This window comes from Odontesthes bonariensis, chromosome 22 (assembly GCF_027942865.1).
Source record: "Odontesthes bonariensis isolate fOdoBon6 chromosome 22, fOdoBon6.hap1, whole genome shotgun sequence".
In the NCBI taxonomy this organism is placed as follows: domain Eukaryota; kingdom Metazoa; phylum Chordata; class Actinopteri; order Atheriniformes; family Atherinopsidae; genus Odontesthes; species Odontesthes bonariensis.
The window spans coordinates 13,011,875-13,064,106 of record NC_134527.1 but is presented as its reverse complement, the minus strand read 5'-3'; the positions used below and the strand labels follow the sequence as shown (position 1 = coordinate 13,064,106).

The 52,232-nt window shown below is 41.8% G+C and overlaps 4 protein-coding genes and 1 pseudogene across 6 annotated transcripts in view; 4 read left to right on the top strand and 1 right to left on the bottom strand.

Moving 5' to 3' along the window:
- The first annotated feature begins 2,175 nt into the window (after positions 1–2,175).
- On the top strand, positions 2,176–7,222 carry LOC142373336 (eosinophil peroxidase-like; annotated as a pseudogene).
- A 12,493-nt stretch (positions 7,223–19,715) lies between these two features.
- LOC142372688 (eosinophil peroxidase-like) lies at positions 19,716–26,428 on the top strand. 3 transcript variants are annotated; one of them, XM_075455638.1, is made up of 16 exons: positions 19,720–19,824; positions 19,932–19,997; positions 20,099–20,186; positions 20,320–20,495; positions 20,656–20,788; positions 21,189–21,318; positions 21,406–21,612; positions 21,697–22,057; positions 23,323–23,483; positions 23,568–23,826; positions 23,904–24,074; positions 24,171–24,408; positions 24,514–24,731; positions 24,891–24,922; positions 25,118–25,273; positions 25,564–26,428. In XM_075455638.1, the coding sequence occupies exons 2-16, from the start codon at positions 19,934–19,936 to the stop codon at positions 25,570–25,572; spliced, it is 2,403 nt and encodes an 800-aa protein (XP_075311753.1). In that variant the 5' UTR covers positions 19,720–19,824; positions 19,932–19,933; the 3' UTR covers positions 25,573–26,428. The 3 variants fall into 3 exon arrangements, with proteins under 3 accessions (XP_075311754.1, XP_075311753.1, XP_075311752.1); XM_075455639.1 differs by having other exon boundaries at positions 19,716–19,997; positions 25,121–25,273; XM_075455637.1 differs by having other exon boundaries at positions 19,720–19,997.
- A 7,080-nt stretch (positions 26,429–33,508) lies between these two features.
- loxa (lysyl oxidase a) lies at positions 33,509–40,668 on the top strand. Its single transcript, XM_075455325.1, has 7 exons — positions 33,509–34,296; positions 34,523–34,631; positions 35,106–35,243; positions 36,490–36,646; positions 39,526–39,621; positions 39,745–39,860; positions 39,955–40,668. Exons 1-7 carry the CDS (start codon positions 33,675–33,677, stop codon positions 39,959–39,961), a joined length of 1,245 nt encoding a protein of 414 aa, XP_075311440.1. The 5' UTR covers positions 33,509–33,674; the 3' UTR covers positions 39,962–40,668.
- A 1,461-nt stretch (positions 40,669–42,129) lies between these two features.
- On the top strand, positions 42,130–49,094 carry snx24 (sorting nexin 24). Its single transcript, XM_075455218.1, has 7 exons — positions 42,130–42,315; positions 43,249–43,332; positions 46,136–46,240; positions 46,461–46,555; positions 46,701–46,730; positions 46,956–47,020; positions 47,141–49,094. Exons 1-7 carry the CDS (start codon positions 42,247–42,249, stop codon positions 47,209–47,211), a joined length of 519 nt encoding a protein of 172 aa, XP_075311333.1. The 5' UTR covers positions 42,130–42,246; the 3' UTR covers positions 47,212–49,094.
- A 421-nt stretch (positions 49,095–49,515) lies between these two features.
- Positions 49,516–52,232, bottom strand: part of ggcx (gamma-glutamyl carboxylase) — a 9,059-nt gene continuing 6,342 nt past the window's right edge. The window contains exons 10-15 of the mRNA XM_075455217.1: positions 52,064–52,215; positions 51,784–51,953; positions 51,564–51,694; positions 51,045–51,192; positions 50,379–50,583; positions 49,516–50,288 (exon numbers count right to left, since the gene is read on the bottom strand). Of these exons, the coding sequence (XP_075311332.1) occupies positions 50,129–50,288; positions 50,379–50,583; positions 51,045–51,192; positions 51,564–51,694; positions 51,784–51,953; positions 52,064–52,215 (966 nt within the window). The 3' untranslated portion in view covers positions 49,516–50,128. The remainder of the gene's footprint in view (positions 50,289–50,378; positions 50,584–51,044; positions 51,193–51,563; positions 51,695–51,783; positions 51,954–52,063; positions 52,216–52,232) is intronic.

The following is a 52,232-nucleotide window of genomic DNA, read 5'->3' as shown; positions in this document are numbered from 1 at the left end:
TTCTTACATCATAATGTAGTTTGCAATAAATAAAAAAAGAGCAAACACTGTTTTCAGAGCTTCTTATTAATGACACGTTGTAATTGGTTTATTGTAAACTGAAGGGAAAAGTGAGAGGAGTGGAAAATCTAAATATGGCTAATTTAATACGTCACAGCCCGGCTCTAAGGCTGCAACAAAAAGGGGAGAAAGACGAAAGTTTCCAAAAATAACTTTTATTTACAAAATAATCTAAACTAAAGAAACATGGAAGTCAGTTGTCAGTCGTGTATGCATGCCTGAGTGTGTGAATGTGTAAGCAATCACAAAGCAACAAAACAGCAGCCGCCCTGCAAGTCAAAGGCAAGTCAGGAGGGATCGAGACTGGCAAGAGAGGAGCTTTTGGAGCACCAGCCCCAGGTGTGGCTCAATCAGGCTGACGAGCACTCCGCCTTACTCTCTGCAGAAGGGAAGAAGCACTAAAGAGAACAGGGACAACTAGTGGAGCGGAGGGGTCGTCACACAGTACAATTCTTTGTTGCAGAGGCATTTGATTGAAAACACTTTGCTGTGTTATCACCATGTTCTGTACAAGATGAACAGCTTTGTCCAGTATGTTTAGCAATTTGTGCAACATTATTTGTCCACTCAGCTCCAGAGCAGTCCCCAGTAGAGAGCCAGCTTTCTTTATCGGTTTGCTCAGTTTCTTTAATACTCTGGCTTTGATACTGTTACAACAACAGATGGCTGCAAAGCAAATTTCTCCCACAGAGTTATAGAAAATAAAAATCATCCAGTTGCAAACACTGAAGGACCTCAGCTCTCACAAGGAGCATAGTCTGCTCTTTCCCTTTTTGTAGACAGCCTTAGTGTTGCATGTCCAGATGGACGTTGTCCAGGTGAACACACATGTATCTGTAGTTCTCCATCACCTCCTCCTTTTCTCTTTCGGGTTGGAGAGAGTGTTTAGCTTATTCCTCCAAATATTCACAATCTTTTCCTTTGTCTTGTTCTCATTAAAGATCAGATTGTGCCCACACGGTGCCACAAAGTTGTCAGCCAGTTCTCTGTACTCAGCTTCTTGTCCATCTCTAATACATCCCACAGCTGCAGAGTCACGAGTGTTTCTGCAGATGACGGGACTCTGTTTTGTACTCCAAAATTAAGGTGCAGAGAGTGATCAGAAGCAATGATAGTACATTTCCCTCCAGTACTTCTATGCTACTAACCTTCCTCTCAGACCTAACACCCTTCAGTCGAACACTATTGTCGCTGTTATCCTTATTATTTATTCACCTTTACTCCTTTAAGAGTGGAACTCTGTATCTTTGCTATCTTGTTTTCTAGCCTCAAAACATGCTGAACAATTAGTTAACACTGAGGGCCCGGCCACCAGACAAACTGAGGCAACATTTGTTAACTCATCTACTAAGAAAAACAACACGAAATGTTCTAAACACTCAATACAAGTTAAATGAATACACCACACTGAAATGAAAAATAGAGTTTAACATAATTGGGATCATTCTAAAAGTTTTTTTCTGGATGTTTGACCTCTTCAGACCCTTCTCTCTGCACATTAGCAGTGGGTGAAGTAGTGCCTGAAAAACACAAACCCACAAAACCATAGACCGTAAAAAGGCTATCGGTGTCACAGTCAAAGAATGTGAAGAAAAGTGGGCACAATGCTGCTTAATCACACTTAAATGATAATGAAAACAAAAATATGGCTTCGTACTAAAGTGTCACAAACTGTCTTTAAAAATGTTTTAAATGTCAAAATTTTGTGCCCCTATGTACAACTTGTTACACTTTTTATTATAAAAGCTTTGTAATGGAGATCAGAACTAATAACTGACTAGACAAAAAGCTGCACATAGGAAGAGGGAAGTTCTCTTTACTGACAGTAGCTTACCTACATAACCCAGAGGGCGAGGCCTCCGGTGACTCTACTGAATATAAGGAGGCTTGTGATGTCCGACACAGCATCACAAACTCCAGATCTCAGCAACCATCTGAAACCTCTAAGGAAATCTTCACAGACACCGGCAGCAAGATTCATTTAGTCATTTAACAGGTTAACAGTGTTTTTTTTCAGGCAACATAAACGGAACAGAAAAAATTTGAAAAATATGCCTCCTAAAAACTCAGTTTAACTACTTTTTAAACACTCTGTTTTACATTTTGTTCTCAGAGATGCTTTTCTCTGTCCTTTTTGTCCTGGGCATCAGCCTGGTGCCCACTCACTCCAAACCCACAGGTAGGTTCATCCACACTCAGGACATGTTTTCACATGTTTGCCAGATTATTTTTCATCTCCATATTTTTACTTTTTTTTTCTTAACCTTTTTATTTTTTGCAGATGTATATCTGGGAAGTCCTTTCCTGCAACAATGCTTTGAAGAGGCAAAGAAAATAGTGGATGATGCATACAAGTACTCCTGAGCGGAGTGAGTTCATCAAATTATTCCTGCATACATCAGTTGATTAAAGTAACACCAAAGCTGGATGGTTGTGAAAAGAAGTTTCAAGCTCTCAAAAAAGATTTTGGTGTTCAACTATGGGACTTTTTTGTCTTCACTGAGTCTGAAGCGGGTCCGCAGGGATGTGGTGAAACCCCATGATGCTCTTCGGCTCATGAAGCAGCCCCGTGGTGACACTCGCTCAGCTGTGAGATCTGCAGACTACATGGCACAGACCCTCCGTCTGCTCCACGACAGGGTGCATCGTATGCACAAGCGCTCTCTCAATGCAACAGGTCAGACACGCAGCTTCAGAAACAAAGATGGTGCACACACGGTTCTCACATTGTTTTTCTCACTTATCCTAGTCTGATTACAGGTATACATAAAGGTTACTGTTTTATACTGTGGGCAAAGGGAAAAGATTCCACAATGGTTCGGATGGAATCTCTCTCTTCTTTTTCAGGGGGGAACCCTATTTAACGGGAAATGCTCAAGGTCCTTTCTTCTCCAAGCATCTGGCCAAGAGACAATGTCCATGGAATACATGCTTTTGGAATGTATTTTTCCTCCAAATCTCCTTATTTGACTATATGTTATCTCTACTTGAAACAAGTGCACTCAGTGGCCCCCACCAGCGGATACGTACTCAGTGAACTCAGAGAAAGGCCCTTCTGTCTTGAGTATCAGACACCTCACCATATACCACAGAAGATGTGTTCACTTCTGTGGGATTTCTTAAGCAGTATTACCAAATATGGACATCTCCTGTCTGCTTTATAGAAATAACCCTCGCCTCGGAGCTTCCAACACTCCCTTCACCTGCTGGCTGCCTTCTGAGTATGATGATGGTATCTCCCAACCAAAAGGATCAGACAGAAACCGAACAATCAACAACTTCATGCTCCCACTGGTAAGATATGTGATGCCCCAGATGCTGGTTGATATATGAAGATGGTTGTTAACATTCAATTTGACAGTATTCTTCTTCCATTCTCAGGTGAGACAGGCATCCAACAACATCTTAAGCACAACAGATGCAGGTGTGGTCAGCAACAGGGAGCTCAGTCACATGGTGACCCTGTTTGGCCAGTGGAATGACCACGACCTCACCTTAACACCCTTCTCACCCAGCATCCGCTCCTTCAGCAACAAGGTGAACTGTGACGAGAGTTGTGATTAAACTGAGCCATGCATCCCTATCACGGTTGGTGTCTAAGATCAATCCAAACTGAGATGTTGTTTTCACACTTCGGTTCTTTCGCTTACACTCAGCCTTTTCTACAAGCAGATCCCCCCTGGTGACTCCCGTCCCATACGCCCAGACAACTGCATCCCTGCATTCAGATCAGCCCCTGTTTGTGGAACAGGATTCTCAGCCTATAACTTTGGCGGGGAGCCCAACAAAAGAGAACAGATCAACGCGCTGACCGCCTTCTTGGATCTCAGACAGGTGTACGGCTCTGAGGAGAAGCTCACCCAGAATCTTCGCGACCTCAGCAGTGATGCAGGCCTGCTGCGTGTTAACACAGAGTTCACTGACAACGGCCGAGAATTTCTTCCCTTCACCCCCATGCAGGTGAACATGTGTGCTACTCGCAGAAGAATCACCAACGACACCAATGCCAGGGAGATACCTTGCTTCATTGCAGGTAAGTTATCCTGGAAGTAAGCTTTTAAGGAGCTGGAGCCTATCCCAGCTGCCACTGGGCGGGAGGCGGGATACACCCTGGACAGGTCAGCAGAATTCGAACGAGGAAGGATAATCTACCTTTTCAACTTCCATATCAGCTGGCTCAAAACATGAAAGTCTAAGTGGGATATAAACTCTTGCTCAATTGTTTCTGTGCAGGTGACGTCCGTGTGGATGAAAACATGGCCCTGACATCCATTCACACACTCTTTATGCGTGAGCACAACCGCCTGGCTCGTCAGTTGAAGAGACTGAACCCACAATGGGACAGTGAGACGCTCTACCAGGAGGCCCGCAAGATCATGGGTGCTTACACTCAGGTAGAAACACCAGAGAGTCAGAGATAATTCATATTTCTGAAAAGCACATATCAAATGCTCATATGACACCTCTTTTTCTCTCAGACATTTGTGTTCAGAGACTATCTGCCGCACATTGTGGGCAACGAAGCAATGCGCAGACAGCTGGGACGTTACCCTGGCTACAATCCCAACATTGACCCAAGCATCGCCAATGTCTTTGCAACAGCTGCTTACCGCTTCGCCCATTTGGCAATTCAGCCGTCTTTATCCCGACTTGGTGCAAATTACCAGGAGCACCCTCAATTCCCCAGTGTCCCCTTGTTCAAGGTCTTCTTCACCCCCTGGAGACTCGTCTTTGAAGGTAAGCTTCACAAAGACAACTGAACAAAAGTCTCATTCCTCTATCCAGCACCCAAATTGAATATTGTCTCTCTCCAGGTGGAATTGACCCTCTGCTTCATGGTCTCATGGGGCGTCCCGCTAAACTAGCCACCCAGGATCACATGATGGTTAACGCTCTGAGAGAAAAGCTGTTCCAGTTTGTGAAACGTCTGGCTCTGGATCTGGGCTCTCTCAACATGCAGAGGGGACGCGATCATGGCCTGCCTGGTACAAGCTCAATTATTTACATCTTTTTCATCTGACGTGTCTTTGCTTTCGTAACTGTCTTCAACTCTTTTGTCTTCATGTTCTGTGCTTATCCAGGCTACAATGCATGGCGCAAGTTCTGTGGTCTGTCTCAGCCTCGTAACCAAGCACAGCTGGGCCAGGTTCTGAACAACAACGATCTGGCTCGCAGGCTTCTGGCCCTCTATAGGACGCCCGACAACATTGACGTTTGGCTTGGAGGTGTTGCAGAGCCATTTGTGCAAGGTGGCCGTGTGGGGCCTCTGTTCGCCTGCCTCATTGCAACCCAATTCCAGAGGATCCGCCAGGGTGACAGGTCAGTATAAGTGTGGACACATACATTCATATATATATTAATTGAGAATGGGATTCTAAGATGTCCTCTTTTGTTTGAAATTCTCAGGTTGTGGTATCAGAACCCAGGCGTCTTCACTCGGAGACAGAGGGCTGCTCTGTCCTCTGTCAGTTTGTCCAGAATCATCTGTGACAACACTGGAATTACATCTGTGCCCCTTAATCCTTTCAGAGTCATCTCAAAGAGTAACCAACCCGTGCAGTGTTCTAGCATTCCTCACTTTGACCTCTCAGCTTGGCAAGAAAGACCATGTAAAAGCTGCTCAGGTGAGACAACAAACTTTTTCCTCAGGGGGAAAACTCCAAGTACCGACATCTGTCCCCCACTGCATTTGTCATTGAGGTCAGATTTTTAGGTGCACTCCTGGCAGACATCCCCAGTCCAACCACAGAAATAAATGTCACATGAAAATAAATGAAAACAAGATTAAAGGCTTAAGTAGCTTTTTTTTGTGATAGCAACTTAATTTGATTATCTAAAGGCATATTCAATCTAATAGAATGTAATTTTTAAGTAAAAAATTGTGCATTAGAAAAAGTCATTCTGTAAAATGCTAATATTATTTCAATATAAAAAGCCCAAACCCAATGCCAAAAATGCTGGGAAGAACATAAAAAAAAAATCGAATGTTGAAAGTGAGACATTTTGCCATCTCATGAAAAAAATTTCCCCATCTTGAATTTAATTGTAGCAACATGGAATGGGGCAACAAAGGTTAGAAAAGTAGGTGGTACTAATAAAAGAAAAAGAAACAAAATAGCTGCAGGAACATGGTGCAACTTATCAGGTTAATTTACATCAGGTCAGTAATATAACTGGGTTTTTAAAGCAGCATCTTGGAGAGGCCGAGTGTTTTAGAATGAAATATGGGCCGAATTTCAGCAATCTGCAAAAATGTTACATCACGAAAAACATTAGAATATCTACAGTACACAATATCATCCATTGATTCAGAGAATGACACATTTCTGGGCACAGGGGCAACTGCTGAAAATCAATATTGGAAGCCCATGATGCATTAAAAACAGGTAAGATAAGAACAGGTATGATTCTCTCATGAAAATCACGACAGTTAAAGTGCTACCATGCGAAAAAGAATTTGAACGTGATCCAGAAATGCTCCCATCCTCTTAAAGTCTAAGCTGAAAAAGACAAATTCATTTTGAAATGTTTTGTTTATTGAGCCACTAGAATCTTATATCAGTCAAGAATAGGACAATGTTCCTCTCCCAAAGGTCCAGAAACTGGTCTCCTCAGTTTCCAGATGTTTACAGACTGTTGTTAAAAGAAGAGGAGACGGTGAACATGGGCTATTCCTAACTTTTTCCAGCTGTTCAACTCCAGATGTGTTCATATTTTTCATTAAATAGTAATAGTGATCTCTCACTTTCAAAATTTGATGATTTCTACGTTCCATTGTGCATAAAAAAATTGGCTTTTGAAATTTGGAAATCATTGCAGTCTTTTTATATTTACATTCTACTCTGTGCTCCAACTTTTGGCATTGTGGCTGCATAATCCTGTCTCGTTCTGCTTCCTAAAGGTTCATTAATGCATTATTAGCATTGCATGAACATTTCTTTTGTGTATGTTTTCATAACAACAGAAATTAAAATACATAGTTTTAGTCAGTGAATCCTCTTTCTTAAAGTTTGTATAAGAAGTGTAATAGACGTATACTGAAGTTACACATCGTGTTTGAAAAGAGTGTTTTCAGTTTAGGCTTTAAAAGCAAACTCTTATTGTAACAAATTGAAATAATCTCTCACTCTCAGACTCTCGGAGCATCTTGAAAACTTTGTAAACCATTGATATTATGACTGAGCTTTGAGCCCACCCCACTCGCTAATGATCGTTTTAGATCATCATAAAAGATATTTCTTATCACCATTTGCATTTTCTAAATGGAAAATCAAATGGTGCTCCTGCTTTAACACATTCTTTTTAGCTTTCATAATCTCACAAGTCATATCTCACAATTAACTATCATTTGATCACAAAAGACATTTAAGCTTTGTTCACTGTACCTTCGAATATAGATTTTTATGTTTATTTTCAGTAAAAGTGTTGTGATCTGACTCTGTCTTCCTGCCTCTCTTTCCCAAGATAAGAATTGTCATTGGCAAAGTGTTTTCCTGTGGAAGTCAAAATGCCGGAAGAACATCTCCTGATGGCAGTATATTTTCCTGACCTCCTCTCAACCTGCTCTTTGGAGCAATGGTAAAACGTAAAGTTACTTATGTAACTACGGTTCTATGAATCCCGGATGACCGCCAGAGGGCGGTGCTGAAAGCACTGAATGTCCCTTCGCGCATGCGCCGTTCGAGTAGTAATACCAACAGAGTCACACCTGTGACATGTCGGATGATCAGTCAGAGGCTATATAGCCTGACGTCATCCGTCATTCTGCTCCTACAGAATCTTCTCGCGGAATTGCAAGGATTCTGAGTGACAGAGAAGCTCTGGCGGTCATCTGGGATTCATAGAACCGTAGTTACATTCGTAACTTTACGTTCTATTTCATCCCTACTGACCGCCAGAGGGCGGTGCTGAAAGCACTGAATGACTAATACCAGCGGCGTCACGAGGAATCCAGAGCGAATACCTCATTGAGAAGGCTCAGAGGACCCTCGCCGCAGAACCCAATCCAGAGGATGAGGGCCACATTAGCCCTGTAGAACTGGGTGAACGTGCTCGGGGAAGCCCAAGATGCACCAGCACATAGTGCTTCCATCGGAACCCCTCTTAAGGCAGCCCAGGAAGCAGAGACGCTCCTGGTAGAGTGCGCCTTCACACCAACGGGTGGGGAGCGGCGTCCCGTAGCGTAGGCGTGAGAGATGACATCCACGATCCAGTGGGAGAGGCGCTGTTTGGAAAGGGGACAACCCAACCTAGGGCCTCCATAACAAAGGAAGAGCTGCTCTGAGCGTCGAATAGCAGCAGTGGCTGCAATGTACGCCTCCAGTGCCCTCACTGGGCACAACGACCGAGACCCATCAGCAGTTCCTTCCGACACAGGTTGAAATCGTGCCAACCTCAACGGCCGGTTGCAATGTGAACGAGACAACACCTTGGGCAGGAATGTAGGGTTTGGCCACAGAGTAACTCCAGAGTCATCAGTACCCCATCTGAGACGGGCAGGGCTGACAGAAAGAGCATGTAGCTCGCTGACCCTCCTGGCTGAGACAATAGCCAACAAAAAGGCAGTCTTCCACGACAGCCATCTGAGGTCCGCCAGCTCCAAAGGCTCGAATGGAGAGTGGCATAGAGCTTCAAGCACCAATGGCAGGTCCCAAACTGGTGCCCGTGGGGCCATCGGTGGGTGCAGCCGACGAGCGCCCCGCATAAAGAGGGAGACCAGTTCATGGCTCCCCACAGTACAGCCCTCAAAGCCAGCATGGCTAGATGAAATGGTTGCAACATACACCTTAAGTGTTGAGGGAGAGCGGCCCTTGTCAAGGAGAGACTGGAGAAACTCCAGCACAGTGGACACTGCACAGGTGACTGGGTCATCATTGCGGGCAAGGCACCACTGGGAAAACAGCCGCCACCTGTTTTCATATTGCAGGCGAGCAGAGGGTGCCCTGGCACTCAAAAGGGTGCGTCTGACAGGATCTGAATGACCGGTCATCAGTTGCTCAAGCCGCCCAGTGGCCATACCCACTGTCGGAGGCGTTGGGGATTGGGGTGCCACACCAGTCCCCCCAACTGGGACAGCAAATCCCTCCTGGTCGGAAGACGCCCTGGGATGTTGCGACACAGCCTCCGTAGATGCGGGAACCACGGCCGTGCTGGCCAACACGGAGCCACCAGCAACAGTTTGTGGCCCTCCTCGGCAACCCGCTGAAGAGTAGGCCAAATCAGAGACAGGGGTGGAAACACATACAGGAGGACCCTTGGCCAGGGATGAGCCAATTATGGTCCTGTGCACCCGATGCCCCCGTAAGGGAAAACCATTGAGGGCATCGAGTCGACTCCTCTGTGGCGAAAAGATCTATCTCCGCCTGACCAAAGAGGTCCCAGATCCTGAGCACCACGTCGCCATGAAGGGACCACTCTCCCGGAGCAGTCGCCTGACGGGAAAGAGAGTCCGCGACGTGGTTGTGCCGCCCTGGCAAGTACACTGCTTGCAGGGTGGACAGGCGAGGCGAGGCCCATTCTAGGAGGTCTGTGGACACTTCCAGCAGCTGCGCTGACCTGGTGCCACCTTGATGGTTGATGTGGTAGACCGCGGATGTGCTGTCCGACCGGATCAGAACATGTTTCCCCTCCAGATGGGGCATAAAGTGTCTGAGAGCCAAATGCACCGCACACAGCTCCAGCACATTTATGTGCCTGGAGCGATCCCTTCGGCCCCAGCGGCCCTGAGCCGCTCTGTGTTGCCATTCCACACCCCATCCAGTAGAGCTGGCATCTGTCGTGACCACCTCTCTGCGACACACAATTATCCCCATGGGGACACCCGTGGACAAGTAGCTCCTGTCTCTCCATGGCCTCAGGGCACAAAGACAGGACCCCGTCACCATGAGTTGGCGATGCCTGTGCCGCCTGGAATCCAGGCGGAAGCTGTTGAGCCACCTTTGAAAGGGGCGCAGAGACAGCAGACCTAAGGGCACAACCCGGGTGACTGATGTCAGTTTGCCCAGCAGCCGCAGGAAGGCGACGTAAGACAACCGCTGGCTCAGCCTGAATCGGCTGACCAACCGGAGTATGTCGTCCACCCGTTGAGCAGACGGGTAAGCCCTCATGGAAGGTGAATCCAGAAACACCCCCAGAAACGTGGTCGTCTGAGATGGGGTCAGGCAGCTCTTCTCCAAGTTGACCTGGAGGCCCAACTGGGACACGTGACCAAGTACGCGACTCGTATCGCGAAAAGCCTGTGCTCGGGATGGAGCGCAAATAAGCCAATCGCTGAGGTATGGAAGAACCTTTATTCCGCGGGCCTACAGAGGAGAGAGGGCTGCTTTCATACACCGAGTGAACACCCTCGGGGAAAGAGAGAGGCCAAACGGGAGCACCCGGAACTGCCAGTGGTGACCCTGATAGGCAAACCGGAGAAAACGGCGATGATCTGCCGCAATAGGTACATGAAAGTACGCGTCCGTCAGGTCTATAGAGGTAAACCACTCGTTCCTCGCAACAGTCTGAAGGACCTCTGCCGTCATGAGCATCTGAAAGGGCAGTACCTTGAGATATTGATTCAGTCCCCTGAGGTCCAGAATGGGACGAAATCCGCCCGTCTTCTTGGGTACGAGAAAGTATGTTGAGTAGAAACCTCTGGGTTGCTGCAGAGGATCCACTGCCTCGATCGCACTTTTGGCCAGGAGGGCGGAAAGCTCCTGGTCCAGTGCATGGGCTTTCACCGGGTCGGTGATCACGGTCACCCTGACCCGGCGTGACGTGAGGCCGCCGTCGGAATTGTATCCGGTAACCATGGGTCAGGGTTGCAACCACCCATGGGTCCCCAGTATGAGCAGCCCAATGACTGAGCTGCTGATGTGAAAAACATCCGACGGTCGGCCTGGTGGCCTCACCGACCGTCCCCACGACCCCTTGGGGCCCTGGTGGGGCAGCGGCCAGAGTTTGCGGCATGGGCTGCTTGGCTGGTTGGCGGACTGACTGACGAAAGTCCCTGCTGGGTCCCCGTCGTGCGACCTGGGGACCAAACCCACTAGGCCAAGCATAATCCCAAGGTGGCGGCCAAGTACTGCGGCCAGCCGGCGGGTGCCATGGACGCTGAGGAGGGGGCATACCCCTGCTCAGGCTTGAAAGCTGCCGCCTAGTGTCCCAATCTGAGCAGTCCGTTCCAACGCTTCCAAGGCAGCCGGACCAAACAGTTCCCCTGGTACCACAGGAACCCCGCGGAGGGTCCGACGCCCTGTTTCAGCCAACGGAGACTGCGCCAGCCAGACCTGTCGACGAGCCTGCACAAGCAAAGACATCACACACCCAAGCTCTCTAGTCATCAGCGCAAAAGCCTGAAGCGCTGCATCCCTAAAACCACTTGCCGTAGAGGCCCCATCAGAGTCTTGTAGGCACAAAGAGAGGGCAAACATGAGGTGCGCCAAAGAATTGCCAAGCCGGCCAGCACGCGCCCCGGCGTTATAGGCTTTACAGAGGAAGCCATCTGTAATACGGCATTGAGCCCGTGGGCACCGAACATCACGATGCATAGCCTCATCCGGTGACACAATGAGTGAGGCTACGGCAGGCTCAACTGCAGGCATGCAATCCAAGCCTGCCTTGGTTGGCTCATGCATAGCTGCCAACACGCGACCATCTGGGGAGAGGCGTGAAAAGGCTCTAGGGTCCCGCCAGCAAGTATGCAACTCCTTCAGGTACTCCTCTGATGGAGGGACAGAGAATGGAGAAGGGGCCTGGCTATGCCTGAAAAAGGCGCTACAAGGAGCGGACTCCTGCGCCTGCGGGACGGTCAACTGCAGCTGCCTCAAGGCCATCTGCATGATCTCCCGCATAGAGCCGTCGCTTGACCCACTAGCGGCATCCTGAGATGAAGAAAGTGAGCCAGACTCTGCACGAGACGACTGCGCCCCCTCCTCACTCCTAAAGTGAGAGGCAGAGGCAGCCAAGGACAACGCGTCCTCCTCGGGTGCCAATTCAGGCATGGGTGGAGAAGAGAAACCAGCCAACACGGGATCCAGCTGGCGAGCCTGAAAAAGGGATTTCATTTCCGCCACCTCTGCAGACAAGTGTTCGACTCTTGTGGAAAGCCCCAGATCAGACTTGGCTCGACTCTTCTTAGGAGGAGCCACAGAGGCTGTGGTCTCATTCCGGCACTTCGAACGCCTAGGGAGGGTCACATGCCCAGAAAGCGGAAGGTCATTGCCAACCTCGGGGCGCAATTGGGCCAGCCGAGTCACCCTCACAGCATGGGGCATGTAGCTGCAGTTCATGCAGGGATTTTCTGACAGGGCCTCCACCAGGTGATCATGCCCAAGGCAGGCAGGGCAACGATCGTGGCCATCAACTGCCTGAAGCACGGTCCCACAATCCACACAACAGTGGGAGCCCTCCATGCTCGGAACTCACCCGAGTCCAATCGTGGACAGAAAACCAGATAGGCGGCTGGCCAAAATTGGGAGAGGGGGCGAAAACGCTGCCTTCACCAATTAAAGCTCAGCCCAAGATAGCGTGAGACGTCAGCTAAGATCGGGAGAGGGGGCGAAAACGCAGCCGTCACCAATCAAAGCAAAACGGAATAAGCGGCTAGCAAAAACTGGGAGAGGGGGCGAAAACGCTGCCGTCACCAATTAAAGCAATTCAAAGCAACCGAACTCAGATGCTACTGTAGATAGCTTAGTTCAAAACCAAACAGTCAGCTGTTTAATATAGGGAGAGGGGGCGAAACGCAACCGTCACCAATTAAAGACATCAAACTGAGAAGCTACAACAGGTAGCTCAGTTCAGAACCAAATAAGCAGCTGTTTAATATAGGGAGAGGGGGCGAAATGCAACCGTCACCAAAATAAGGAAATCAAACTGAGAAGCCACAGCAGGTAGCTCAGTTCAGAACCAAATAATTAGCTGTTCAGTATCGGGAGAGGGGGCGAAATGCAACTGTCACCAAAATAAGGAAATCAAACTGAGAAGCTACAGCAGGTAGCTCACTTCAGACAACAGTTAGCTCAGTCTGGAACTGAACTCAGGTAAAAATAACTGAAAAAGTGGTAGGTTAAGGCGCTACCGTCACAAATCAAAGTGCAACAACAGCCGGAGAGGCTAGGCTTAAGTAGCCAAGCTGAAGTATGCGTATCATACCACTAACCTGAAACTGTGAGTCGGGAGGGGGGACACAAACGCGACCAATACCAGCACACAGAAGATCGATCAGAGAATAACCCGTCGCAGCCCCCAGGAGGGCGAAATATCGCTGCTCCAGCCAGCAGGCAAATGGGGCGTCAAACGACGGTGAAATGAGCACGAAAGGTTGATGCTATGCAAGCGAACCGCACGCGAGAAGAAAAAGGAGCAGAGTGACGGATGACATCAGGCTATATAGCCTCTGACTGATCATCCGACATGTCACAGGTGTGACTCTGTTGGCAGTTTGCATTATTATAGCACAACAAATTTAGTAAATTACGACTCTGAAACTAAACTGTAATCCAGGCAACACAAAGTTAATAAGTTTGAACCCATTCCAGTATTGGGATACTGGACACAGTTAAAGAGTGCTTTTGGGATTCTTTACGATTCTTTATAATAACTAAGTTTGTTCAGAGCATCCTCATCCTTTTTGAAGCCATCAGCTTTTAGAGCAAATATTAGAGCTGCAGTGGAAAACATCATTAGTTATCTGAAAAATCTACTGCAATCTTACCGTATGTACTTCAGGAAATGGTTACATTCATCCCCTTAAAGCAAGCGAATAGAATTTGTTCTTTCTTATCAGACCAACAAAGACAAACAGTACAATTCTGAACAATGCTATCTTCTCTCATCGTGAGGCTTTTAGTCCAGCATCTTCTTTCTACAGATCTGTGGGGAGAACACTGGGTGCAGCTTATATTTCACCAGATACAGCTGTCACTTGTAGTCCACTCCAGATTTCTAGGAAAAAAATGTCATTTCATTGTTTTTTTTAATCACCGATTTGACTTCTTAGGCTCCATCTTGTGGTCCTTTAAATGTACTGTAATGGCCACATGAGGCCACGTGTTCCTACATGCGGCTCCATGTGGCCGTTGGAGGACACAATCTCTCAAATGACACCGCATTTATGGCTGCATGTGTTTTACTTCCAAACTGGATTTCGACAGCCACTAAATGCTCTAAACAGAAAAGTTTTCAGGATTAAACTTGTGCAAAAAGGATGGTGTCTGAGAACTGGGACATTGGTATGCTTTGTCTTTAAAAAGTGCATTAAATGAGCCTGCATTTGAGGCGGATGAGGGTTTGTAATCAAGCCATCATCCAATGTCCACACCATGAGGCATCAATTCTGAGTTGAAGAAACGTCACAGCTTGGTTAATAGCCTGGCTCTGTTCTCTGCTGTTACTTTCTCCTGATGACGCCAATTCAATATAAACACAAGAAACTTGTGCTAAAGAAAATAAAAAATAAAATAAAATAAAGGACCAGACTCAGTGAATAATTCCCTACACTCCGTATTATATAGATCAATGAGCAGTGCTGACCAACATATCATTGCCATTCTCTCTTTTTGCATAGATGATTGGCACGGGTACTTCAAAAGCATTTTATCCCCTTAACGCCTATTGTCGCATATATGCAACAAATCGTTTGACTCAATCAACCAGCTGAGATATCATCTTTATTCCCCCAATGCCGGTTAGTCCATATTCACTACGACCGCAAAGTGACGGACCTATTTCGTGTTGCAGATTTATATAAATAAATATGTTTAAAAAAAAGGGTGAATAAAAACCATTGTTTTTTCACTGTTATATTACTGTGTTGTTGTTATCTTATTATGGACCATTATGCCTGGTGTTGCAAATTTGCAACATACCAAAATTTCTATTTATTTTTTGTGCAAAAGTGAAATTAATAGTCTCAGCATTATTTACCATCTACTTAAAGGCTAAAACACACACAAAACATTTTTTTATATACAGCTATATAAATTCAGGCATTAAGTGGTTATCCACCTGCGGAAATCCAAGTCTATGACGACAAAACTCTGCCAAGATTGTGAATCTCACAAAAGTGATCGCACGCCACGTGAGCCTTGTGAGATTCAACCAAAAGTTCCCAGGAGAACTTGAAAAAGGGAAGCAATGTGGACATATTTTCTTTGACTTGTTCAGTGTTACAACAGCACTAACCATAACTGATTACAACAAAATGAAGGAGGCAAGCCTAGTTTGAGTTGAGAGTTGAGTACCGTTGAGAACAAGAGCCCCCCCGTCTATGGCTTGGCCTCAACTATATTTGCATATGTAAAAAGCAAGAATGTCAATCTGATTGTAAAAAATCACCTCTACCTCAAATTCACATGCATATGAGTCTTTTGTTGCCTGCTGTTAGTAATTTTTCAGTTCTATGTATCATTTATAGATGGGTCACTGTTGTTCACGTAAAAAGATAATCTTATCACACTCCGTTGGATTCCCTGTCACGGTGGTGGAGGAGCGGATCCAAATACAGGACTGAGAAGAGAGACTGGCAAAAACTGGCAGATGGTCTTGAAATTTTAATAAACACTCACTGCGAAAGCTAACAAGTAACACAGGAAATCATACAGGCGAGGTGAAACGCAGCAAAAATGAAAAAGATCCGACAAACGAACAACTGAAAATCAGGAGTATGTGTGCCCAGGGAGTGATGAGGGGATTGGAAGAGCTAATCAGCAACTGAAATCAGGTTCACAATTATTTTTTAAAATTCTCAACAAGGGGGAAGCTCTACTAAGTCGAACAGGAATTAACTTAAACACACCAAATTATGCAAATTATAGCTAAAAAATATAACGGGCTTTCAAAAATGGAAAAGTTTTAAGGACAAATTTGAAGGCTAAGTGTGTCTGAGTTCAGTGGGCAAATTGTTCGACAGGATGGCCTGAGTTGGTACTCAGACTCAGAGAAAAGAGGAGTAGAGTATAACATATACAATGTTAAAGGTTGCACAGTCTTAGTGTGCACAGCTTGAGCCTAAAAGGATATTTAAACGTGTATATCATGTAAATGAATTACATTTGGCTTGTTCCACTTTATGCTCAGTTTGAAAAAAAATTTAAAAAAATGGGGAAATAAATTGAGAAAATGAGGCCTGACCTTTTGCTCCTTAAAGTGTTTAGCAACTTTCTTGAAAACTTAAATAACAGCAGTTCCCAGGAAATTCAGATGTATTGTACTACCTTAAGTCATCTCTATTTTATACCTTGAAAAAGGTCAAAACATGTGTAAAGTTTCTGAAAACATATCAAATGTTATCCATGATGATAGATGAACAAATTAACATTAGTTCCAAGGGAAAAAAGTACCCATATCTTCATGGCGAAACTGGAACACAGCCTGTTTGTGCCATGCTCATGTTTGCTAACCTCAGATATTTCTGCCGTCGCTGTGGTGAGACACTCACGATGTGATAACCTTTTATGTCAAGGCTGTTTTATGTATGGAGATTTGGATTAGTATTCAAAACTTTGTTAGCTTTGTGCAAATTCAAATATATGTTAATATAGAGAATGGGGTTAATGTGGATTAAATATTTACAAAGTCTCATTTATAATGGTTCACGATAAGACGTCCGGCATTATGTCACTAACTCCTTTTAGTGGTCTGCGGGAAAATGCTGTGGACTTACTGTCTCCAATAAAAAGTTCACAACTTCCTTGTCATTTTTAAAGGAAAGGTGAGATCTGTATTAAATAACATTGTATTGTAGGCTATTGTCAGCTTGAATGACTCAAGCACTGACCAAAACAGTTCTGCTTCCTGGAGACAGGGAATTTCACAAAACACCAACCAAAAGTAAGAGGCATTGTTCACTAAATACAGTCGCCAAGACATTTGTTCAACTCCCCCATTGGGTTGAATAAGTTTGTTGGTGACTGGAGTTATCTACATGAAAAATGTTTTTTTTTTTTATGTATTAAGTTTCAGTTGATATGTTACGGTGCACTGCGGCAGTTTCTGACTGTGTGCAGCATTGTTGCCTGACTGTAAAAGCAGAATTTGTCCATCCAAACGTATAAGTACCTTCTCTTTAACAAGTCTGGTGATGAAATATGATTTCTTGCTACATCTCGCAGTTGACAAACAGCGTTTCAGTCTTTACTGTTTCTGCTTTCTTAAAACTTCCTTTAAAGAAGCAAGTGCAACTAGCAACTGTGGATGTTGCCAAATCAGTGATGTGCTCACAGAAGGTTGATCATTTTATGAGGGCAAGCAGATAAACTGAACCCTCATTAAACATTCACAATTCATGTACAATTGTGTAACCGAAAAATCCCACACATTGTCTAACTCCTATTGAATTTAACAGTGATAGTAGTGAAAGGAGTTTTTATTTCACCTGTCCATAGGTGATGAGAGAGTCAAACACAATAAAGGTAAGTGTTGGAGTTTTTAGCCTCGCCTTTATTCTTCTCCTCTGAAGAATGAGAATAAATTTCCTTAACAATAACTTAAAGTCAAATCATGATCACTGTCATCATGCTCCAACCCTATGCAATACACTTAATCCAGTATGGTGCACTTTATTCAGTATATTTAGAATATTCATTACTTCATTCATTTTTATTGTTTTGTAAGTAACCTTTATCCTATAGAGAGGACAATAGAGGATTTTTGATTCTGATCTGTCAATATGAGTGTGCAGTGTAGTAGCCCTGGTTTCAATATCTTGCTTAAACATCGGTTGCACCCTTTAGAACAAGTTCTCAACTGTATCATGATAGAAAGGTATAGGTGTATGATTTGCAGCTCATTCCTCAGCTCTTCAATTGAGGATGATCCCATTTCAGCACTTTGCTTGGTTTTGGAATGAATACGTTGGTGCACTTAAGTGTGCACGTCCAACGCCACTAGCAGCAAGAGATGCAATGTTTGCCTGATGGAGATCTTGTTTGTTAAAATGTTACATCAGAAGAGTCTTGGGAGATTGCAAATAAACATCTTATAATCATTTCTTATCATTATAGTTCTAATTTTCATGTTTAGTTTCACATCTCACTGTCTTGAAACTATGTCGAAGGGATCTTTAATTGACTGGTCCAGAAGCAATCAGTCTAAAAGACTCAAACTTTTTATCTACGGATTCAAACATGTGCAATCAGAGGAGCCCTCATCAACTGGACCACCATAGACACTCAAGGCTATTTAATAACAGACCCAAATTGTCTTAGTCTATAGCTATAATCTGCTATTACAACATAGAATATGTGTTGGGATTTTCAGTCTTTATTTAAAAGTTCAAGTGTGCTGTGGGCTGTAATAGCACAAGATCTATTGTATAATAGCTTCTTACGTGTGTTATACAGACCTTGATGACAGCTACATGTTGTTATCAGGGTAGAGGGACTTTTATAGAAACTTTGTTCTTTGTTGTGTTTTTAACTTAGTCACAATGTTCCATGACATCTACAGCCATAGAAAAAAAGCTATTGTGAATGCAGCAGTCAAAGGGATCCCCACCCACATATGCACATACTGCACATTCAGGGTGGCGTTACGTTTGACTGTATATTTATTTTCCCTGTTCCTCAGTGCACAACCATGTCTCATAAATACAACGTGATCAATTATTGACCTGTTTCTGTGGGAAAGACCTTCAAACAATACAGCACTGTTGTTTTTTTTTAACTGGAAACCAATTTCCTCCAAAAGCTGTTAGTTTGCTATTAACTGAAATGCTGAAAAAGCTCTCATTGCTTTCTCTTGCTTCCTCTGTTTGACAGAAACGGACAAACTTTCTCAATTCTGTCAGTGTCTGTGTTGTAACGCTGAAAACCACTTCAATGTGGTATTACATATCAGTAAGGAAAAAGGTCAAAATAAGATCTCCTCTTAGGCTGCGTCCATGCCACAATTCCATATGCCAAATATTGATGACAAGAAAACAAATCAGTACATTTATTTATCTAGAAAAAAAAAACTAAAGGATTTAGAATTTTAATTTATGGGGTTCCTGGTAGCCGAGGTTATAAATCAACAACCATGAACCAAATTGCCCCTTACTGGAATACAGTCAGGGAGGCTTTATTGCACGTTAATCCCTCCCTCATCACAATATCTTTTATCTAATTGTGAAAAAAAAACTTACAAAACAAACACCTTCATTGTCTTACTTGTGTCATCGTCGTATAACAACAACGCACTGCTGATCTTATAATAAGGTTTGTTCTAAAGGTTTTGATTGAGTTATGACGTCCTTTGACCTTTCTCCCGCACATTAACAGTGGTTGAAGTTGGGCTAGACACCAAAAACCCGCGGAAAGGCAATATGTATCACCCTCAAAGAATGCCAAGAAAAGTGGACAAAATGCTCCTGAATCCCACAGAAATGACAATGAAAATAAACAAAAAATGGCTTTGCACTAAAATACTTCAAAATGTCAAAGCATATGTTTATAATGTTACATTGTTTGTGACCAGTGCCATAAGCTGCACTTTTTATGACACTTATTATATTAGCTTTGTAATGGTAATAATTAGTCATATCTATTAGTCTATTTATATCAGCAGTAACTGATAAGACGAAAAAACAAAAGCATTTCTGGCAGCACATCTACAAGGAAGAGGAAGTTCTCTTTACTGACAGTAGCTTACCTACATAACAGAGAGGGCGAGGCCTCCGGTGACCCTACTGAATATAAGGAGGCTTGTGATGTCCGACACAGCATCACAAACTCCAGATCTCAGCAACCATCTGAAATCTTCACAGACACCGGCAGCAAGATTCATTTAGTCTTTTAACAGGTAGACGTTTTTTTTTTCAGGCAACATAAACAGAAAAGAAAATTTGAATGCCTCCTAAAAACTCAGTTTAACTACTTTTTAAACTCTGTTTTACATTTTGGTCTCAGAGATGCTTTTCTCTGTCCTTTTTGTCCTGGGCATCAGCCTGGTGCCCACTCACTCCAAACCCACAGGTAGGTTCATCCACACTCAGGACATGTTTTCACATGTTTGCCAGATTATTTTTCATCTCCATATTTTTACTTTTTTTTTCTTAACCTTTTTATTTTTGCAGATGTATATCTGGGAAGTCCTTTCCTTCAACAATGCTTTGAAGAGGCAAAGAAAATAGTGGATGATGCATACAAGTACTCCAGAGAGGAGTGAGTTCATCAAATTATTCCTGCATACATCAGTTGATTGAAGTAACTCCAAAGCTGGATGGTTGTGAAAAAAAGTTATAAGTTCTCAAAAAAGATTTTGGTGTTCAACTATGGGACTTTTTTTGTCTTCTAGGAGTCTGAAGCGGGTCCGCAGGGATGTGGTGAAACCCCATGATGCTCTTCGGCTCATGAAGCAGCCCCGTGGTGACACTCGCTCAGCTGTGAGATCTGCAGACTACATGGCACAGACCCTCCGTCTGCTCCACGACAGGGTGCATCGTATGCACAAACGCTCTCTCAATGCAACAGGTCAGACACGCAGCTTCAGAAACAAAGATGGTGCTCACATTGTTTTTCTCACTTATCCTAGTCTGATTACAGGTATACATAAAGGTTACTGTTTTATACTGTGGGCAAAGGGAAAAGATTCCAAGCAGTACTTAACTAAACATTTAAACGTGTCTTTCAGATTTGCTCACAGAAGAAGATCTGATGAAACTTTCCAAAATAACTGGATGTGCTGCTCGAGTCAGACCTCCGCCGTGCCGCTCTACAGCAAATATCAACAAGTATCGTACGGCCACCAGCGTCTGCAACAACTTGTAAGAGAAACATTGAAGTGCGATGAAATGCTGTTTTAAATGCACATTTTCAAAATTCAGACCATGAAAAACAGAAACTCGAGAAATGTCTCAAATTTCTCAAAGCAGACTTCATAAGGTAGATGTATAAGCAAACCATCTCCCTTTTTGATACCTTGCTCTCAAGAATAACAGTATCCCTCATTTTGTGTGCATAGCAAAAACAACTCTGTATTTCAATAAAGCAACTAATGGAGACTTGACTGGCTCCCTGTGAGACTGATTAGAGCTGAGCATCAAGAGGAGTACTTGTGAAATTCAGCTGAACATCTTAGGCCATATACCACAGAAGATGTGTTCACTTCTGTGGGATTTCTTAAGCAGCGTTACCAAATATGGACATCTCCTGTCTGCTTTTTAGAAATAACCCTCGCCTCGGAGCTTCCAACACTCCCTTCACCCGCTGGCTGCCTGCTGAGTATGATGATGGTATCTCCCAACCAAAAGGATCAGACAGAAACCGAACAATCAACAACTTCATGCTCCCACTGGTAAGATATGTGATGCCCCAGATGCTGGTTGATATATGAAGATGGTTGTTAACATTCAATTTGACAGTATTCTTCTTCCATTCTCAGGTGAGACAGGTATCCAACAACATCCTAAGCACAACAGATGCAGGTGTGGTCAGCGACAGGGAGTTCAGTCACATGGTGACCCTGTTTGGCCAGTGGAATGACCACGACCTCACCTTCACACCCTTCTCACCCAGCATCCGCTCCTTCAGCAACGGGGTGAACTGTGACGAGAGTTGTGAGCAAACTGAGCCATGCATCCCTATCATGGTTGGTGTCTAAGCACAATCCAAACTGAGATGTTGTTTTCACCCTTCGGTTCTTTCGCTTACACTCAGCCTTTTCTACAAACAGATCCCCCCTGGTGACTCCCGTCCCATACGCCCAGACAACTGCATCCCTGCATTCAGATCAGCCCCTGTTTGTGGAACAGGATTCTCAGCCTATAACTTTGGCGGGGAGCCCAACAAAAGAGAACAGATCAACGCGCTGACCGCCTTCTTGGATCTCGGACAGGTGTACGGCTCTGAGGAGAAGCTCGCCCAGAATCTTCGCAACCTCAGCAGTGATGCAGGCCTGCTGCGTGTTAACACAGAGTTCACTGACAACGGCCGAGAATTTCTGCCCTTCAACCCCATGCAGGTGAACATGTGTGCCACTCGCAGAAGAATCACCAACGACACCAATGCCAGGGAGATACCTTGCTTCATTGCAGGTAAGTTATCCTGGAAGTAAGCTTTTAAGTTTTAAAAAATAGTTTTGTGAATTTTAAATCAGTAAATGATTAATGCTTTATAGCTCTGAACAAGTAAATGGAACAGAAAAAGCAGTTTTAGGTTGTCAACCCAATTGGCATTCATAAGCTACATAAAAACTTCATAAATGCTCCACAACAACATTTCTTCCTCCTCTGAAGCAGGTATTAGTAGCTTCTCATAAACCTCTAACGAATGATGACATAAAACACAGAAATAATCATGTCCTAAGATATACTCAATGCTTATAAGTTCTGTTGATCACTGCAACTGACTTATAAAGGTTATGTAAAAGGAGTAGTGAGGCATTTGCAGCAAACCAATTTAGGTTCCCACAACTTTCTAGGACAATTGTTTTTTACCTGCAAGATTTTTCTCAATTCTGTTGTCATATAGGTCAGGAAAGTTTTTTCGGATTTCACTATTCACTATATAAAAATTTGAATTTTTTTTAAAAATAAGGAAAAATATATATATACATGTATGTATATATATATCATGCATTTATTTGGCATGAAAGTCTGTATTTTCAGTAAATTTCATTGAAACTTTAAAAACATTTGCCAACCCTTCCATCTCACAGGCTTAAGAAAAGATGAAAATATGGTTTTTATCTCAAACTGTATGTCTTCGGTCCTGAGTAATGAAACCGTTTTGAATAGAGGTGTGCTGCTGTTAACCTCTGTGTCTTATTCAGATATGTCAAATCAAACCAATTTGGATTGTTCTGTAAAAAACACAATATAACTTGATGAGTCTGTTTGTGTTTATAAGTCCCAGAAGGTTTTTGGGAACTTTCTGCTATGAAATAACCTTGTGAAAATATGTTATCTCTAAATGTTGGGAGAACCACAGGCTACTATGAATTGAAATTTCTGCACTTGCAATTCATTAATTTTCTAAGTCAATTTGTTAAGATTTGTATTGTGGAGTATGTGGTAAGAAAGATGGACCATGTTTTTCCTCCTCGTATGAAGCCATTAGGGCTGCAGTTTGAAATTCTAGAAAACAGGGATTGAAGTTTCAAAAGGTAAATCATAACATAGAGAAGGCAGTCACATTAGTGCACATCTAATAGTGAAAATGTGTTCATGATGTGGTTTATTCTGTTGAATATTGTAAAATGGTTCAAGAATGAAATCCTCATTTGCTCCTCATAGAAAACTTTCTCAAAACATAAAAGTCTAAGTGGGATATAAACTCTTGCTGAATTATTTCTGTGCAGGTGACGTCCGTGTGGATGAAAACATGGCCCTGACATCCATTCACACACTCTTTATGCGTGAGCACAACCGCCTGGCTCGTCAGTTGAAGAGACTGAACCCACAATGGGACAGTGAGACGCTCTACCAGGAGGCCCGCAAGATCATGGGTGCTTACACTCAGGTAGAAACACAAGAGAGTCAGAGATAATTCATATTTCTGCAAAGCACATATCAAATGCTCATATGACACCTCTTTTTCTCTCAGACATTTGTGTTCAGAGACTATCTGCCGCACATTGTGGGCAACGAAGCAATGCGCAGACAGCTGGGACCTTACCCTGGCTACAATCCCAACATTGACCCAAGCATCGCCAATGTCTTTGCAACAGCTGCTTACCGCTTCGCCCATTTGGCAATTCAGCCGGCTTTATCCCGACTGGGTGCAAATTACCAGGAGCACCCTCAATTCCCCAGTGTCCCCTTGTTCAAGGCCTTCTTCACCCCCTGGAGACTCGTCTTTGAAGGTAAGCTTCACAAAGACAACTGAACAAAAGTCTCATTCCTTGATCCAGCACCCAAATTGAATATTGTCTCTCTCCAGGTGGAATTGACCCTCTGATTCGTGGTCTCATGGGCCGTCCCGCTAAACTAGCCACCCAGGATCACATGTTGGTTAACGCTCTGAGAGAAAAGCTGTTCCAGTTTGTGCAACATCTGGCTCTGGATCTGGGCTCTCTGAACATGCAGAGAGGACGCGAACATGGCCTGCCTGGTACAAGCTCAATTATTTACATCCTTTTCATCTGACGTGTCTTTGCTTTCGTAATTGTCTTCAACTCTTTTGTCTTCATGTTCTTTGCTTATCCAGGCTACAATGCATGGCGCAAGTTCTGTGGTCTGTCTCAGCCTCGTAACCAAGCACAGCTGGGCCAGGTTCTGAACAACAACGATCTGGCTCGCAGGCTTCTGGCCCTCTATAGGACGCCCGACAACATTGACGTTTGGCTTGGAGGTGTTGCAGAGCCATTTGTGCAAGGTGGCCGTGTGGGGCCTCTGTTCGCCTGCCTCATTGCAACCCAATTCCAGAGGATCCGCCAGGGTGACAGGTCAGTATAAGTGTGGACACATACATTGATGTATATATTAATTGAGAATGGGATTCTAAGACCCGTTTAAAACCAAATCTTTCCCTTTTTGTTTATAATACACAGGTTGTGGTATCAGAACCCAGGCGTCTTCACTTCGGGACAGAGGGCTGCTCTGTCCTCTGTCAGGTTGTCCACAATCATCTGTGATAACACTGGAATTACATCCGTGCCCATCGATGCCTTCAGCGTCATCTCAAACGGGAACCGGCTTACGCAGTGCTCCAGAATACCTCGCCTGAATCTGTCAGCCTGGAGGGAAATACCCTCCAGCAGTTGTACAGGTGAGACAGCAAAACTTCTTTTGTCAGAGGAAAAGTTCTCAGCACCCAATTTAAAATCCTTCGACCATCTTTTGAATTTTGAGTTGAACCTTGTGTGTGGTTCTTCTGTATTCACTTGTTACATACTGCCTTCTTCAAATGTGGTATTTGATCTCACAGGTGCCGGCTGTTTTGCATTTGGGGAAGAAGAGGTCAGTTTTAAGCACTAACTACTGTTTTTCACCTTTTAAGAGCACATTTAAATACTGCAACTCTGGATTGTGTTCATTTGTTATATTGGTTAATTTTTTGTTGTGTGCCAGAAGATACCATCTATATTTCATTTTTACAGAAAACTATAGAAAATGAGATGCTTAATTTTGTGTTTGCATCCACTTTATGTATAGCAGGACGACCTGGAAATGCAGGACCCTGTCGACGAACAAGACCCCCTGGACCTCCAGGACCCTGTCGACGAACAAGACCCCCTGGACCTCCAGGAACCTGTCGACGAACAAGACTCCTTGACCCTGCAGGACCCTGTGAGTCTCCAGAACAACGAGGTAGTCTACATTGTACTTTGTTCATCCTTTTCTTCATTTTTTTTGTAGTTCTGAGATGCTTAAATGCTCACATTTATTCATTAATCTAATCTAATATCTAAACACTCATAGACATATTTATTTTCATGGTGTTTAAAATAAAAACATGATGATGGCTCAAATTTATGATAAAACTTCATTCTGAAGACCTAATTCAAGAGGTTATTTGAAATGATTTGAGAATAAATTAGGAAACATCTGTCTTTTGTACACATATTAACCTGCTTCGACTTATAATTATTTCTGATTAGATCCACTAGGAACTCCGAGCCCCATAAGGCCTCCTGGACCACAAGCATTCAACATTACCGCCGCACAGCAGCAGTCTACCATCTATGTCCACCTCATCAAGTACAATCCATCATCAAGGAGAACCAAGCCTTTTTATATGAGTCACCCCCGGTGTTTATCAGTTCAGCGTCCTTTGCGCCTCATTCATCAGTGAAGGAAGTGTGGACCTACATCTCAGCAGTGAGCCAATGCTCTGTTGTGTCAATGTCTTTGAAGCGCTTGTCTTCATGAGATATGGTGCTTTGGCTGGAGACCGGTGATGGGACCTCTTGGCTGAGCACCAGGCGCTTCATCTCAGGACACCTACCTCTACGGTGAGACACAAACTCACTCTCTCAAAACTGGACCCCTTGTAACACCTGTCTGCTTCAATATCTGTTTTTACAACTCAAGCCCTGCACTGAACTTTACATCACATTACTCCAGTCATATCGTTTATCTGTTATTAGTCTTTTAATTTGTTTTTAGGCTAGTGGACCATACAAAGGTACTCTATACAACCCTATAAACAATTGACCTTTTATTGTAAGACAAACACATTTTTGTTAGTTTTAGTTTAGTGAAAAGAAAATGTGATTAAATCAGTTTGGTTGAACCCTGTTACAGCATATTAAGCCAAAAATCTGTTGTTTTTTTGTTTGTCTTTTTTGACAATTTTGGGGATGGAATTCACCAGTATTATAAAGAGTATCCCATGCACTGATTAAATATAAATGATTATATGTCTTGAAAATTTAAGAGCTGTGCTTTGTCTGCAAGGCTTCTTTTACTGTAATGTTCTTACATCATAATGTAGATTGCAATAAATAAAAAAAGAAGAGCAAACACTGTTTTCAGAGCTTCTTATTAATGACACGTTGTAATTGGTTTATTGTAAACTGAAGGGAAAAGTGAGAGGAGTGGAAAATCTAAATATGGCTAATTTAATATCTTAATGGAATGCAATGTAAAAGTAGAAAAAACAAATAGCTTAGATTTAACACTTGGCCAAGTAACCAGATGAAGGCTAATTCAGCTTCTGATTCTCCTTGGTTGAAGCAGTCATAACAAACACTGATTTCATCCAGCGCATGCATGCATAGATCTGTATGTGCTTATTTTTTAAACCAAACTGATTACCCATGACTATTTAGTACCCTTGGAACTCTCTATAAGTATGTGTTGTTAGAAAGTACAGTAGCCAATGCGATTGATGTTTAATTTTCTCTGCTAGATATTTGACCTGTTTTGTCTTCTGCATACTGGCACCAATAATAAGTAAATAAGCAATACATTTTTTTTCAAGCAGTAATACTGAACCTCTGATCATCTTCATCACAGTGTTCAGGTAGTTCACTCTGAGTTCAGTGACAGAAAAACCCAGTAGAAACTGTTCAAATAATTGTACACAGTACCTCCAGTAGATGGTGCTATTATGCTACAGCTGAGATTCCATCAGTGTCCAATTATTACCATTTCCAATTTTGCAATCAATTATTTAATCATTATATTACAGATTGTATGTTAAAACACCAGATTACCTATAGGCCTTTATGAGAACATATTGATAGTGAGACATTTTAGCTTTATACAAGTATTGGTCTGTGCCTGTTACCAAGTGTAAAACTTAAAAAAGTATAATTATGAAGATGAACAGTCATGAACACTACTTTCTTGCAGATGCAAATGGAAAATGCTTCCCTACCTATTTTATAACCTGCACTACTTTACAAATCTCTGTAAATCTGCCAAAGAACCAAACTCTCCCTTTTTCATTCTTGTTTTTCAGACATTCTTTGGTGAAATATTCCCTGCTGACACTATATAATCTCGTCATTACAATCTTCAGAGAATCTTTCAGTAAATTGTTTTTGTTTTCCCGCCCACAAATTCACAGGTTTTTTCTGATTGTTTATCTTTTTGATCACAGCAGGCAGCTGAAAGCATAAAAGCTTTTTAAAAATACTCTCAAACACCACCTGCTCAGCACCAAACAGTAGACACGACATAGTTTTGGCTTTAATTATATTCCCTTGTCGATATGCACATAGACACATAACTGTTTGTATTATGTTACATACTTGTTTGCTTTGAAGAATTGTTCCCTTGTAATGGACTTACCACACAGTCGCAACAAATTTGAGGGTATAAATCAGCCCAAAGCCTTCTGATGATGAAATTTACAAACTCTTGAGGATTACCACAAACTTTTAGATGTGGAAAGTGAAACACTGGCCTAAGCTGGGGGTCAGTGGAGGATTTGGCTGCTAAAAGAGCAGAATTTTGTTTTCATTAGGGACTGATAGAGACCAAACACAGGGCTAAAAAGAAGACGGCACTGGATATCATCAGGTTGCCAGAATCACAACTTAAATTAAACATGATGTTGCTCTGTGTCTGCTGCATGTGAAGTATCCGTTGTTTGCTCGCTTGATGGTAAGGTGTTGACATTTGTTATATTTCTCATAAAGCTCCCATGAAACTTTTGAACATTAAATTGTCAAAAGTCAAAACAAAATCTTGTATTGTTGTCAAAATGTTTATTCTGTCATTGCATGACTACATTAGCCTGAACCACTCCTTGCATTACTGCAGCTCTGGGATAAGAAAAGATACTGGGGGCAAGAAAATGTAATGAGTCACCACACAATGTAAAGTTTGCTGGGCTGTGTCTTGATAAAGGGCTCCTCCTCTTGGTTGCAGAAACTACAGTGTATGTGCAGTTTGCCACGTAGTCCACCAGACTGTCTGTGTGTGTGTGTGTGTGTGTGTGTGTGTGTGTGTGTGTGTGTGTGTGTGTGGTGCAAGCCCGAGCTTGGGTACTCCAAGGGTAATGGAAAACTATTATTCATAAAAGAGGAGAAACTATTCTCATTGTCTGTTTCTGTCATAGAGGTTGGAGCTGAGCTGAACCGTATTTAAATAGGCTGAATTTTGTGCATTTGTGAGGGGAAAGTTGACAGAAGCAATTAAAAGTATGGGTACAAATCAGAGCAAATGTAAATGAGATCAAGAGAAGCAGAATCCAATTGGATTAAAGGTTAAAGTAGAGCTATACCCTGCAGATCAAGGGAAGTAGGCCTCGCCATGGCTGTTTTCAAAGTGGTCTGTTTTTTTTTTTATAACACACATGATAATGTAATTAGATATTAATGAGAGCAAACAAACTTTTTGTTTCAAGCAGGTTTGAAAGGCTCATTTGAATGAAAAAAAAACTTTCTAGAGTGTGAAATTAGCAGTGTATTCACAGTAACTGTTTGTTGAGACACATTTCATTTCTGCCTCAAATCTAGACATAAATATATGCTTCACATCTCCAGCAAAGTAGTAAAATTTTGCCAGATGCTGACTCAGAGATGGCACCAAAAATTGGTTGTTGGTTTTATGGTAAATTTAGCATCATGACAGGATAGACATCTCTTCTCCTCTTTACTTTGTGACGTGTCTTACACAGGATACCTAGTCACTGTTTTCCTTTCTTATTGTGCAACTCAGACGTGGATTTATTCAAATTCTTTTAGCTCAATCAAGTGCCCAAAAAGTCAGGAACAGGGATGAATTCCAGTGACGTGGACAAAGAACTAGGCTAATGCCTTGCAGATGTGTCTCTGCACCACTTGAAGAAATACTGTGTTGCCATCGCTGAATAGAGTGAAAAGGCTCGACATGGAGAAAGTTCAATGAATTGCTAACAAAACACATCGTAGACGCAGAACAGCTGGTTCTGACTGCCTGTCTGGTGTTCCAGGGAAGAGAAAAGAGGCAAATCGGGAGCACATGCACATAGTTTTCAGTCTCTGGAGGAACTGTTGGTATGCAAAATCACAGGAACAAATGTTAGTCATCCTTAAAGCAAAAGCACAACCACGTTTCAGTCAAAACAGTTTTATACTGGAAAAAAATAAAAAACTGCCAGACGGTGTGTCTGAGACAAAACAGGAAACATTTGCACAAGAGGAGTGACGTTTATTGCTGAAGCTGCTGTGACTCTGGAAGGATTTTTCTTTTATGAGTTTAAAAATCTTTATTTTCATCTTCTGTGATCCTCAGGGTTGCATCTTGGTTTCACAAATGTATGTTCTAGCTAGCCTAACCTTTTTTTCCAGTGTCTGTATCCAACTTCTTTTTTTTTTTTTTTTACATCCTGAACTACTCATATGGGTCTCAAGAGATGATGTATTGTATTTTCTGGAGGTCATATAACTCCATTTGGCTCTGATTTACCTTCATGGTTTACACAAGCTGAAAAAGAACCTCACATGACTGTGAGATAAGGTGTGCCTGCAGAAAACAATACAACTGGTTTAACTGTAATTTACATAATGATTTATTAATTTTGCTTAATGAAGCCCACTATAACTATACAGCATATTAGTATGTTTTATAAATTGTTTTTCTCTCTAGAAAACAGATTAGCTGTTCTCAGAGCAACAAGTTCAGAAATGTTAGCAACAGTCCAAGTTAAAGGTAGTCTAAGAAGGTGCTATAAGGAAATCATGTCAACAGTGGATCCCTGGTTTATTGCTGAAACACATTTAAATAGGTAACAGGTTGCCAAGTCCAGCTGATAGTTTTCCACTGATGGACAGATGGCTATAAAGTGTTCACAGGCAGAGAATAAGAAGACTGCTGGCTAGTAGGCATGGTGCATCATCTTTTTGTGGGACACTTGAGAATCAATTCATGTTGACTGATATCAACTCTAACCTTTGGCAGAAAAGAGCAAAGACAAAAAGTGATTGTGGAATTGTCATGGAAGTAGAAAAGGGCTGTTGAAAAGATTGTGACTGACAGGACAGGATGTGAACCAGCAACCTTTCACAACAGCACTGGAAACATCATCAGTGTCACGATGGGATAACTTAGAAATTTTACAGTTTTGGTATCGCCATTGTAAAATTGCTGCACGTTTTACAATCTTTCACGAGATCACATTTCCACGTGACATCACAACTTCTATCAACCTTCAGTTTTATTGGCTTTAACTCTGTTAAGAGAGAGAAAAGCACATGGTTAAGGTTGGATGTTCAAACATATATGGTCGGAGTTAAAAAAAAAAAAAGCTACACATTACACAGACCACACATTTTGATTCTCATTGGTTGTGATACCTGTGATGTGATGCAATGCCACCCTATGCAAATCGACTGCCCACCAAAACGTCAACTCGCAATTTTGAAGCCTGGGTTGGAAAATTACTAAATATATATTCTTTTTTCACATTTCCTTGTGAAACTGGAGCTCGGGGGCTGGAGCTTATCCCAGCTACCATGGGGTGAGAGAGAGACCACACCACCACACAGCGCTAAACACTAACTCAGTAAAGGAAATGTTGAAACTCGTAGTGGCTATTGTGTTTATTAGGGGGAAATATATGCTGATTGTGAGTTTGACACAAACTACACACATCTTTCATTAACAACACTTGTTTTGAAACATTGGAGACAGATTGCTTTAGTTTTCAAGGGTAATTGTTTTTCTATTCTTGTTTAAAATAGAATGATTCAGGATCTCCTCTGCTGTATTCTTCTTTCATAATACAGCAAATGTTTTTCGTGGGTGTCAGCTCTAGACTGCAGGCCGGCTAAATTGACATCCTAACTATTCTAATATGGTGCATTTATACTTCAGACCACAAGATGGTTTCCCACTTCACCTCAGTCCATTTTAAATAAGCTCAAAGTAAGTTAGAAGTACTGGAACTTGTTTTCTAAGCTTTATGCTTTTCTTTTTTTTGCACAATGGAGTTTAAAGTGGCATTTGTTGAAGTTGCAGTTGCACGAAGAAACTGTTTTGACTAGTTTTTGTAAGTATTCCCAACTTCACACAGGGACATCTATGTTGCTTTTTGAGCCTTGAGTCCAGCGTAAAACAGATTTTCTGAGCTTATTCACCATAGATGATGAAATCTCCAAATTCATCACAGTTTTACACTGTTAGCCATTATCTTTAAACTGTTGATCTATTTGGCCACAAAGTCTTTAACAGAGTTCTAAACCCTTTCCATCTTTACTTCTGAAAAAACATTTAAGGAAACAGAGTTATAACTAAAACAGTTCAAGATTTTGGAGAAAAAGATTGCATGTTCATGTTTCAACTCATCACCAACTGGAAAAACCCAATAAGAATGTATGCTTACTTTTGGGGGCTTTAAAGGGAGCAGAGGGAAAGAATTTAGCTTGCCACCCTAAATGTTGGTTAAAGAAAGTATATTTTGTTTTGTTAAAGACATTGTCTGTTATGCATTTGTTTACACATTCCACATAAATGAGTGTAGGATAGAACACTTTGGAGAGAGAGAGAGATCCAGCTGTTGCATGATGAGCTGTCTCGCATATGTAAACCACTACGATGTAGGTTGGAGGGTTCAGATCATGTTCAATCATCGGAAAAGGCAAAGTATAAAGCATGCTGAATCCTACACTGTTGGACAAGTTTGGAGTAGCAAAAGTGAAGGAGAAGAGATCGACCTTGCCTCTTTAACAGTGAGGCACCTTCGAGCAAAGCATTTAACATCTGGCTGCTCCTGTACTACTGCAAAGGAGCAAATAAATCTCACTGCTGGACAGTTTCCAGGTTTAAATGTGATGTAGTGTTACTAAGAGCAAAGCATTCCTGCAGTGAAATGTTTTGTTTTTTTAATGAATAAATAATGCATGAAAAAGAGCTAGTACCATTTGTTCATATTTATAGAAAATGAGAGCCACTTAACTCCAAATGGTTGGAGGTGCAATTCAACCAGCTGGCTGCTATTTTAGCACAAACATTTCATTCACAGACCAAAAACAAGATATAAATACATCACTCAATGGATACGGTCTGTTTATAGATTATTACAAATAAATTATAAGGCTACAACAATATTTGCAGTCATCTGCCTCCTTGATTCAGAGTATAGAGCAGAGTAATTGATGTGGTCACTGTATTATTTACTCCAGCATTCACCTGCCACATGCTGTTAAAGTCTGTTTCTATTAATTAAACCTTTGTTTTCCTGTACCATCAAAATGAATGAAGTATTTTTCATAACCAGTAAAGCATACTATTTATTCATCATTTAATGCAAACTCTGCTGATAGGTGACCTTGTAAGAAAAGGTGAATCCCTTGTGAGCGTTTGCTGTGGTTTAGCAGCAGCCATCGTGTGGTGTGTTGTGTAGATGCCTGCAAAGAATTTCCTGGTTTGCTGAACAGAACAAAATGAAAACCTAGGATTAAGTTTCCCAACCTATGTATTATCCATCTGGTGTTAGGGTGGTGATTTGACAGGTCTACTGCAAATGACTTAGCTTCATCAGCAGAGAAACACTGGGTCAGCAGTCAGCAGATGAGTGCTTCACGGTTTTAGGAAAGCTCAGACAAGGCTCAGCAAAGCAGAGGGAGTGAGGGGTTGTGGAAAATGGCTTCCCGGAAAAACTTAAAGTGTTGCAGGGCCATCAAAGAGTCATGTTTAGGTTTTTGAGTGGACCAGTGCAGAGGCTAGCAGAGGGTGATACGGTTTGGTTGGGAGTTCATCCAAAAGTCAGGAGATAAGTTATTTATCATTGCAGTTTTTTTTTTGTTTTTTTTTGCTCTGGCAGTTAAAAAGGGAGATGGTCTGACGTAATTTCCAAGGAATAAGTCATATTACTCATATCAGATGGATTTCACAAGAAGTTTGTAAATGTTATTGATGTTAGTTAAAAGTTGCATCTGTTGTTTGTGATGAAGAAAATGAGTTGTTACTAATGATTTAGCAGCCTGTAAAGGGTCAGACCGTGCAGTTATCAAACACACTTGGCTGGGCATCATCACACACCACAGTGGTTATATGAGCAGCAGCAGCAGACTTGTATAACAGAATTATAAACGCCAAATGCTGAACTCCTCCTACTACTCATAATCATCATCATCTCGTAGGGCGCATCTGCAGGCTGCAGGAGCAGAATGAAATGAGTTCACAAGGATACACTGAAACTTAGTTTTTGACTTTCACTTCTCATCAACTTCCTTCAAACAGACATGAAGGATATTTCAGTTTAAGATAAGTGATACCCAGAGCTAATTTCTACAATATTTTTGTTACATTTCAGTGTCTTCTGACTAAGTTCATTATGGATTTACGCGTATTTGGCGCTTCGCGTTACGCATATGCGTATGTCTGCTTATTTGTTTTTCTGCTGCAGTTTGCTCAGTCTCAGAGGAGTCCGGAGACACAACCAAGAAATGAACAAAGACCGGCTCTGCGACAGACGCTACAGTGGTCCCACAACGGAAAAGTTTTCAGCATTTTAAGTCAGGGCTCGGAGTACCAACCACCAAGACGCAGGGGCGCACCTCAGGAGCAAGTGCAAGCGCGACCTGTCACCATCATCCGCGATGCCGACGTAAAACAGGAGGACACCCAGAGCCAGACGGTGGTCCAGCAGCAACAGCAGCCTCCCCGGAGCCTCCCGCAGCCGCTGCAAAGGCTCGTGAGAGGCCATGAGCACCGCGATTATCTTCACCGTGAACGTCCCGGCGAGAGCGCGGGGAGCCGCACAGTCAACGAGACCGAGGAGAAGGTCACTGTCAGTCCATCTTTGCCCAGGAGAGAAGACATGATGGTTGGTGATGATCCATACGACCCCTACAAGTCCATCGATAGTGATAATCCATATTACAATTATCATGACGTTTACGAGAGACCGAGGTCGAGATCGAGACCCGGATATGGCACAAGGTATCATCAGTACGGTAAGAGTGAGGAAAGTGCAAAGATAACGTTTGATTCAGTAGTTTGGTAGATATCTGACAGTAAGAGACGTTTTCGATGGAATAATCAACCAAGCATTGGTTTATTTTTAATCTTTATTTCTTTTTTGTCCATTTTTTTTATATACTTGCCCTCTAAACTTGGCTTGTTTGGTGTTCTGTATTATCTTATTGAATTGTATCACTGTGATTATGTTGTGTGCTGCAGGGCTTCCCGATCTTGTGCCTGAGCCATATTACATTCAAGCCTCTGCCTATGTCCAAAGAGTCCCAATGTACAACTTGAGATGTGCAGCTGAGGAGAACTGTTTGTCAAGGTAGACTACTGTCAGGACTGGGCCACAGGGAGGGGGAACAAATGCTTTTTCAGCCATGTCTGAGTGTGATTCACAGAGCTCTGAGCCATAACAACCACCTAAGTGTTTGTGGATTAGGGATGAACAGTGGAAGCAATGAGAGGAGGTAAAATTAAGCAAATCCTGTCGTTGATGGAGGAGAAAAGGGGGTGGGGTGGTGGATTTCTATAAAAGTTTAATCATAGCTTGCCCGGGCAGGGAAAGCCTGAATGGTAAACACATTATCGAAGCTGAACCCAAACAACCACGTGTCTCCAAGAGATTTTTCCACCCATAATTTACACACAGACTAGCTTCACATAGACCCTGACAGTCTGCCATGCTCAGATGAGGGGATGAAGCAGTAAAAACATCTTTGATGATGTCACCATATATGACGGCGTGTATGTTTTCCCCCATGTAATCACATCTGCTTTCTCTGCTACACGCCTGTAGCTCAGCCTATAGATCAGATGTGAGAGACTATGACACCCGCATGCTGCTGAGGTTTCCTCAAAGAGTCAAGAACCAGGGGACAGCCGACTTCCTCCCCAGCAGGCCACGCTACTCCTGGGAGTGGCACAGCTGCCACCAGTGAGTATAATGCCATGTCAGTGTCAGCGTTGTCCACCTCACCATCACAAGGGGAATCTGTGACTTGTCTTGGCCTCAGTCCTCAGGAGTCTAAGTTGATTTTAGTTTTGCAAGCTTTCTTTTCTGTCTTTATTTGTCACCTTTTCCATTCAGCTCACACAATTAGCTATGAGTCTGACATGGCTTTCTGTCAATTTAGCTCAATTTTAAACTACCAGGAGTATATACATAGGTTAGAATAGCTAGTGATAATCACTAAACTAATGTCATCAAGCAGTTATACAAAAACAATCAAGGCATAGTATGTCAAACTAACTTTTGTAATTATTTACACTCATTTACATGATTTGTAGTTAAAATATATTTCTGATAAGATGTTAAATCAAACACATACAACATGCATCTGAAAATTTCCACTTGGCAATCACTGAAATATAAGGAGTATAAAGTGGAGAACTGTTTAGTTAAGGTTGAGTACACAATGTGTAGACATGATGTTGAGGACCGTATTTATGGCACCCCCAGTTCAACCACAGTTGCGTTACTGTTGGATGGTTTCCACACTTTTTAGAGATTTGGTATCAGGACATAAAACATTTTATATATTTAGGCTTTCAGAATAGGATTTTTTTGTTTTGTTCCAGCATGAAGACAATAAGACCCTGTTCATATTTCATCAGAAGAAATTATTCAACTGCATCCAACTATAGAATGTGATTCCTTTACAACTACAAAGCCAGATTGTAGTGGAATGCAATTTTGTGATGAGGATAGTGAGTCTGGTATTCTGTCCCTTCATCTAGCTAACTTATGGAAAAATGCCTCTTCTATTTTTTCCTTGGAACTACCTCAGTCCATAGTTATGTTGTGAAGGGAGCAATCTGCAGAGCTGCTCCCCAAGAAGGATCTTTCTTGGCAAAGATCCAGTAAACTGTTGATGTAGCCTGTATAGATTTTCAGTCAGTGTTTTGAAAGTCAACTACTGTTAAAATCCAGACTGTTATTCTTTTAGATAGCAGAGGTACCCCAGATTCTAATTCTTTTTCAGCCCACAATAGGTGCATGAGTTACGTGATAGTAAAAAATAAACACCTGTAATAATTTAGTCATTGTGCCTAAAGCCATTTCAATTAAATATACTCACACGTTAATCAATAATCAGGTAAATGATAGTTAGTTGGTGGTTGTAAAAGAAAAAAGGTCACTGTGTTAATCGCATTTTGTCTCCTCTGCGGTTGTTCTGCAGGCACTACCACAGCATGGATGAGTTCAGCCACTATGACCTTCTGGATGCCAGCACTCAACACTCAGTGGCAGAGGGCCACAAGGCCAGCTTCTGCTTGGAGGACACCTCCTGTGATCATGGATACTACAGGAGATATGCCTGCACCTCACATACCCAGGTCTCAAATCTGAAGACTTAACCCCAAATGCTGTCTGGAGTAAATCCTATTTTAAAGCTGCTCTTTTTCATGTCCTCGTTTCAACATTTTTGTCGCATAACATGACATGAAAGCTTTACTTTCAAGAAAGATGGTTGAAAATGGTGGAATGTGAGATAGCTGCTCATTTTTGGTTTGAAGAGCAGTAAACTTAGCCTGGGCGAAAGCCGACTGTTGACTCCGTCAAACAGTCTGGAAAAACCCAAGAGGAATCCGTTTCCATGGAGGGTGGGACCTTACTCAGCAACTTAAATTCATTGGAGTTCCCTTAACCAATCAGTAATGTTTAGAAAGGACGTAGGTTATGCGCCGAGGTTCATGCTTACTCTCGCGAGGCTCTAGCTCGCGAATCACGCTTCCCACATCCGCTTTCATTATACCGGTACCATTTGATAAATCAAACTTTTCCCAAAGCCAGTTGGAAGGAGAGCTACGACATCCTTGCCACTAACAAAATTGACGAGGCATTCCTCTTGCTCTTGTTTTAATTGTGTAATGCTCCCCAGAGTTGAGACAACTTCATGGATAGCTTCTAGCGTTCTTCCGTCGCCATGTTTATTTCCGCTGCGGTTGAACTACAATTATATGGACTACAATGGACTCCGCGCGTGAGTTCTGCGTCACCACTCGCAACTGTTTGCTGATTGGCAAAACACTGAGCGAACCGAGGTAGGGGGATTTGGCCAGACTATGTGCGGAGCCAAAATCTTTGGGCGGAAGTACGTAGGATGGCGTCGCCAGGCTACAGTAAACTAGCCAAGGAGAGAGAACTTTTCAAATGTATTTAATGCTGATGTCATGAAGTACATAAAGCATAGTGTGGTCTACATCAAGGCATTTCAGGAGCAGAGCTCCTTTCTGGGAGACAATGACTCCCTTTAATGAGGATTCAGGGCTTAAACTGTACAAACCTTTTACATGCACTAAAGGCTATAAAAAAACACCAAAGTAAAGGAAAAAGCAAACATTCTAATGCTGTATGTCCTTTTTAGCCTCATTCGGGGTGCTGTTTAGGCTTTATAACCCACACAGCTGCACTCGCTTTCACTGAATAGGCAATGATTTTGAGAAAAAAAGCACAGAGAACTATAACAAAGTTAGCAAATAGCTTGCAAAAGTGGAGCAAAAACAAACAAACAAAAGAAAAACTAAAATGTGAACTGGTATTTTGCACTTATTTGTGAGTAGGCCAGATTTTTTTTCATATGAATGAATACATATTTTGGATAGTCGATTTTGCTAAGAAAATTGTTGTCTGTACAGCTTCTTTTGATCATTACATTTGGCCTTCAAGTGGCCCAATGCAATATCATCTAACCCGTTAGCTTCTATTTTCTGGAATAGCAACATTATGTATCTACAAGCATGCTCATATTGTAAGTTATTACACTGCACACCAGGTAAACTACGTCTAACTAGTCCATTTAAAAGAGACAAATAGTAAAATACAAATAGCTCTTCTTAACTATGCGTGTAACACATAGACAGTTTTTTGTAATATATTGTTTTTTTTGTTTTTGTTTTTTCTACTTTAGAATGTACTTACTTGTTTCAGTGGATAACATTAAATGTTAACTCTTTTTAAGTGAGGTCGTGTGATGTACTTCTGAGCTGTCAATGCCTTCAGTAGACAGCAGTGACTGCACTCTTGGAGACTCTTTAGAGAATCAGACGGGAGAATCTGTTCAGAACCAAGAAAAGAAAATTCTTTGTCATCATTTGCAACAACTCAGAAATCTTATAGTGGTACAAACAAACTGTATGTTGTGTATTTTTACACTGTGTCACTTCTGCATCAGATCAAGTTATTTTTTTATTATCAATGGGACAATAGTTTCTTTACTAAAGAGAGCCCATATTGCAACATGATCCTTCTTATGCAGACTAAAGTCTGAAGCTAAAGATACTTGGTGTAAAAGTCAAAACTCAATTACATTTTCGCAGTTTCAGTTGTCTCAGATTGCAAAAGATTTGCTGTTCTGAGAAGCTGTTGGCTTAGTTTTCTTGTCAGAATTCCTCCCTGATTCTTCAAACTGAGAGCGCTCTGTCTGCTGTCTCCTGTGCTAGTAAGATACTGACTACTTGTTAAACCAATCCCACTCAAAAGAATAGGAATATCCATTTCACATTGTTTTTTATTCCATTCAAATGCCCCTGTTTTAGAGAGCAGCCACTATACTGGAACTCTGAATTGATTTAATTATTTACATCTGAGCTTTTTGTTAAAATAGCTTTTTAAACATTGTGATGGATATATATATGGCTGTAATGTATGACTGTACAGTTATATTGTTAAGTCTAAAGTGAAGATAACAGCAAACATAATGTCTTTACTTACGTGCAGCTTACTGAAAGAGCTGTTTGGTAGGTTTTACTTCATAAATGTCTACATGGTGATGGTGGAGCCCACAAAAACAAGCACTCTTTTATTGAGGAAGCGGCTTTTGAGCCAAAATCTTTAGAATTTCCTTTTGCACAAGGCAGTGGTGATTGTGATTTAACGAGCTCTTGTCTGTCCTCTGAGATGATTCCACCTGTCTGAACGTCTGTGGTCAGCTGCTCAGCACATGAATGAATTTTCCATCAAGGGCCCCACTGTTTTGTGTTTTTTTTCCAACAGATTTTCTTCTCCCTTTCTGTTGACATTACATCCAAAATCACCCAAACTAGACTTAAGCATGGTTCTAATTATTGTTCTGTTGTTGTAATATCTGACTGTAATGACACAAAGAAATGTTGATGAAATTAAATCTGCCACTAAGTATGTAAAAAAAAGCCAGCATAGTTTAATAAGACGTTTCCTTATATAATTCTTTATATGGATGCTGTCCAATGTGCAGGGCCTGAGCCCAGGGTGTTATGATACCTACAACGCAGACATCGACTGCCAGTGGATTGACATCACAGATGTGAAACCTGGCAACTATGTCCTCAAGGTTTGTTATAAATATCAGATAACTTCCCTCAGAGACCCCTCTCGAGTAGTTCCATGTCTGCCTTTTATCAAGCCTTTCTACCATACCAATTTTTATTTTTCTACACATGCTTGTTCTCCACAGATCAGTGTAAATCCTTCCTATCAGGTCCCAGAGTCAGACTACAGCAACAATATTGTGCGCTGTGAGGTCCAGTACACTGGCAACTATGCTTACGTGTCAGGTTGTCACATGTCAGCGTAAGTATGAGCATGAGGTGACACATGTGTAAATTTCTTTTTCTTACACGTATTCTCATGTTGGTTTGATTATTTTTTTCATTTCTTTTTTCAGATATTAAGAAACAGCAGTGATCAGCAGGGATTCAGCAGACTTTTCATGTGAATGACTTTGTGGAGGAACACCTACAGACACATGTGAAACAACACAAGTTGAGATTCATTAAAACGCGTTCAGTTAGCTTGAAATTGAGAAAAGAAAAAAAAAGCAGGAACCCTCTGGCATTATAGCACCAGATGATGTTTAATTATTCTATGCTTATGAGGAAAAAAAAACATGTTTTATTATTCTCCTCACTGAGAAGCTTTTTCACAATATTTTCTAATTTCTTACATCTATTGAATCGTACTGTTTGCTTGCATCTCATACCACTTGAAATATACTTAAAGAGCTTTGAGAAGTAAGATATAAGCATAAAGCAGCATTTTCTCATTCTTTAGTCAATATACCACGTTTTAAAACGAACCCGTTTGTTTAAAGGAAAGTATATTTGTTATATTTATATGCAACAAATTAAACTCTTTACTCAAAAGCTTTTCATGAAGCTTACTTGAATACAACTTTAAGATTTTGTCTCACAGTTTGAAGCTTCTTGTTTGGAAGTGACTTTTCTCTCCTCTTCTTGTCTTTGTTTCTTTTATATTTCTATGTTGTTGTCTTTGCTCGCCACAAACACACTTGCTTTCTGCTTTTCTGACATAATGGAACTAAGTGTTAACTCTATCTCCAGCAGAGACGTACTATGTTGTTTTGACCATCCCTGATTAATACAGAAAACTTAAAAACCTTGATCTCCTTTTTTTCATCACATTCTTCATAAAAAGCTTCACAGTCGGTTTGTACCACAGGCTTTGTATCAAAATGAATTTTTAATGTCTGAAAACCCTCCAACATCGTCAGACTTATTTCCTGGGTTGGTAATATTTTCAAAAACTGATAATTCAATTCAATTCAGTCCAGTTTCATTTATATAGCACCAAATTACAACAAATATCATCTCAAGGCACTTCAATAATATAGTCCAATTCAAGCTAATTGGAGTTCAATTTATTTGTAATCATAATCCAATGAAATCCATCCATCCATTTTCTATACCTGCTGAAATCCGTCGGTCGGGTCGCGGGGGGGGGGGGGGGGGGCTGGAGCCTATCCCAGCGGTCAATGTTGGACAGCCAATAATAAAGAATTACAGTCGTCCAGTCTTGAAGTAACAAATGCATGCACTAGTTTTTCTGCATCACTCTGAAACAGGATGCTCCTGATTTTGGCAATATTACTAAGGTGAAAGAAGGCAGTCATAGAAACTTCTTTTACATGTGAGTCAAAGTACAGATCCTGGTCAAAAATAACTCCAAGGTTCCTCACTGTAGTACTAGAAGCCAAGGAAATACCATCTAGAGTAATTATATAGCTAGACAATTTCTCTCCGAAGTGCTCAGGTTCAAAGATAATGACTTCAGTTTTGTCTGAATATAGAAGCAGACAGTTCTGAGTCATCAAAGTCTTTATGTCTTTCAGATATAGTCCGACCAACCTATTGGGTTGATCTGGTTTTATAGATAAGTACAGCTGAGTATCATCAGCATAGTAATGGAAATTTATGCCATGCTGTCAAATAATGTTACCTTATGGAAGCATGTATAAAGTGAAAAGAATTGGTCCAAGATAGACAGACAGGACTTTAACAAGTAATAAGTTTATTATCTTGGCAACACTCATTTAAACATATCAAGTGAATCTAAATGTTATTCATATTTTACACATTATAACATCTTAAGTGTGTATTTTTAAGTAAGTGTGATCAATTTTCCCATTACGTAAGGTTTTTGGATAAACAAGTTACACATGTAATACGTTAAACAGAAGTTGCTATCAAATAAAATGAGTTGTCGCAGTGTTTATATTGTCGACAAATACTACATCATAATGAGCACTCTTAAACATCTTTATGGCTGCTTTATCTACATAGTTGTTCACTTTAAACAATCTATGACTTGCTTTTATGCTATGGCTTGAATGCTAAACTTTTAACTCTGCTTTGTTGATAGTATGAATCAGTCTACATTTGCAATCAAACTGATGTGATAAGCCATCCTAGAATAAGCTACATGAAGTCAAATATGTTCAATCAAATAATATTAACGTTGCGTTTAAGTCAGACAGCCGTCATTATCCTCCGCTCCACCAGGGGGCACCACCGACACCCAGCTCCGCTTGTTTGAATTCAGTTATTTTTATCAAGCTTTCTGTCAGACAAACTGGAGCAAACCATCAGCAGCGTGAGTGTGTGTGTTTGTATGCGCCAGAAGATCATCGACAAAACCGTACACTTTTTATCAGGTGAAAATGCATCCGGTCCGAGTGTCAATTCCTTCGTTTCGTTCAGAAAACAACTCGATCGAGAGAGGATACACGGTAAGCTCCTCACAACAATCTCTGTGTGTCTGCCTGTCTGTCGCTGATGTGTGTTTTTTTCACCCATATAAACCCATATAATTACCATCACAATTATTATACCCTATAATATTGTAAACAGTCCGTTTGGTTTGTTTGAGACTGATCAGATGAGTCCTGAATTCACCTTGTGTTCGTTCTCTTTAAAAATGTCAGCCTTCACATATCCAAAGAGCAAAAACTTGCTGACTTTTGACTTTGTATCGACCTAAAGAGCCCGTGAGTCTGTGCTGGCATCTATTAAAGGCGTATTTTTCTGAAAGGCGAGAAAGTGTGCAAAATTTCACATGAAAACTGCAGCAAAATCAAGAAAAACGTGTAAGAATTGGACTTTTAGTTAGGCCTACATTATGACCCCAGTGTTATATCTTGGTGTCTGAAATTTGACCCAGAGACTACAATTTTAAATGGAAGACATTTGTGTGGCACCCTTCTTGTCCAATTGACCACCACCTCAGTAATCACTGCAAAGTCCACGTGTCCACATATTATCAAGCATTTTAACTGTTTTATAATTCAGCAAATGCTCAGATTTCACTCGTAACAGCTGTTTGTTTGTTTTTTCTTGCATGCACCAGCATCATTAGTAGTTACTATTTGTTGCCTTTTCTATCATCTGCTTAGTTAAGTTGCATTACTGCCACTGCTGTCATTCAAAGTCAATTTCCTCTTTTACACAATGCTGGGAGTCTTTCACAGAAGTAATCAGCTGAGTGACGGAAGTGGATGACGGTCAGCTCGGGGAAGTGTTGCAGCAACTCTTGACAGATCACGCCACAGCGGCCAGATGTTTCCCCTTTCCAACTTGCTGACCTCTGCATTAGCACCCGCCCGCTGACTCGTGGAGATGTTCCCTTAACAAGCAGCGCTGACTTGTTTTTGCCTTTCTTTCAGGTCTTCAGAATTGACGTGCTTATGAATGGCAGACTGCATACTATTGAGAAACGCTACAGTGAATTTCACACCTTGCACAAAATGGTGAGATTTGGAGCATCCCCGGATTTTTATCCGTACTTCGCTGGTCTGTTATGATTTCTTTGTGGCCAAGTGTGTGACCTTTGCCTTTGATATGCGAAAGTGGTCCCATTTTCCATTTGAAGGGTCATATTAGCCGCATTCACACTGTAGGAACCTTTGGCAGTTCCTATAACCTTTTAAGGAACGGGGCCGTTTTCTCCCGCATTCGCACATACAGGAACTCGGGACCACGGCCCTCAGTTCCTATAACCATTTTAGCTCCTTCTCCGAGGCTGGGTCTTTTTGGGGTTCTATAGAACGCATCTGACGGAGGTGTTTGGTGGTTTGTAGCTACGCCCCTTGTCATGCTGTCACGGCTGAAATGTTTACTCAAACCACACAGCCACAACCTGCGCGTGTTTAATAAGTTAAACTTACACGTTGTCTCCTTTGTCTGCGGCGCTCTGCTCTCCTTTCTTCTTTCATGAAACCAAGAAGTATCGCCTGCGCTCGATCCTTTGTCACCGGACTCTCTCTGTGAGCTCTTCCAGCCTTGATGTTAGACGCCTGATGTGATCGTCCATGATTAATATCACCATCATGCGGACCATGAACACGGTGGCCTCCCCGCTCTCCATATTAGCTTCTTTGTGGTGTTTTTTTCTTCTCTCCTTACTTTCGCGGGTTTTGTTTTCTTTTGTTGTTGAATGTGGCGCTAAAGTAACACGTCACTGACGCAGACGGCTGCGCCGCATCAGTCCCGACCTGGTCCCGACTCATGTGCGAATGCAGACTGAAAGAGTTATCAGAACGAAATTCGAGGAGGACCGTTCTTAGAACGGCTCTGTCCGAATGCGGCTATTCATTGCTGACATTTGAGGAACAACAGCATTGTGATATATCTGTGCTGTGTTGTTTCATGTGCTAAAACATGTCAGTCTCCACATCATTTTATGAGTTGAATGACATTTTTATATGTTGATTGTGGTTTTAATGTATTTCCTTCATCACTTTTGTAATTAAAAGCTTTTCCTGCATGATCTTTAACAGAATTTTCTCTTCGGTAAAAACAAAAACAACAACGGTTTTATGATGGCAACAGGCTTTAATTGCTTGAACAATTAATGAGATACATTTCTCTTTAAAATAAAAAACTCTTTTGGTGATGTATGTAGCCTCTACTAGCAGATCCAGTGCTGTGGCTCTTCATTTACTGTATTTTCGTGGTGTTTAAGAGCAAAACTGAGAAGTGCATAGACAGTCACAGGAAATCAGTGCAGGGAATACTCAGCGAGCTTCATGGTGGTAAACCCCGTTCACCACACTGGCTTGTTTGAGGTTGTACATGAGCTCCTGTCTCTATCCTGTTCATTAATTTGCACTTTGTTTGATTTGCAGCTCCCTGTCAGTAAAGATCTATGCAGGAGGAAATGATTAAATGAGATAGGCCGCCTGTTTTACTGCTCCGCTATTCCACGTGTTGACTCACTGAGACATCTGAATACAACAGAGGCATCGCAAATATTCTTCACACCGACTGTGTTTCTTTAGCCTTTAACTATACGAACGTGTCCAAAGTGCCCTCTTTCCTTTTGGCCCTCGCTGTTCATGCTTTTTTTTTTTTTTTTTCTCCGAATCCTCGTCGCTTCTCAGAAACTCTTGATAGCAATTCAGGAAAAGATGCTTAATCTTTATTGCTTTTTTAAATTTTTAGTTTAAAATGCAGTATTTATTTATTTTTTATTTTTTAAATTGTCCACCTTTTCCAGCTAGTTTGTCCAGAGGACTCTCCACATGGTTCTGTGTAACAAATCTAGCGAATCAGGTCAGCATTAGCGGACAAAATGTGAAAGCAAGTGGCTTTTATGACCACATATCATGCTACATTGCCTTGTCAAACATTTTTAATTCAATGAATCCCAATTTATACCAGATACAAACCATTGTACCACGTTCGTACTCTCATACAGACGGACAAACCAAGCAAAGTCGCTGAGAACAAAGGGGAAGTTTGTTAGCTTTTAGATTCCTTGACATCAGCAAAGATCTGATTATGAATATTTTATTTTATAGTATTTTTTATCTTCATTTTATTTCTGACAAGGTTGAATTTCTTTTTATTCCACAGCTGTTAAAGAATCCAGATCTAAACTATTCAGTCAACAGGTGACTGCTCTGGTTTGAATCATTAACCTGCAGACACCAGGACAAATTTTGGCTGCTTTTTATTAGTTTGCACACAGATTTCCCCTTTTTATACGTCAGAATTCCTGAAATGAATACATTTCGTGACACCACTGTGAAGAAAACGCAGACGGGCTCAGACATTTCCACCTCCGTGCTTTAATCTCAGTGCAGTCTGTCTGGATTTTTTTTACTTTGTTTGTTTTGTCCTTTCACATTTTCTACCAACAGGTCCGTGTGCACTGAAAATACCACACATCTCTGCAAACTGCTGACTTTCTGTGCATTAATCTCAACAACTTTAACTTAGAATCCTTTACTGCTGCGTCATTCTCCCCCTTATTCGATGTAACTTGCGGTCTAGCCTGCTTCTTTCAAATATAATCTTTTTGGCTCACAAATCCTCCAACCTACTGGCAGCGAGGCTGTTCAAATCAAATCTTCTTTGCTCAAACAGCTTTTTTGCCTTTAAAAAGTTAAAGTTAAGTTTAAAAACTTTCTCTGAGTTCACGTCACCTGTCACTGGTATTTTCAGCGGTTTAAGTGGCAAATATATGTTTATAATTGTGCTAAATTTATTAATTAATCTTCAGTCTGTACTGCTGTGTATATATTTGATATTTTTTCTAAATTTCTCCAGCTAAAGAAGAGCATAAAGCCACCTGAAATCCCCTCAAAACATGTCAGAAACTGGGTTCCTAAAGTCCTGGAGCAGAGGAGGCAAGGCTTGGAGCTCTACCTGCAGGTACTCTCGTACACTTCCACTCCTCCTTATACCCCCAAATGAAGAACTTAAACCTCTTTTGCATCATGCGTAGTCTCTGCTTTCACCAAATGGAACTTTTGTGGAACCCAAAGTGAAGCTCCTGCAGGGTGGTTAAACAGAATCCTACTGGTCACTCGGAGCACTTTGGTTTTGTCCCGCTGCTCTGTGTACTCGCTGAAATTTGCTTTTGTTTTGTCAGACTATAATTATGGAAAATGAGGCTCTTCCAAAGATATTCCTGGATTTCCTAAACATCCGCCATTTTCCTTCAGTGCCAAAAACCGAAAGCTGTGGGTGAGTTGAAACTGTAGGTTTGCCTCAAAATAAATAAAAAAAAAAAAAAAAAAGAAAAACAATGAACAGTTTTTGTTGGTGGGAGAGTTTTGTTCCAAGGACAGAGGAGAACTACGTGGCCTAACTTTCACTTTGGTCTTAACAGGTCCTTCGATACAGACTCAGTAGAGTCAAGGTGAGTCATTTTGAGCTTCCTCATTCGTATGAGCCAGCAGGTCAGGTTTTTAAGTACAGGTTTTGTACTTTAACCGGTTAAAAATCAGCCATTGTTTACTCTGCTCTTGAACTTCACTCGTCATACCAATGACCCGACCTGTTTTTCCATTTATATGCAGCTCCGTTACCCCCTCACTTCTCCAGCTTTAATTCTTTTTTCTTTTTTTTTTTTTTTTTTTTCCAGTAAACTTTCCCATCAGCCTGTCATGCTGTTTCTGAGAGACCCCTATCTGCTGCCATCTGCACACGGTGCGTTCAGTCTGCTGATGCACAGCATCGTGAGATCCTCATTTGTTCTCCGCTGAAAATATTGCATATTAGTGAGCTGTGCACCTTAACTGACCAAAACCTTATCCTCTTCACTTTCAGACACATTGTCTAATGTTGTGATTGAAGGTGTGATACGTGGAGTTTTCTGCCAAGATCTTCAGCTGAGGTAGAGCTGCGGGGATGGATATGAAGGACACGTCAGCACAAATATATGCTTCATATTCTCACACCATTCCAGGTGTGCACAAGATACACTGAGCCGCATTTATATTATCCAAAGCATATAACAAAAATCCATTATTTTTTTAAACAAAAAGATGCCTGTAGGATCTTTACCCAATTCCTCACATTTTAAAGTATGAACACTAACTCATTCATTGTCCGTAAGCCCACTGACACTCAGACGAGTTCCAGTTCAAAACGTCTCTGAACTTCAAAGTTGAACAGTATGTGAAACTGAGATTATTTTCGGAGTGATAGAGCTAAAAACGTTGTTACAGATTAATTGAGAACTCCTATCTTTTATAGGAGAGCAATGAGAGAAATGGATGCACAGGATCAACTGAAAATATCGACAAGAGGCTCATTCACGTAGGGAGGAATTGAGAGGGCTTTTTGAGATTGCAGTAGAGAGGAGATGGTGATGACTGCTGGAGTAAAAGTCCCGTCAGTTTTCCAGAGGCAGACGATGGAGCGTTTTCAGCTCTCGAGGACAAAGGGAAAGATCGGAGTGTGGAGCTGGCCGGCAAACAGAGAGGTGCCACTCCCTCTGTAGCACTTTTGATGTGGGTTCTTTTTTTATTTGTTTTAAGCTGCCAATTGGAGGCAGCTGAGGGAGTGTGGTGGGACAAAGTGGGGGAATCTTTTTCTATTTTTCTAATTTTTTTTTGAGGGATTGAAGAGGCCAGTAGTGCATCCTGCTGGAGTTGAAAGCTATGTGGCTCTGATTTGGACCTAGACATAGAGGACATGGAGCACGAGAGAACAGAGCCTGTTAGAAAGTACTGTAGCGTTGACAGCGGTGCTAGTGAGCTTTGCTCGGCTACCGGAGGAGCTGCTTAGTTCTGTAAGGCGGTGAGCTTGAGCTTTTGGGCAAACAGCCAGTTTGAAACAAAAATATAAGAGATTTGATATGCGGCACAAACTTAGCGAAGTTCTACAGGTGGACATCATCCCAACTGTACGAAACAGATTCAGACAGCGATTTTAGTTCCCTACCCAAGTCTTGTCACATGTGACACTACAGGCAGAGTTTTACCTCTTTTCCATCAGTTTCGCTCTGCCTTTTGATTCTGCTCCATTCAGGACTCGTGGAGCCTTGACGCTATGTACCAACCCTTCCTCTTGTTTTCACACAGCCCAATCATAAGAAGGATGTGTCGTTAGCAGAAGCCGTCGCAAATCCTCTCTTTCCAGCCTGTAAAATATGACACTTGAGAACTATCCCGTTTTACTAAAAAACAAAAACAAAACAGCTCTTAGGGCTCTGAACCAATTTATGTTTTGGTGACAGTGCTCAAAACAGTTGAAAGTTGTATCAGTGAAATCTGAGTCACAGGGTTTCATCTGTGATCGTCGGCACCCTAGACATAAACGTACACGCTCGCCTATTTAGATTATAGAAAAAGTATCTAGTTGAATCTAGCTTTAATCTATGCAAAAGTATGTAAGCTCAAAGAAAAAACAAAAAGGGAACTATGTTAATCATTTGGTCAACGAGCTGTTCCTGTCACATATTTCAGGATCTGCCTTCAGACTCTGTATATACACACACACACACACAGGCTTTGTAGCTGTAAGTGCAAGTAAATTTCCACACCAAGGTTTTAGTTTTTTGCGTGATTGTGAAGTTCATGTTGATCAGCGTCACTTAAGACCAGCGTCTAACACTAACACCAGCCATATTACAGTTAAAGTTGAATTTACACATAATGGAGAAGCTGTGGCGATTAGAGGCCCAGTTGTCTGTTACATAAAGGGATGCAAATGTTGCTTTGTGTTTCTAAAGAAGTATTAAAAATGTGGCAGTTGACTTGTTGCCAGTAAAATATTGTGCAATATGAGATGAGATATTTGAAGTTGTGAACACTTAATTGACAAGTATTTTTTTTGGAACTGCGACTTTTTTTTGGAGCAGTAAACAATGATTTAAGCTATCCGACCTGCCTCGTTGAGCCTTTTATACAACAGGACCTTGACTACACAACACTGATAACTACACGTTTCTATTTAGTGAAATGAAGTCTGAACAATGAACCTCAGCTAAAAAAAAGAAAAAGAAAATCATGATTGTGTCCAAAGCGAAGGTAGAAGCTCATTGTGAAGATTAATAATTATTTATTTTGTGTAACATTGTGTGCTGACTTTATGGAATGTTGTTTCTGTGCCAAACTACAGTGAATTCTGCTGTAACACTTCGACATTAACACTTTGTGAAATACTAACACCAATAAAATTCAGTGTTCACGCAAACCTTCTTTGTCCGACTCAAAGTTGATTTTTAATTAAATAAACATCAAATTTATTGACATCATTAGAAAAGTTACTAGAAAAAGTTGCAGTTAGACAGTTGTTTTTACATCATTAGCCGTCAGTTTCTCTCACATTGTAGAAAAAAAAAAAATTCACAACAGTAAAACTCCTTGAAAAACGGTTAATTCGCTTGAATCTCTCCCCTTTAAAACATAATAACGCATTCCTGTCGCATGCTGCACATCATCTCTAAACAAAGCAGCATTTGTAGTGTAGCATGTTTATATGGATCATATAATTCCTTGTAGCCTTTCTGAGCACATATGTCTTTATGCTGCTATTTGATCACATCACCCAGCCACACAATCTCAACATACAGGGTTCAGCAACTGAAACGCATCTTCTGCAGTATGTTCAGATTCGTAAATGATAGCAAAGTTTTGACTTGACGTCTGGAAATAATCTCAAATGCTAAATATTTCAGAGAAATTAAGACTGCTTTGATGCCTGGGCAGCGAGTAACAGTCCAGTAGTAACGCACACATTGATTGGAATGCGTGTTTCAGCACCTGCAGTTAATTCACCAGTTTTCTTGATACTTTTGTCTCAATGGCTCTAAAGTTCTCCATGACCAACTTCGTCTTTGAGCCTCTCATCTTGGTTGGCTTCTGCTTGAGGTTCTTTAAAGTTGGCAAAGGCAACTTCTCTTCTCAGCTGCTCCAGAGGAGGGAGACCTACCGCCAGGTTTCGCACTGCGATGGCCGTCATCAAGAACCTTCGAGACAAAGGATCCGAGTCGAGAGATTTGTTGCACATTTTCTGTGTTAACACAGCAAACCCTGTTTGTTACTGTGAGAATACTCACCCCCGCCGTATCGTGTAGTACTTCTTCACAGCAAAGCGGTCCAGTCGCTCTAGCACACCAGCCTCCCTGCGTTTCTTCACCTCCTTTATCCGACGCTGTCTCTTCAGGAACAGACGTACAATGGGGTCGGTGGCGTTGACTTCTGCCCCTTCGTTGTCGTCTGCAGTCATAAGAGGCTGCAGCTCAGGAGGAAGAGGCTCAGTTTCTGTGGGGCAAGACAACATGTGATGGGCTTGTTTTGATCTCTAAAGCAAAGTTCACACACGGGAAACAAAAGAACAAAATATACAGAAAAATGCGGGACTTTCAGGCATTTTAGATGTGTCGGATTCCTAAAAGTGCATAAAGTGGAACCATCGGGAAGATCCCAAATTCAGTCTGCAACATCACAGCAAACCAAAACATAGATTCAGAGTCATAAACAACTATGTGCAGTGATAGGACCAACAAGAACTGAAAGAGAAGGAATAAACACCACAGAGGGCTGATCTCAACTTCTTTTATCAGTCTGAAATTACACAAAGACACAAAATATTGGCAGTTCTTTCAAAACGTTTTCAACAACCAACCTGCCAAGTACCATGCTAAATTGTACACTTGATGCCATCAGGAACTAAGCCCACTGCAACAATTTTAAAGCAGTTGAGAAGATGCTCGTGTTTTCACCTGTTCCATTGCGGACACGTTCCTGGAGCTCAAACAGCTTGGTGAAGTTTTCCTGCAGTGCTGCCTCTGTTGTGTTGACATAGATGTACATGTAGCAAGATGGGTCTTCAGAGACCGTGTACACCTTATGGTAGGCCCCAGCAGGAACCTGCACACATCCACATTATGGCAAATTAATACTACATATATTTATATACATTTCAATATTTTAGTCAGTTTTGTATATCAACATGTATTTTAACCCATTTTGTCATTCATTTCTGTATCACTTCAGCTATTTCCCAAGTGATTATGCTTTTCTCATCTCCCAATAACTTCCTGACAGACATTCCAGATGGTTTTGGGATCATGATCTTGCAAGAATCCATTTGCTGTGATTTGGAAATTACTGGGCTCTCTGACTACTCCGAGATTGGTTTCAGAAACTTGCCCGGCTGGTTTTCTCTTGCCGTCTTACTGTCGCCTACTGAAAGTGTTCATGGTGGGTCACTGGCAGAGATTTATGGTGCGTAACTGTACCTTTAACTGTTCACCAGGCTGCAGAGTGTAGTTCTTTTTCTCCTCCACTATCTCAACATTCACTCGCCCCTGTAACACGTGGACGCTGGTGTTGCCCAGATCTTCGCTCACAAAGTTTTCCAAGTGCAGACCTGGAGGTAAACAAGCTGTCAGTTAGCACAAATGCAGTCATTCCTTCCATCTGAAAAAAACACATATCGGTGAATGAGAGATTTGCAACCTGGGAAATCAGCAATGAAGACTATCTCTGTCTGGTTGTCCAAACTGCCCTCTATCTCCTGGAACTTGGTCCTCCAGGGTGAGAGGTCCACCAGCAGAGGCATCAGCCACGGGTTTGGTTGGAAAGGGGACCAGTCAGCCTTCACAATATCCACCCGAGGATCAAAGATCCTTCAAGAAGAGTCCAGAGCAAATTCAAAACTCACACCCTTATTCTACTTTTATTCTTAGGACATAACAATTTTAAAAGCGTTTTCATCCGAATCAAAATACTTTCACACCTTTGCTGAAAACGTTCATTGATCGACACCCAGATATCAAAGTAGATTTCAGGTTCAGAGATGTTGTAGCGTGGCAGTAAATCACTGAGACACGTAGCGTACTGCTTCAGCATGTCTCCGTGGTCTTTCCAGCGGCGGCTCTGTGTGAACACCTACAATACACAAACGG

Bases quoted from the DNA above. Each gene is read 5' to 3' on its own strand.
- LOC142372688 (XM_075455638.1), top strand. From the start codon at position 19,934: ATGCTTTTCTCTGTCCTTTTTGTCCTGGGCATCAGCCTGGTGCCCACT. The intron at 20,496-20,655 runs GTCAGACACGCA...CGTGTCTTTCAG, and splicing joins ACGCTCTCTCAATGCAACAG to ATTTGCTCACAGAAGAAGAT. The intron at 23,827-23,903 runs GTAAGCTTCACA...GTCTCTCTCCAG, and splicing joins CTGGAGACTCGTCTTTGAAG to GTGGAATTGACCCTCTGATT.
- snx24 (XM_075455218.1), top strand. From the start codon at position 42,247: ATGCATCCGGTCCGAGTGTCAATTCCTTCGTTTCGTTCAGAAAACAAC. The intron at 46,241-46,460 runs GTACTCTCGTAC...TTGTTTTGTCAG, and splicing joins GCTTGGAGCTCTACCTGCAG to ACTATAATTATGGAAAATGA. The intron at 46,731-46,955 runs GTGAGTCATTTT...TTTTTTTTCCAG, and splicing joins ACAGACTCAGTAGAGTCAAG to TAAACTTTCCCATCAGCCTG.
- loxa (XM_075455325.1), top strand. From the start codon at position 33,675: ATGGATTTACGCGTATTTGGCGCTTCGCGTTACGCATATGCGTATGTC. The intron at 34,632-35,105 runs GTAGACTACTGT...ACACGCCTGTAG, and splicing joins GAGGAGAACTGTTTGTCAAG to CTCAGCCTATAGATCAGATG. The intron at 36,647-39,525 runs GTCTCAAATCTG...TCCAATGTGCAG, and splicing joins CCTGCACCTCACATACCCAG to GGCCTGAGCCCAGGGTGTTA.